A 71,928-nucleotide genomic window follows, 5' to 3' on the forward strand; every position below is an offset into this window, starting at 1 on the left:
TCTGAGGGACCAATTGGTCCATACAAGGCCCAAAACCATGATTCCTCGAGCCGTCGGCACCCTCTGGGACATGCCTGCAGTCACCGGACACCATCCTTGCGGTGGCTGTGCGGCGTGTCCACAAACGACAAGAACACTATCCATAGACATAGGCACAGATAGACCTTGGCAATTAAAACGGTTTACCAACTGTAACAGCTCCAACTTGGTCTATTTAATAACATGTCCCTGTAAACTAAATTACGTGGGGATGACCACCAGAAAGGTAAAGTCCCGAATTTCTGAACATAAAAGTTCTATCCGGTGCTGTAAACAAGCTACCAAACTGACAAACCATTTTCTGCAGGTGGGTCATCAGCCCACCGACATCATGTGGACAGTTTTGGACCAACCATGGATCCCACCGTCAGTTACTGACACGGCGAAATTTCTGTTCAAATGTGAACAAAAGTGGGTCTACCGCCTTCGCAGTGATGAACGTGGGCTGAATGACGCCATCCCGTGGATGTCCCTTTAGGCAGGAGGGGTGTCTTCGTAATGGACCTTAATTCCCTTGATAGAACAGAGCTTTCGGGAATGATACACCCCCACTTCTGTGAATACAGTAGATGACATCTGATGGGGTAACAATATTACCCACATAGTACGTAGGAGTGGCTTCAACACAAAGCGATGGCACCATGAAATTACGGTTGGTGCTCTTTGTGTAATTTTCTGCCCAATTGTCAAGTAATGAGATGATCATACTGCTTTCCCGCTACTTGCTTTTTTGCTATTTGACTATGGATTCCTTTGAACTTGATAGAAGGATATTTATTTTCCATAATGCAAATGGCTTTGCATTGTCAATGTTTATTCGGCCTTTACATTGAACTATCATTAACATGATTTTTCAAACGTACAAAATATTGCTCACACAGCGCACTTATTATAAATACCCGTTCCCTGCAATTAATTTTAGACACAAGATAAAAACACGCTAATTTGGCGCGGCATCTCGGCATACTCTGTCTCGGGACAGAGAGCACTCGGGAACTACATTTCCCTACAGCAAGAGCGCATGAAGCTGCGAGTAGGCGCATGATGTCATCACGCGCAGGGGGCGTCGGACGCTGAATGCGGAAGCGAGAAGGGTTTATCTGCCTCGCCGGTGCACCGAGTCGGTTCCTCCCTACGATAGAGCTTAGAGGGACGACCGGTGCACCGACGGAGAGGTAAGACGGCGAATAATATGTGTACGAGTGAGATAGGCGATGTTTTTACTCTTCACATGCAAAATTGTCTGCACTACACTGTGGCATTATAGTTAAGTGCGGATGCAAGCTTACACTTGTTGAAAACAGTGATGACCTTAGATAGCGCTGTCATCAACTCATAACTACCATTCATTAATTGTGGCTTATTAACCAGGTGCTGTTCCACGGCGCTGGTAGGAATGTGATGCCTGATGTGGAGCATGCTAGAATCGATTAGTTTAGGATTACATTCAGATGTGGACACATCTCTTGATTTGTTGTTTATTTTTAGTGCGGTGCATCCATTTACCTGAGCTTGAGCCAGGTGAGGTGGAGTGGTTCCTTCTCATCAAGTGGGTGAGTGAACCGTAATTTACAAACTTGCTAAAATTGGTGATTTGTGACTAAGTTAGTCTGAGTGCTGGGCAAGAGTAGCCTATGTCTAGCACATAATAATGGCACGCTTAGTGCACGTTATTTTCGAAATGCAATCATGACTCTGTACCCTTATACTATATTTTCTCCCTTACCTCTAGGATGAGAGGATGTTGATACATACACTTTCAGGTGATATGGTTCTTGTTATTTCTTATCATTTTCTCTAGCAGTAGCATTAATGGTCCCGAGGAAGCAGCAGGAGATCACTAGACTCCGGGTGTCTGCAGAAACATGTCGACCTTTCATCTTTAGTGGCTATTTGTTAAACCACTATTGCACTGTTTTTATTGATTTAGGAGTGTGAGGGTGTTTATTAAAGTGCTTTCCCGGCCACTACCTAATTTTAGAGCATCTTTCTTTCACTTTCACAAACACACTTTTTCTCACGCACTGCTACCTTCTAGTTTCCATCTAGACACGCCTTTTCTGTTTCACATCTGTAAATACTGTTGTGGTTTTTTCCTGTGCCTGGTTTTAGTCATCTACCAGCAGAGGTTTTTTCAACCACTAATGTGACAGAAATTATGCACCAGAGATCCCAGATGATGAAGGGCGGTCTCGATGGTGGACTGATGGGAACTCGCATAGTTTAGTAACTATTTCCTGTATATTTGTATCTGGGTACTTTGATTGCTTGCTTTTTGACTCTCTGTTAACTTTAGGTTGGTGTTGCTTCGATACAGGGGGCTTAACAGTAGGGTCTATAAACTTTCCCCTGGGACCTTCTTTGTGTGTAATTTGTTCACTGCAAGGAATCGCCACGATTCCTTGCAGTGGATAAAGAGTGGATAAGCCCCCATAGTCTCGCTTGCTCGATGCGCATGCGCATCGACAGGCGAGACCTAAAAACGGAAAAGAGTTAAAAAGTGTGAGTAGGAAAAGTATTTTAACATTTCGAGAATGCTAACGTGAAATAAAAGACGAATAAACGTGTGAAAGGAGTATTATGACCCAAATACATCTTCTAATAAGTAAATGCACTCTCTGCTCTATTTTAAAATAAATCTCGATAAAAACAAGTTGAATTTCGAGATCTAGAGACAGGCGTTCAACCAATGGAAACAGATGATGGGTCCCAAACTATTGCAAAATATACAAATACAGCCGTTACAGCTGCGACCCCCATATCTGTAGCAGGGGCTCACCTGGAAGGCGCCTTGAAGCATCCTGTGCCCTGGTGTCTTCTCTGTCCTTAGTGGGGTCGTCTCTGTCGCGTCAGTCAGTCTCTAAAGGAGGTCTCCTCTGTCTCTGCAGTCAGTCTTAGTTCCAAGAGAGGTCTCAATCAGTAGCTGTCTTTGGTGATAGATGTTCTCTGTCCACCTGGGAGGGTCTTTTCTGTCCCTGTCCTGGGACAGTCCTTCGCTCTCTCTCTGGTGCTGACAGGAAGGGGTGGGTTAAGTCTCTAGTGCTGGCAGGTGTTGTCTCTCTCTCCAGCCAGGGGTTAAATACACTTAAGGGGGAAGTAAACTCCCCTTAAAAAGCCCTATGTGGAGTGATATCACTAAAAGGGGCGGGGCTGGGCCTGGCATCACCCTCTGGAAAAGACCAGGAAGACCTCTTGGAAATTCCTGCAGTCCATAGACAGGAGAAAAGAACAAAGGTGGGGGAGGGGCCTGTGGGAAACCCCAGGAGAAATCCCTGACTGCGTCGAAGTGTCCGCGAGCCCTTCCCTGGCTTCCTAGGATGACGGATGGACTTAGACAATGGTGACGGTGATATCAGAGGGTGTGTGCGCGCTGAGATATATAGCTCCTCTTCTGTGTGCTTCTAAATCTGAGCATATATGTATGTACAAATGAAACTGCAATTCTAGTTACAATCAAACACCAGATCTGAACCCCAGACACATAACAGGCAAAGTAGTCTGTGCCATAGGAGAAGCAGCATGTACCTGATAAAATATGTCCTCTGGAAAAAGACCTATAGAAAATCCTTTCTAAATGACACCAAGTTTGAATATTTACCACTGCTCCTCTGCCAGTTAATAGCCCCTTAAAATTCTATTATAAATGAATCTCTAATATACCAGGGCTCTGCCATCACATGCCAAGCTTCTTCCAATACAAATGTAAGTTTTGCTCAAATATGCCAAAGTTTTACATATTACATAACGCTGAGTGTTGTTAATATGATGATCAAGGCGCTAGCCTGTCCCCGGGGCTGCTCAGCTGTGCGAGACATAAGGATGCTGCTCAAAGCGCCCGGGGTCTGCTCACAGCGCCTGGGGTCTGTTCACAGCGCCAGGGGTCGACTCACAGTGCCAGGGGTCTGCTCACAGCACCAGCAGTCTGCTCACAGCACCAGGTGTATGCTCACAGTATCAATGGTCTGCTCACAGCGCCAGGGGTCTGCTCAGAGCGGCAGGGGTCTGCTCACAGTGCCAGGGGTCTGCTCATAGTGCCAGGGGGTCTGCTCACAGTGCCAGGGGTCTGCTCATAGTGCTTTGGGTCTGCTCATAGTGCTAGGAGTCAGCTCATGGTGCCAGGGGTCTGCTCATGGTGCCAGGGGTCTGCTCACAGTGCCAGGGGTCTGCTCACAGCGCCAGGTGTCTGCTCACAGCTCCAGGTGTATGCTTACATTGCCAGGTGTCTGCTCAGAGCGCCAGGGGGCTGCTCACAGCGCCAGGGGTCTGCTCACAGTGCCAGGTGTCTGCTCACAGCGCCAGGGGTCTGTCAGAGCACCAGGGGTCTGTCACAGCGCCAGGGGTCTGCTCACAGTGCCAGGGGTCTGCTCATAGTGCAAGGGGTCTGCTCATAGTGCCAGGGGGTCTGTTCATAGTGCCAGGGGGTCTGCTCATAGTGCCAGGGCGTCTGCTCACAGTGCCAGGGGGTCTGCTCGTAGTGCCATGGGGTCTGCTCCTAGTGCCAGGGGGTCTGCTCATAGTGCCATGGGTCTGCTCGTAGTGCCAGGGGTCTGCTCACAGTGCCAGGGGGTCTGCTCACAGTGCCAGGGGGTCTGCTCATAGTGCCAGGGCGTCTGCTCACAGTGCCATGGGTCTGCTCGTAGTGCCAGGGGGTCTGTTCATAGTGCCAGGGGGTCTGCTCATAGTGCCAGGGCGTCTGCTCACAGTGCCATGGGGTCTGCTCGTAGAGCCTGGGGTCTGCTCATAGTGCCAGGGGTCTGCTCATAGTGCCATGGGGTCTGTTCATAGTGCCATGGGTCTGCTCGTAGTGCCAGGGCTCTGCTCACAGTGCCAGGGGTCTGCTCATAGTGCCAGGGGTCTGCTCATAGTGCCAGGGGGTCTGCTCACAGTGCCAGGGGTCTGCTCATAGTGCCAGGGGGTCTGCTCATAGTGCCAGGGGTCTGCTCATAGTGCCAGGGGTCTGCTCATAGTGCCAGGGGTCTGCTCATAGTGCCAGGGGGTCTGCTCACAGTGCCAGGGGTCTGCTCACAAAGCCTGGAGTCTGCTACTCAAAACTGACATTCATGTTGGTAATGCAGTGATGCCCCAGAGTGTGAAATGCGTCTTCCTGTGCCAGTCACTTACCCGGCCCCTGCAGGTAAAGCACCATCACCATGTCAATAACTCACATCGACGGAACACACAAAGACGACCCACAGTCCATGGACGATTTCAATGTGTCAATGAGTATATCACCATAAGTAGGAGTGTACCTTCTTTTTTTTTTTTTTTATTTCAAATAATTTTATGAGGAACATTTTTACATACACAGTACAGAGATAGTGAAGGCAAAACTGGCCTTGTTATAGCGTCGTCCGTTGCAGTTAGTATACACTAGATATGATGGGACGCTTTTATGCTTTTATGCTGAGTATGCATAAACGGCCTATGACATTCCCAGCATTTAATGTTCTTGTGCGTTGCCTTCGTAATTGAGAAATGAATTGGAATTTTTTTTTTATTCTCCCCCTTTTTCCTAATGTTGTGTTATTTGTTTCTTCTTTTTTTCCAGAGTTTTATATAGCGCAAACTTGACCCGAAGGTGTAAGGTATCTGAGCGCTTTACACAAGCACCAGTTGCTTTAAATGAGGACACATTCATTTTTAGTAGGCACAGGAAGATTACCTGATTTTCCCAGGGTTACAGGATGTTGCGCATCCTTGCTGAGACTTGACCCAGTTCCCCAGATTTGAGGTCCAGCGCCCTAGCCGTTAGGCTACTTCCTCTCCCCTATGTTATTAGTTTTCGGCAGTACTGTGCTTGTGAAATCTATTGTGTTTCATATAAACTTAAGAGGGGTTTAAATCCTGCCACCTCTCTTTCCAGGCTTTTCATTAGTTTATGTGCTTGCCACTTACTTTTCCTCCATTTCTATTGGCTGTAGCATATTTTCCTGCGTTTACCAATGATTGTAACTCATCTGCTTCTCTTGTCAGTTTCCCGTAGCCAAAATACTGTTAATAGCCGCTTTGGTAGAACTATTTTTCATAAAGTTTTGCCTCGTTTTGCTTTTTTTGTCTTGCAGCAGATTTACATAACACAATTTATCACCCGGAGAGATGAAGTGACCTCACAGAATCACAGAACGCTGAGCCGCAGAGACTTGAACCAGGATGAGAGTGGAGACAGTGGAGAGAGTGGAGACAGTGGAAGGTAGTTACTGAAGGTCCCGAGCAGGCCTGAAGCAGAGCCAGGCTGGCACACGAGCTGACCTGTGGGCCTCTCGGTGTGGACAGGACCCTCCATGCGAAATCGCACTATGCTCTTTCAGATATGTGCTCAGAGGGCTGCTAAGGCCGTGCGGCTTGCACCGTAGTTGGGCGGAGAGGGAAGAGCTCCCGGGCAGCTTGTGGAGTGAGGCAAAGACGCGTCTGGCGGCAGCGGTGAGTTCAACGGCTCCGCAAGCTCCGAGCCTGTGCTGTGCCTGCACCCGTTGAACCGGGGCTTGAGCCTTAGCCTGGGTGCGCCTGGGCGCGAAGACCAGTGAGGAGTCGCGAGTCGCAGTTGAGGAGAGAGACGCGGTGGAGCAGGCAACAGTGAAGGAGCATGTAAGCCGTGAAAGAGAGTGACGCGGTGGGCGCAGGCTGCTCCGAGAGCCACGAGCCGAGAAGAGCTGCAAGGAGCCGCGAACAGTGAGGGGTGAGACGCAGGCTCTGTTAGGAGGCAGGCTGCTCCGTGAGCCGGTGTGCTCAGGAGAGATACGCATGAGAGGAGGCCGTTCTGGGGGATAACGCCGGCCGGGCTCTGCTCCGCTGAGGCGTTAGTAACCTATCTTGCTGTCCCGTGTGGCGGCCGGGGCTCTGCACAGCTCGAACTACCATTCCGACGAACGGCTGAAATGCCAGCAACCGGTCCCCGGGAGCTTGTCTCCTTTCTGGTGAAGAATTGGCTTGGTAGTTTGGTCTGCCCTGTTCCCATGATCCACTGGGCCAGGGACAGACTAATTTGCAAATAGCCAGGTTCTGAGCTGGGATGGTGCAGTGAGCTAAATAACGGTGATGGATCAAGCCCTGATCTTTGGACTGGGTAAGAGTGGTCTGCTTAATTCAGACACTCTGTTCATATCCACCCCCTTTTCTGAATCAGAACTACCATTCCCAGCAGCCCCAACCAGGAAGACGCCGCCACCCTTGTCAGCCGGCGCCAGGAGGCGCTAAAAGGTCAGCGAGCTACCTCGTCCCGCGAGGACGCGTGCGGGACGCGCCGGACGCGCCGGACGAAGCCCGGACTAAGGGCGGACAGTCCGTGGCAGATCGTGTCAGGGCTGGGCCACGGGATTTGGACTTGAACTTCCAGTACGTTTGAACTTATTGTGGGGTATTAATTTAATGCTCATTAACTTGATTTTATCTACGGATAACTAATTTTAATTTGTCTGGTGATGTTCACCTGGGCGTAGCAAGGTGTTCACTGGGGGAGAGCTTCCTTGTTACCCAGATAGCTACGCAAAAGTTTAGTCTGGTATTGGGCAAATTGTTTTTATTCGTTTTGGAAGGAGGTAGACTCCGAGTAGTCCCTACCATGTCGTTACCCAAATCAGTTTAGAATATGCCAGTTTTAGCCACCCTGGATAACTATCTTTTAAAAAAGGTCGACCAAATTAACAAAGAGTGACGTTTGTCCTCAGGCAAAGGAAATCCTACTACTACAACATCTACATCTACTACTGCTCCACCTACCTTGCCCAGTCCATCACTTTCACTGTCTACCCCCCACTGAATGATAGTTGTATCCCCGTAGAATTGGACCTCGAAAATATAGAGAATTGCATTGAGGATCCTCCGGACTCAGTTATTGATTTAACTGCTCCGGATCTGACCAATGACCCCCAGTTCAAGACCCTCCGGTATTACCTACCCAGAAAGTATTAAGATCATCCAGGAACTCTAGCAGGTTGCTACAAGTTAAGAGGGGGGGTAATAGAAATAAAAAACGAGTAGATTTGACCCCATAAAAATTGGATGGTGATCGGACCGTGACTGCCAATAATACCATGGTCAAGCTTGATCCGGAGCAGTTAGATCAACTAATCAGTATCATTGATACTAAGATTGAGATGACAGTTAAACCTCTACTGGATAAGCTGGACTCAATAACCGCAGAAGTGGTCAAACTAGGGGGTGTCCTGGATACATGTATTGATCAAAGGGGCTTACCCAAGTAGTTGACAGGGAGTTGGGATCCACCACTGATACCTCAAAGGCATCTAGCGCTGAACCGGGCCCAGAAGTTGTACCCTAAACTGTATCTACCCAGCCAAAGAGCAGTAAACTAGCTACTGGCCCTACAACTGTTCAAATTAAGGGGGTATCGCCCGGGCTAAACAAAGGCCCGGTTAATTCCCAACCCGATCTACCCCCCGACTGTGCGCCGTATGTGGCGGTCCTAACTAATGTTCCCCCCATTGGTACAACTAGCCACTGAAATAATTTCGAGTCACATGCTTCCCTAAAAAATAAAACTTTTTCTTGGCTGAGTCTGGAGTGTGGATTTCCTGTAGAACTATCAGGGCAGATTATTACTACTAGAAGAATGAACTGGATAGGCAGCACTCCCAAAAACATCAGTGGTGATTGTATTATAGTGAACTTCCGTCATTCCCACCTTGCAACCACCGCCCTACTTAGAGCTTCTTCCCTCCCCTTCCATAATCAGGGAATCACACTCAGACCCCTTGGATATTTTTATAAGCATCCCAAGAATGAGCATGCTTATGCTCACCATAGGAACGGAGGTAGGGGTTATAGCACAGCATCTAGTCCTGGGGTGTCTACTTTTAACCGCTTCCAACCACTAAGTGGTCTTGATTCCAATGACTGACTGACAACCAGTTTAATTAATTCCTTTTTTGAGGTGCCAGTCTCCCCCAAGTATGATAAGGGGATGAAAGAATGTGTGGAGGAGAAGTATATAAGCTAAAGATAGGGACATCCATGTCCCCGGGGTCTTAATGGGAGAGAACAGTTCTGGTCCAGTAAATGTGGAAGAGCCGAAGGTTAGTCAAAATATCTCTGATGAAATGTCCAGTAATAGTAGCGTCGGGCCATTAACTGTTCTGGATGATGGTTCCAGGCAACCGGCTTGTCTAATTGGCAGTTGGAATATAGCGGGTATTGCGTCCAAAGTTGAGTGTCAAAGCTGGCTAGAGTTTGTAAATAGTTTTGATATATTATGTTTTCAAGAAACATGGTCCAAAGAACCTATCAACCTTAATCGATATGTTTCTTACTCTCTACCCGCTTTGGCCTCCCCGTCAGGAAGAGCGAAGGGAGGACTTTTGGTCTTGATATCTGTTAAACTCCCTATTATGGTGAAAACACATGTGCTGGTTGGTGCCCACTCACAGATTCTATGGCTGAAACAGGATAATGGCAGAAATTTTCTTTTAATTAATTTTTATAACAACGTCTTTGACAGTTCACGGCATTTGGTGGTAGCTGCCCTAGAGAGTGCCCTGGAAGTCATTACTATGGGTTCTAATGTTTTTGAATTGATATGGGTAGGCGACTTTAATGCGGTGGTCTGCCCCCTTTCCGATCGAAGGGTATGTGGGATTGTCGACCAGAATGGGGATGCTGATATTCATTTCCCACATAATCAATATGGGGATTCACTGAACAACCTGTTAGCTCTCCACGATATGGAAATGTTGCCTTTTCCTAAAGATAACTCTGGTGCCAGTATTCCTACCTTTACTGGACGGAACTCGAGCTCTATAATTGATTATATCTGTATGTCCTCTAACCTCATCTCCTGGTGTAGGGCTCCTAGGGTCGTGGATTCTTCCTTATATAGCGATCATATTTGTGTTGCTATAGAGGTGACCTTTTGGAAGGTAAAATCAGCCCTGAATAATGGTGTTATTGTTAATATTGAACCCCATAGAACAAATGGATTTAGAATTAGATGGAAGGGGGACAAAGCAGAAACGATGTCTACTGCCATCGTCAGGAACTGTTTTTTGGATATCACTGCCATCCTGGATAATGATGTGGATAATAGAGAGACTGTAGTTAATTTTATTAAAATTAATGTTCTTACGGAGAGATTGATGACTAAAACTGGAAAGGGGAAACCTGACCGGCAAAGGGGGTGGTTTGACCATGCCTGTACCCTCGTACTTAAAAAGTTGAAGGAGGCATTGACTGAAAAACCTAGAGTATCAAGTGTGGTAACACAGCTTAGATATATCTATCAGGAGGAAGTTAAGCGCAGAAAGAAGGAATTGCAGCTGGAAGCCTGGGATAACTTGGCTCTGGCAGCGGAAACTTCCAACAATACGCTATTTTGGCCACAGTGAATGGTTCGTTTTTAAAGGACGACAATGTCCCCGAATTGACCTCTAACGTTAATTCTGATTCCTGGGTCACTCACTTCTCTGGTATTTTTGACTCGGAGGGTTGGGCTAGGGACCGTGATGGCTCTTGGCCTGTTGTCCCACTGAACATTACCCTGACGGAAGTTGAGGTTAGCATTAGTGCCAGTAAAGGGGGCAAAGCCCAGGGCCCTGATGGGGTACTTATCGATGCATATAAATTTATCCCTGAGCTCTGGGGCCCGTTGTTAACCAAAGTTTTTAATGCAGCAGTCTGCTATGGGGTCCCTTCTTCGTGGGAGGAATCCATTATTGTTCCAATCTACAAGAAAGGTGACAGGGGGGAGGTGAAGAATTATCGCCCCATTTCGTTACTAGACTCCTCTGTAAAAATTATGAGCAGGGTGTTACTCACAAGATTGGAAGAGTGGGCCTCCTCTAATAGAATCTTTGCAGACTGTCAATATGGATTCAGGAAGGGGAGGGGAACCATCGAACAATGCCTCAACCTTGAACTTTTGATAGGGAAGTACACTCAGGCAAAGTCAGGCTCTCGCTACCTCTGCTTTGCAGATTTGAGTAGCGCCTTCGACTTGGTGGACCATGCTATTCTCTGGGACAAACTGTTAGAACTGGGAGCGCCTGAGGGCATTGTCTATTTTCTTGCCCGTATTTATGCCAACTTACGTACGAGCGTCCGCTATGGCCCAAGTGGGGAATGTACACCCAAGTTCAGGATAGGGCGGGGTATTAGGCAGGGGTGCGTTCTTGCCCCCTTGCTTTTTACTCTTTTCATCAATGAAGTTGATATGGTCCTTAAAACTATTGTGGCAGACGCCCCAAAAGTTAACAATCTTGACGTCCCGGTATTATTATACGCGGACGATGCGATACTGTTGTCAAGGACACCCTTGGGTCTGCAACGTCTTATGGATAGGTTTTCTCTTTTTATTGGTAAACGGAAATTGGTCATTAATAAGTCCAAAACTTATGTTATGGAATGTGGAAAAGGTAGGGGGAAACATCACCCATATTTTATTGATGGCCAGAAGGTCCAATTAGTGGACAATTTTTGCTACCTGGGCATAACGTTTTCTAAAAATAGGGGCTGGGGTTGTGAGCTCAATAATGTTCGGGCCAAAATGGCGAAAAGCGGACATGGGGTGTTTAAATTTGCCACTAAATTGGGTGATAGGCGGATTGAAGACATGCTCAAGATCTATGAGACGAGATCCCTATCGATCGCCATCTATAGAGCAGGGGTAAGGGGATTTGCATCTGTAGGTGGTCTCCAGGTGGAGGAAAACTGTTTCCTAAAAAGACTTTTGTGCTTGCCAAAATCATCATCTAATGAATTAGTCCACAAGGAACTAGGAATCCCCCACCTGTCTGATTTAATTGCTCTAAAACCGCTTATGTTATGGCGTGCTGTGTGGGCGAAGGAAGAAACGTCCTTAAACAGAACTATTATAGAGGACTGTCTCTCCCTTGATAATTATCTAAAGACCCCTTGGATTAAATAAGTAATGAACACCTTTAAGGAGATCATTGGAGTTGACGTCAAGGCGGGCACCCTAGCAGCCTCTGATTTGTCTAAAGCTGAATTGAAGAATGTCTTTTTAATGTATAAGTCTGAACAGCGGCGATGTAATGGAATTAATGTATCCACTAGTTCCTTCTATGCCAAATATAATGAAAGTGTGGGTTTTCAATCTTATCTAAGGCACGTAAGCAGAGCGTCCCATCGATTTGTTTTGACCCGGTTGAGGTTGGGGATTGGGCACCATTTGGTGGCTTTCCCTTCCCACAACAACCATCCAGCGGGCGCGTGTCCGTGCGCCAATAGCTCTGCACAAAGCACCTTGCACGTTGTATTGATATGGAAGCTATATGAAAATTTTCGCATTGCCTTTTTAAAACCTGTTTTTGTTAAGTTTGGTGTTAGGACAGTTCACGACGCCTTGAAGCTGCTTTTTAACTTAAATCATGCTGATATCTGCTTTTTTACAGCTACCTTTCTTTTGAAAGCGATTAGCGCCAGGAAAAGTATGATCTTTTAACTTTTTATTGTGATGGATTGCTTTTATATCATGTTCTTTTTCTGGTGAATGTACCCTGCCTGTATTTGTTCTGCTTGTATGGACATTGTTTTTATGTTCCGAAATAAAGCCTTATGAACTGAACCGAACCGGGATCTACAGCACTTGATTCAGCCACTCTGGTCGCTATGCCACATCCCCTCCACTCCCATGAGACTTGTCAGGGAGCTCTTTCCTTGGCCCCGAACAGTGATTGATAAAAACAGCTTATTATTCTTCACACAGGCGGAACTGATGCATTTCCATTGCTTGTTTTTGTTACATTGATTGTGCTCTGCAATAATTCGGATTGATGCATTTTAATGAATAATGAATATATAATTAAATGATCTATATGTGTTTTAAAAATTCCTGTGGTACTACATTTGTTTGATTGTGGTGACTGAATGTGAGTGTATTTATTGTTTAAATAATCTAGCAAGGGGAGTCCTTTAGATTGACTGGTTGCTTAAGCACTGTCCCTTGTTTTGGGGGGTGTCTCTCTTTTTAGGTCTCGTTCGAGACCTATTGTGATTGAGTCAGCTCTCAACGGAGCCAGGCCTGGCCACGAGCGCCGATTGCACATCGTGGACGCGCATGACCCAGCCTCCCAGAGCCGTGCACATCTCCAGAAGCACATCTCCAGATTGCCAGGGTCAGCCATGTCTCTCCAGTCGCATGCGCACACACACACTGCATGCGCGCACACACACTGCATGCGCACACACACTGCATACACACACCCTCACACACAGGTGCCAAGCCCCACTTACCGCCTCAGCCGCCACTCCTGACTTCTGCTGCCACCGCTTCTCTGGGCCATTCACTCCGTGGGCGCGGATTTCTCGCAAAGACAGAAGTCCCGCCCCACGACTGCCGTGAGCGTGCACATCCCGAAACCGGAAGTTCGGGAGAGTGCACGCTCATGGCTTGTTATGCCGATTGGTTTATTTATTTGTTATACGTTGTGCCTATTGTCCTTACCCTTGGGCAATCGGGACATAAATCTACTATACCGCCCATATGACCATTCACAATAAATACCTGTCAGATTGTCTAACAAAATGACCCTTACAGAAAAGCTTTGGGTGATAAAGTATCACACACATCGCTGCAGTTGGCTCAGATTTCGAAAATAATTGTAGCTCGGTGCACAAATAAAAATATAATTATTTCACACTACTGACCCTCAACCACCTACTGCTGTGGATAGAGAAGACACAATCATGCGTGAGGGCTGCGAAAGAGATCAATAGGCACGTGATTAGCTTTATGACCGCGCGCCTTAGGAGACACGCGCTGTGAACACGCGCGTCTCTTCTCGCACTTTCAGTTTCATAGTGCGTGTCTCCTACAGCGCGCGGTCACAGCCATTGTCTGCAATGGGATTAGTAAACTCGTCAGCAATGCGTCCGAGGGGACACGAGGTGGACGAAAGAAGTCGGGGCCCGCTGCAGCAGCTCGAGGTACCCCAGCGCCAGCTCGACACAGGCTTGACAACACTACCAGTAAAGGAGGCACCGCAAGAGGCGACGCAGCAGCAGCGTGGACTGGAAGCACGTCATGGGGGGACCCAGGGAGAGCCAGGCACGAGCCGGTCTCTTCCTGGGTAGGTTCGCGCGAGAATCAGGAAATCAGGTGGGACTGATTAGGGAACAGATATAAAGGGGTCAGGCTGACGGTTGGGAACTGCGTAGCGGGTGGCTATCAGGGAGGTTTGTTTTGCGACGCTCGTGGTTTCCCTTGTATCCTGGGTCATGGAGGCAGCGGCTGAGGTCCGGAGGGCGGTACAAATCCTTTGTGAAGCAGGGCGTGAAGACTTGCTGCGGCCGGGTGTCCCGGCGGAGGCGTGGGTCGGCATGGCTCGCCCACCTCGCAAGGCTTCTGAGGGTGTAGCCCGGGCGGTGGAGGCTTGTTTATCGCAGGACCTGGGTGTGGAGGAGGACGACGGAGATGCGGCTATGCCGGCTGACGGGCCTGGGCTAGTATTGCCCGCCGTTGATGTGGAACCCCCGCCGGATGCCCCGGGCGCCTCCCAGCAGGTATGTGCGTTACCATATTTTAGTGCTGGCTCACGTGGGGCGCCCGGGGGGAGGAGGGGTCGCTCGGCGGGCCGGCAGGCTCCGAGCCCCAGCGGGCTGGTACGAGGGAAGTCGGGGAAGCCTCAGGCGGGCCCCAAGCCCAAGCGTGGGCGGAGCTTGGATGTGCCTGGGCGTGTGCTTTTTCCCCCCCCTTTGGGGGTACCCCCCGCCCCCGCCTCTGAGGTTCCCCAATTGTCGGCCGGGGCCTCGCCTTACCTGTGGCTGAACGGTCAATGTTTCATGCTCTCTCCCGCTGTCCCAGGGCCCGGTACTGCCCCCCACTCCTCTTTTGTCCCTACTCCCCAGGGTGGGGCTGATGCCCGGTTCCTGTCGGGCGAGTTGCCGGCTTGCTCCCTAAATGACGACCCGCCCCCTGCTGAAGTTGTTCATGCTGCGGGTGCTGCAGTTTTTGGGCTGCCTCCCCCGGCGGCCCAGTCCTTGGACTCCGGGGTGTCTGACATGGGACCCGCCGTTTCCACCCCCTCGGCTCCGCGTGGGGGGGGTCCGTTGCCCCGGGGGGCGCACACAGGCGCGGGTCCCTCCCTGTTCCCGGTCCCCAGGGGTCGGCTGGGTGCCAGTGCGGGTGGCCTTGCGTATGGGTCGATGGGTCAGCATGGTTTGGCGTCGGGGGTTCGTTCCTCGGGGGAGGATGGCGTCTTCGTTTTCAGGGACCAGGTTACGGGATCTTCTTCTTTGTCTGGCTTGAGCGGCCGCGGTTTTCATGCTGCGCCGTCGGCTGGGCGGCTGTCGGCTGTATCTGCGGGCCCGGGAACTGTCCACACGGCTGTTTCCAGTGGTGGGCTTCACGGGGGGCTGTCTGGAGCGGATAGCTCTTCTACAGTTTTCAATGTAAACAGCTTTCAGCCTATTGATTGGCAGAGTTATGACGGGGGTATTGGTGATGGGGCTATGCCCAGTGGCAGTGACCAAGTTTTCTTTTCTGATCAAGCTTTCTGTGGGAATTTTCAAGCTGAGGATTTGGAGGAGGGGGAATTGAGAGACTCACCTTGTGGGCTTTTGGCAGCACGGGCCCAAGGGGGTGGGATGGGGCAACCCACTGTTTCTCGTGTTTTGCAGGTGTCTCGAGCGGACCATGCAGGTGTACGAGGGGCAGTGAGGTCTGGACCTTCGCAGAAAGATCGTGGGGCTGTCACGCTGCCGTCCGAGCAGTTGCCCAAAGGTAAGGATGGGTGGTGGTCTGTGTGGCAACCTAGGGAGAGTCTCCCTGTGAAAAGTACAAGGCCTGTTGGTACGGAAGTTGGGGTTGTTGAGCGAGTCGCTCTGGAATCAAGGCCTGAGAGGCCGGTATTTTCGAATGTTTCTACTGGGGTTGGGGGTATGGCTGAGCGAGTCGCTCTGGAAGCAAGGCCTAAGAGGCCGGTATTTTCGAATGTTTCTACTGGGGTTGGGGTTATGGCTGAGCGAGTCGCTCTGGAATCAAGGCCTGAGAGGCCGGTATTTTCGAATGTTTCTACTGGGGTTGGGGTTATGGCTGAGCGAGTCGCTCTGGAATCAAGGCCTGAGAGGCTGGCATTTTCGAATGTTTCTACTGGGGTTGGGGCTACGGCTGAGCGAGTCGCTCTGGCACAGAGGCTTGAGCGGCCGGTATTTTCGAATGCTGCTGATGGGGTTGTGGTTGAGCGAGTCGCTCTGGCACCAAGGCTTGAGCGGCCGGTATTTTCGAATGTTTCTAATGGGGATGGGGTTGTGGTTGAGCGAGTCGCTCTGGCACCAAGGCTTGAGCGGCCGGTAATTTCAAATTTTCCTGTGGGGCAAGTTGCCAATGAAGTTTCTACTGGGGGGTCTGGGGGAAAGGTTGCCACACAGGTTGCGGAGGATAGTATCCTACCGAAAAAGTTACCTTATTCTGGGGTGGGGATGCCTTTGGGATCTCATTTGTCCGAAAAAACGAAGAATCTGATTTGGTCTGGGGCTTTTGTGGACGTTTTTCGTCTCCTCCATAGAGATGTTCAGGCAAAAGAGGGGTCGAAGGAGGAAGAGTTGGAACTGGCTCGGAGGCCTCGGGTTCCGAAATCTATAGAGAACTGGACTTCGGCCTTTTTGATTTATGCCAGTGTTTATTGTCAACGTCATCCTGACAAAGCTATTGATATGTTTAAATATGCTGATATTGTCCGCAAGGCCCACAGTTATTTTGGTGGTTTTGCCTGGTTGTCTTATGATGATGAATTCAGGGCCCGCATGAGCGCCTTTCCCGAGCGTTCATGGGGTGAGGTTGATTCTGAACTATGGTTACAGTGGATGGCATCGGCTAATCCGTCTGCTACGACCCACACGGCTAGCGGACAGCCAGTGTATTATCGGCCCTTTCCAGCTCGCCCCGCTCAGTCTGGGGCGGGGGTTTGGGGTAGAGGTCAATCAGCCGCCACTGGCACTTGCTGGCACTTTAACCGGGGTTCCTGCAACAGGCCAGCTTGTCGGTACAAGCATGAGTGTTCTCAGTGTGGAGGGAAGCACCCCCTCACCCACTGTTTTCCTGGACAAAGAGTGGGCGACCAGGGACGAGGTTCAGGGGGTAGGGGCCAGCCGCAGCAGTCTTTTCACAAGGGCTCCTACTCCTATTAGACAGACGGTTCTCGATCTCTGGCTAGTGGATTATCCGGATTTTGAAGCCGCTAAGATTTTGTCTTGGGGTTTCAAACTGGGTTTTCGGATCGGATACCAGGGGCCCAGGGTGGGTAGGTGGTCGGACAATTTGAAGTCTGTGAAAGAGAGTCCACAGGTGGTGAGGAAAAAGCTGGACGCCGAACTTGCGGCTGGTCGAATTGCTGGTCCCTTTGTGTCGTGTCCTCTGCCGGATTTGATTGTTTCGCCCCTGGGCGTGGTGCCCAAAAAGGCGGCAGGGGAGTTTCGTCTTATCCATCATCTATCCTGGCCAGAGGGTACCTCCATTAATGACTTCATCGATCCAGCTGACTCAACCGTTACTTATGCCTCAGTGGACGATGCCTTACGGCTCGTGCGCCTGGCAGGTGTTGGGGCGTTGCTGGCCAAGAGCGACATTCAGTCGGCTTTTCGGCTACTGCCCATCCATCCTTGGGATTTCAGTCTTTTGGGAATGCAGTTTGAGGGTTGTTTCTACGTGGATCGAGTATTACCAATGGGCTGTTCCGTGTCCTGCTCCCTTTTTGAAGCTTTCAGTACTTTCTTGCAGTGGAGATTCACTTTTGTCACTGGCCACTCCCTGGTCTGTCATTACTTGGATGATTTTCTTTTCATTGGGGAAGGTCGCTCTGGGCAGTGTCAGTCGGCGTTGAACAGCTTCCAGGCACTGGCGGAGGAATTGGGCGTTCCTTTGGCGCCTGACAAGACTGAAGGCCCCTGTACGTCCCTGGTTTTCTTGGGGATTGAAATTGACACGCTATCTATGATGGCGAGATTGCCTGCCCCTAAAGTACAAGAAATGTCAGATTTCATACAACTGGTCTTGGGGGAACGGAAAGTTGCTTTGAAAATGGTACAAAAGCTGTTGGGTTACCTCAATTTTGCTTGTCGGGTTGTGCGGGCGGGTAGGACTTTCTGCAGGCGTCTGGGGTTGTCCATGTCCGGTGCGACCCTTCCCCATCATCGGGTTCGCATTACCGCCGCTGTCCGTTCCGATCTGACAGTTTGGCTTCAGTTTTTGCAGGATTTCAATGGCGTGTCCTTGTTTTTTGCGGATGAGGACATGGTGTGGCAAGTACAGTTGTTCACTGATGCTTCTGGGGCTCACGGCTTTGGGATCTTTTGGGACGGTCGGTGGTGTGCGGCTGGATGGCCGGCACGCTGGCAGGAACAAGGCCGTAGCATCGCCTTTCTGGAGCTCTTCCCACTACTGGTCACATTGTATCTGTGGGGGGATGAGTTCCGGAATAGATCAGTTCTGTTTCATGTGGACAATTTGGCAGTTGTACATCTTGTCAACCACCAGAAGGCTCGTGATTTAAGGGTGTTGCGCTTACTGCGCGCATTCATGCTACGGTGTCTGCAATTGAATATTGTGTTTAAAGCACGGCATGTTCCCGGTACCTCTAACTGCATCGCTGACTCTTTGTCTCGATTTCAGTGGGCAGAGTTCCGCAAGTTAGCTCCTGGGGCGGACCTGGAACCGACGGCGATCCCACAGTACGTATGGGACCTGGGGGATTGAGGGTTCACCAACTGGTCGAACAGTCGGTGGCTGCCTCCACGAGGCGGGGGTATGTGAAGGCTTGGAGTGAATTTCTGCAGTTCGGTAAGGATTGGGTGGGATCGCCTGGGGCTGTTTGGTCTGACGAACAGGGCATCTTGCAGTTTGTGTTGCATTTGGCTGACAAAGGTTTATCGCCCACTACCATTTCGGGCAAATTGGCTGGGATTTCTTTTTATGGGCAGCTTTGGTGGGGAAGGGATCCGGTTGGGGGGGTGTTGGTTCGTAAAATGTTGAAAGGTTTGGCCAGACTTCGGGCTGGTGGTCCCCAGCTCCGGCAGCCTGTTACTTTTGAATTGCTGCAGTTGTTGTTACCAGGGTTGGAGGCGTGTTGTCATGATGCCTTTGAGTGTGCCAAATTCCGTTTGTGTTTCATTTGGTTGTTCTTTGGGGCATTCCGGGCATCTGAATTGTTGGGGTTACGGGGTAGGGTAGGCATGACTAGTAGTGAGGTGGTGTTGGAAAGTGAGAGGTTGCGGCTGTGGCTGCGGGCCTCCAAAACTGATCAGTTGGGTCGGGGTAAGTGGGTGTTCCTTGGCAGGAGTGGAGTTTCTGCATGTTGCCCGGTTGGGGAATGGGAAAGGTTTGTCTCCTCTCCGCATTTTGTACAAGGGTCTATATTTTGTCACGTGGATGGGAGTCCCATTGTGGCATCCCAATTGTTGGCTGTCTTGCGCAAGGTGTTGTTGCGCCTGGGGAAGGACCCGGTTCTGTTTGGTACACATTCCTTTAGAATTGGTGCGGCAACGGAGGCCGCTCGTTTGGGGTGGGATTGGTCCCAGATCCGGCGCATTGGGCGCTGGCGTTCCAAATGCTGTGAGAAATATGTACGAAAGTAGTGCATTTTTGGCTTGTCTAACATTTCTTTTTCTCCTAGGTCCTTGGCCGTCGGTCGCCGGAGGCAAACGGCGGGTGTGGATACTGGGGCACTCTTTTATTAAACGTGCAGCTTTAGCCGCTGCCAATCAGCTCTGTGGGAGATCGTTGGGTCTCAACAGCACGTCACACGAGGTCTCCTGGTATGGAACTGGGGGCATGCGCTGGGGCGGGCTTTTTCCCGCCTTGGCAGCTTTGGTTTCCCAGTGTTTGGGGGGCCCTCCGGATCTCCTGGTGTTACATCTGGGAGAGAATGGCCTGGTTACTTTATCAGGGTTGACTTTGTTGAAACTCATGAAGCAAGACCTGGAAATTATAAGAACGACATGGGTGAACACCGTGTTGATATGGACTGAATTTGTACCTCGTCTACAATGGCGTGGAGCCAGGAACCATTCTGCTCTCGAAAAGGCCCGGAGAAAAGTGAACAGGACAATGCGACCTTTTTGTCATAATTTGGGTATATATTGTTTGAATCATTATCATTTACAGGTCTCGGAACATCATTTATTTTGTGAGGACGGAGTGCATCTTTCAGCTTTGGGTCTTTCTTTTTACCTGTTGGAGCTCAGGGATTTGATTAGTAAAGTTCTTCAAGTTCAGTTATGGTGTGCCCCTTCCTGTTCTTTTGGTGGGGCAGGAAAACACTAAAGGTTTTCCTGGGTGGCGGGGTTTTTGTAGGGGGATGGGCAGCCTGGAGCGGGTTGGCCATCCTGAAGGGTAGCGTGGGTAGGTTAGGGGTAGTAGGTAGGAGTTTTCGTTCTGGGTTTTGGGATTCAGTTTCGCAAGATCATTGTACAGTTGGAATTTGTAAATAAATAAATAATGAAATGTGTTTTCGTGAAATGATGATGCACCTGTCCTAAAATAAAGTGGCCTTTTTTGCTCCTATAAGAAAGAGGTGGACAATGATTTCTTGCGCGAGGGGGGACCCAGGGAGAGCCAGGCACGAGCCGGTCTCTTCCTGGGTAGGTTCGCGCGAGAATCAGGAAATCAGGTGGGACTGATTAGGGAACAGATATAAAGGGGTCAGGCTGACGGTTGGGAACTGCGTAGCGGGTGGCTATCAGGGAGGTTTGTTTTGCCCCACCCACCCTCCCTCTTTTTCTTTTACATTTGGGTGGGGGTCCTTTTTTCTTCTTTTGCGGTACTTTAGGTGCTGCTCCTTTACTTAGCTTGCCACAGTTAGGATGGGTGCAGGTGTGCTAACTAGAGGCAGGGTTTTTGTAGGGGGATGGGCAGCCTGGAGCGGGTTGGCCATCCTGAAGGGTAGCGTGGGTAGGTTAGGGGTAGTAGGTAGGAGTTTTCGTTCTGGGTTTTGGGATTCAGTTTCGCAAGATCATTGTACAGTTGGAATTTGTAAATAAATAAATAATGAAATGTGTTTTCGTGAAATGATGATGCACCTGTCCTAAAATAAAGTGGCCTTTTTTGCTCCTATAAGAAAGAGGTGGACAATGATTTCTTGCGCGAGGGCAAGTGCAGCTAGTTCCATTTTGCGGTTGTCAAACAGCTGTCAAATTAAGGACTGGTTTCCAAGATTCGATTACACTTGATGTCTTTCTTTGTGTGGCAGCTTTGTAGCCTAATGTGGGAATAATAATTAACCCCTGGCCACGTCGTCTTCCGCTGGCTTTTTTCCGAGTGCAGCTCCGTGCCCCGCGATGATTGTTCACAAGGTAGGTAGGCCTGCTGCACGCGACCTGAAGGTCGGTGGTTGCTGCTCGTCCATGTAACTACAGTCAGACACATAACACACTGCGGTGGGCCAGGGTCGGTGTATGGTTGTCACCGGAGCACCGGCGCCTCTTCGCTGAACTCTCACCACGTGGCGCATTATCATTCAGGGTGTTTTGTTTGAAGTTGTTGCCAGTGCTCTAAATGGGCAGGTACTATCCGAGTATCTGCACGTCCTTAATTTGAAAGGGAGATTCATACCTGCAAACTTGTTTTACTCGAACACAATCTGCCAAGCCTGGACTGCAAGTACATGGAATTTAAAGTAGTGATTCTAACGGGGAAAAAAAGCCTAACTCTTATAGAGGAAAGTTGCAATCCGCTGGTATGGGATTCGAACCTGTGACCTTGATTCTCTCACCCACAGTACAGGCGACAAGCATTGGCTCCTGCATAGTGGCAATTTGCACTATGATTGAGTGTAGGCTTTAGCAACAGGACTTGAAAAGCAGATACTCCGCCCATCTGCACTCCGCAAACCGCACCGTCTGCTCTGCGCACCGGACCTCTAACAGCGGCCAAAGGTATGACGACAACCATGTGGGACCTGTGCAGCCCGACAGGAGCATGCACAGTCTTTAGAATGCCTCCGTGAGAATGTTCCCATGTCTCGCAGCTGCAACCCACCCACAGCACTTAGGAGCCGGCCAATTGACACGCATAGAATGGGTACTTTATAAAACTAGTTTGTATGTAGTGCTTCATTCTGCGCTTCTCCTTTCTAACCGCTGTAAATAACAGGCGTAACAATAAGCCCTTTCAGCAGTGCTAGCTCAGAACAGACAGTGGGGTCTCTAGATGTGAATTTTAGGGATAAGGAGCACACAAGGGGCCACAGATAAAAAAAAATGCACACATATATATATATACATTACTTTTCATTAAGTAGACTATCAATTAAACATTATTATAGTCCGCACAGGGGGCAAGGTCTTCGGATTGTCTCAGTCTGTCCCATTGTTGTCTTCACATCACTCTCTTCTGCAGTCTCTTTGTTAGACATTTACACTCCTTTTCTCCTCATATCTTTCTGAAATACTCAATCTGCATATCTCACGCTGTCTTTCTCTCCAGCACCTTCTTTTTACATTCACTTTCACATTCTTCCTCCCATCTCCTGCACTTCACCAATCCCCCCACGCACAACATACCCGCTCACCTACACGCACTGTATTTTCTTTAACTTTCACCCTGTCAGTATTTTGACAGCTGTGTTCATCCTTCACACGCTTTTGCACGTAATCCAAATTATTATTGGCACGCCACGACATTGCTCTGTGTGCTCCGCGGAGAGGCCAAGGTTTGGATGAGCATGCGTTCAAAGCCCCTTTATATCACAGTGACAGGCACTGTGACAAAATTCACACTGCATTCTGACAGGACTCCACAACTAACAGTCGTGGCCCACCCACAACATCAACCCACACACCTCCATAGAAGCAACTCGTTTCACACTAGGCGCTATATATTAGTAATACGTTGCATGAAAAACTACGGAAACACATCATCCCGAGAAAAGCAAATACTCTTAGGGAATGCAAGAGTAATCAAAACATGAAACTTAACAAGAACAGTATCTTTTCCGAGGCTGAGGCAGTTTCTGTTTTAGCTAATTCTGTCATATTTTCTTTTTATCTCAAGTTAGTGCTGGCTAATACCAGAACCACGTTATTAGAACTGGAAAACCCCTGGGTCTCAGCTCTGTATAAAAAACAATACTGTACCCTGCCATTTAGACCCCCAGGATGCCATGTGTACAGGATTTTACCAACACTTTTGCGTTTTTATGTCAAAGCCAGGAAGCAAATTGAAGGAAACCAGCCAAAGGTAGTATTTTCCCCATTCGAAAATAAAACTTTAAAATGCAAATACAAACAAATCCCTTCAAAGGTTTTTGAGAGTTACGTCACCTAGTCACCAATGATTATCAAAGTAAATAGAGGCAGCATTTCAATGTTTAAAAATACAGAGGATTTTACACAGTTCAATATTCAAGAATAAGTTCCCTTTCTATCCAGGATTTCAAAACATGTGGAAAATGCGCGTGTGGTTCCCAGGGAGGAAACGGTGGCCACTGCGGCGCAGGGGGACCTTAACCTTTTTTTTTGGGGGGGGGGGGGGGGGGGTTGTCTAGTACTTCGGGGGGAGCCTTTTAAGCTCAAGGCGAATGCATATTTTTGATATATGGGAAAATCAGTGACTCCATCACATTCGGGAGGGTGGGGGGAGGGGGGAGGGTATCATTTTGTGTTACAATGCAGATGCTTCCCTGAGAAAGGTGCCAATCCTAACTCCAAGAAGCATTTTAGTTTTCGGCGGGCGCTGAAAGCAGAGGTCTCAGGGTGACAGCTCGAGAGACAGAGGGCGCAGTAGCACTCATCATGATGATAATGTGGTATTTGCTTAGTGCCAACTTGTCATGCATTTCGTCTTCGATGCACCGTATACAGAAGCTGCTATTGTAAACAATGAAATAATTGAGACCTCTATCTCCGATGTGAAGTGTATGTCCCTAGGCGCTAGCGTCCTCCACCTGAGAGTCTTAAGGCCATCCGTGGCACTCAAGGCGGCAGTCGATTGGGCGTGGGTGTGTGGGTAACTCCAAGGCTGATATGTCCCCCCCCAGCCCTCTCACTCTCTCCCCCCCCCCCTTTCCATCTTGTCGATAAATGGCAGCGTTGTACATTTCCAGCACACATGATAAATCATGTAATTAGATCTGGCTGCTATGGCAACAGACAGCGGTCACCCGTCCGTTCAGGTGTTTATATGTTGTGAGCTAAACATTACTTGTAAACCATTTTCATATGGGTTTTAAAAGGTGAACAATACTTCTCCGTGCTGAAGTGAAAGATATAATAAGCATTTGCAATGCAATAGATCTCGCATTACTAAATGTTTGAGCTATTGGCGTTGCATTATTATTAGCAATGCCAATAGCTCAAACTTTAACAATGCGAGACCAATTGCATTGCAAATGCTTTTTAGGGCGAGCTGGAGTTGGGCATGCGTAGCATGCGGTCAGCTCGCCAACTATTGTTTTCAGTTTCCTGGGAATCTGAGACAAGGTTCAGACACGCCCCGATTGCACCTCGTGGGCACGCACGGCCGGCACATATCCTATCTCAGATTCCCAGGAAGTCAGCCATGCAGTCGCGCGAGCACACATACACACATACACACATACACACATACACACATACACACACTCACACACTCACACACTCACACACGCAGGCACACACACACACACACAAACTGCATACACACACACTCCCCCCCCCCCCCCTTTACCTCACCGGGCTCTTTTCTTGCTGGAATCCCTGTTTTCTTGTGGGCTCCTTCTGCCCGGCTCCCGATGGATGGATGGATGGGCGGGCCGGGGCGACGCGGCCAGGGGCTCCTGTGCCTTCCATCGCCTCTTGTACGCCATCAGCAAGCAGAGCCGGAGAAGCGGCCAAGAACACTCTGCGCCTGCGCAGAAGTGCGTGCGCCCGCCTGACGTCACTTAGAGGCTGAACCTTACGGTAGGCAGACGCGGGCGGCAGGGTCCCTCTGACCAGATTCAGATCATCTTTCACCACCGCTCCTGTCCAAAGAATCGGATCGCGCCGCGCGCCTCGTGAGCAGTTCCTTTGGAATGCAGGGGGAGTCTGCTGTTCACGAGGCGCGCAGCACTGATAAGCAGGCTGGTTAGTTCTATACATTACGGACATTAATACTGGTCTGCTGTCAGAGTAGCAGCGCACGTCATTTTTTTAACTTTTATGATAAACAAGTGTTTTTTTTTTAAAGTTTCAAGTAGTACCATATCCGAGTAATTAATGCCATGCTAATACTTTAATTTCTTTAACAAGCAAGCATGGGCACTTTAGAGATTCACATGCCTGGCGTCTGAGTACAGCACGGAACCGTGTACGTTGAAAGTAGTTTCGTATGATGAGTTTTCCGCATACCTCATGGGCACGAAACCTTCTGTTTGTAAAATGACCTAATGATGTCAACATTTTGCAAGACTACTTTAATCCATGCGAGTGAATCATCGACTTCGTCATGGGGTAGACGGTGTTTGCGGATGTTTCTATTGAATTTATCTAAATACATTAGTAGGAGAGAGAGTTAATATACGCTGTTACGGTACGTTCACGACTGAAGGAGTGTGATGGTTAGTAGCTGTGTTACCGTAGTTGGCAGCACTGACAGTGGCAATGGCCAATGCATGCGGAAGTGAGCAGAGTCAATTAAGCTGCATTCATATAGGAATACGTTTTAAGTGCTACGGGCTGTCTTCATTCTCTCGTGTACCCCCCTTTACTTCTCTCCTTTACTTCTCTCCTTTGCTCGTGTCCCTAGATCCTTATTCTCACTCTCCAGTTCTCTTTTTTGCCTATCTCTCACTATTCCTCTTTCTCTCTCTCTCTTCCCTTTCTCCCCGTCTCCTTTCTATTGTTGTTCTCACTTCTTTGCATTGCTTTCTTCCCCGCTCTCCAAGCTTCTTTTGCAGTCCTTCTTTCTGCTGCTTCATGCCTCTTTCTGCATTGATGTCAAGTGCTCCCTGACAGGTGAGACACATGCAGACAGTCCTGTTTTCTTTAACCCAATAGAACATGTTTTTAAAGGCCTATTCCTGCAACGGAAAATACAAAACTTCAAAGTGCTAGAATGAGTCTGAAGGTGTCACATAGCACTCCTTTGTTTTGTGAGCTATTATAAAATTTACAAGCATGCCTAATACAGATATTAGTTGTATTTATATAGCACCATCAGTGGATATATGGCACTAGGCAGGTCTATTGTTTGCCCCTCTCTTGTTGAGATAATGCTCAAGTTTACTTTGAGTTATATTGGAGCATGTCTTTCTGAAAGAATGTGCACACTATTATATACAATCTTGTAAATACAACACATATCGCATTACAAATACTATAGGTGTCACATTTGCGAAACTTACAACTATTGGCATTGTAAATGACAAAGCTATTAATTTTGCTATTTTCAAAACCAACACATAAATAAAATATTTGTCATTTACAATACAATAGCTCAAACTTTCCTAATGCGAGACCTATTGCATTGCAAATGCTTGTTTCAAGCAGAAGTAAAGGGACCCTTTAATCGGACACTCCAGAACCCCATACACGGAAGGCTCTGTCCAGGTAAGTCCTCTCTCTCTTTCTTATATAGGTCACTCACTGTGCCTCCGTGTTGTGTAATTATTAAATTATTTAAGTTTCTGTTAGTCTAATCTTTATATGTTTCTAATTGTACACGCATTGTGTGTAGTCTATTCACAGTTCCACGGAACAGGCGCTATGATGCCTCGAGAGGCCTAGTTGGCACTACATTGCAATGAATAAACACAGAAATTAAATACGTTTTATATTCTCTCGAGAGAGATGCATTTCATTCCCCTTTAAACCGATGTATTTTCTGTGGAAATCACGAGCACCTTCTCCCTCCCTTCCCCGTCTCTGCCCTGTCTCTGGAAATGTATTCCTGCCTGTCCCGGACACTGTCCTGTATGTGAGGTGTGACCCCTGCTGCTAAGGGTGCCCGTAGAAGCAGCTCGCGGGTGTGAAACCCCCCTCCATGTTTCGTACCACGCAGCTGAGGGGGGAGGAATGAAAGGGGGGGGGGGGGTTGCAAGGCGCTGCCCTTTCGGGAAAATCCCACTGCCCCGTGAGTGACAGCGACTAGACACGCCCCCCGGGGACACTGCAGATAAAGAGCGGCTGGGGCCGGTTGTGGAGTGAGACACCAGCGGTGACTGACCCGGGCGCACTCCAGCTACCCCAGCCTGACGGGCTCCAGATTCACCCACGCTCCGGACTCACTCCGGATTCAGCCCACACTCCAGACTCATCAGCCCAGACTCTGTGGATTCAGCACAGACTCACTGCGGATTCAACACATACTCACTGCGGATTCAGCCCAAACTTCAGACTCACTTCGGATTCAGATCAGACTCAATCCAGATTGACTCAAGCCGCAGGATGCCGGAGCCAGGGAAGGCCCCAGAGCCCCTTCACTATTCCATTGGGATCTTGTCCATCTCTGCAGGTAGGACCCATACTGCCACTTTCGTCATGTTTGGTGCCTTTATATAGCGCTAGGATCCGATTGAGGCAGGCAAGCGCTTGGTGAATGGAGAGTCCAGGGCTCTGTTTAGATGAGGTGTTGGGGAATCATGTAAGCCTTGAGTTGTTTTTTGAGGCTTAAGAGAATGGTTTAGGATGGGTTAGGGCCAGGAGCCGGTAGAGCTGGCGAGAGTCAGTGACATGCTATCTTCACAACTCAGTGCGACTGACTGTTTCAGCTCCACCGGCCGTCGGAGCAGAAGCCTCTAAGGAAGTCTTGGGTCCCTTATAGCTCAGTTCATGTCTGAATACAGCCATGTAGGCGCTTTCTCCCAGTACCTCATCTGTGACCAATCATTATTGAATATTGGAATAATAAAGTGAACAGGTGTTTTCTGGGTTAAGGCGCGTGCTGCGGAGATCTGAAAGGTACAGGTGTGTGTTTGTGTCACGGATGTCTTTGCTGTGTATCCGTGCTCCTCCCAAGATGGGAGAGAGGCTGGTGTGAGTGTAAGTTATCATTTCATGTCTGTCTCTGTGTTTCCAGACTCCCTCCTAAAGGGGGTCCCTGGCAGGCGTGTGTTTTATTTATCTTTGCTACTGAGAGTTGTGTTTGCGGGAACCGCAGGTACATCCCCAATGAGGCACACCAGGAGTGATCACACAAAAGTGCTTCTTATATTTCTTGGTTTAGTTTTATTTTCTTCAAAAATATTGCATTTCAAAGTTCTTGGTAATTCGCTGATATTTAAAGCATATCAATAGACAATTTCGTAGTACATCCAAACTATGATATCCTATGCATTTCGGGCTATGTGGCCCTTGGTCACGGATAAGCTGAGGAGGAAGAGTAAAAAAAGCGCGTGTAAGGAAAAAGACTAAGGCGTTTGAGCGTGCATGCAGTGTGCACAGTGCTCACAGTGCAATTAAAAAGCAGGTTAGATTACTGTGAGTGGCGTGTAGAAATTGTGACCAAAAAGGGAATGGAGAGACTATACAGGCGTGGCTAGCTCGTAGCGTGGTTAAATTTAAAGCTGAACAGGTAACATGCAGGTAAAGTTTAACGCCGGCGTGGGAGTGCTCCGTAAACAAACAAACGGTTGCGTGTGGGTATAACCAGACAGCGCAAGTACTTACTTTAGGATGGAAAACATAGCCGCGTATAAACGCGTGCTCGTTCGAGTGGCGGGTTGTCTGTTGTGTCAAAGATCGACACGAGTAAATATGTGTGTAGGGAAGTGAAAATTGACATAAAAAGTGGACTAACAAGTCATGGTGAACCTGAAAAACGGTGGCAGCCATATTAGAAGGGTGAAAATAAAGTTGAAGATAGGAACAAGGTACATTCAATGTGTGAGCAATGCCAGAATATACATGATTACTTTGTAAACACTATATACAAAATTATAAAAAACAACTAAATTCAGTACGATCATTTAGCCCGTTCGGCTTAAGGGTCTGTAGCATATAAATCCATTCAAGTTCTCTCCTGAGTAGGAACTTGGTGTTATCAATTCCTTCTTTTTTCACAACCATTTCAAGGATTATAAATTTCATTTGTGCAATGGTGTGGCTGGCCTCATTGAAATGCATAGCCAGATTAGATTTTTCAGATTTGAGTCTGATATTAGATTTATGTTCATTGAGGCGTGTTTTCATTTTTCTTTCAGTCTTGCCTATGTAGAGTTTGCCACATGGGCATTTTACTGCGTAGATTACATTGGCAGTGTCACATGTCGCGTCCACCTTGAGTTTAACATCATGACCTTTCATCGGGTGTTGTATGGTATTTCCTTTGATTGCGCTATTGCAGTGACTGCAATTACGGCATGGTTGGGTGCCTCGATGGTGCGTGGGTGGCTCAATAGATTTAGTCAGAATTTCTTTTAGGTTGTTACTTCTGGTATGAGCGAAGATTGGCGGTTGCTCAAAGATTCCCATAAAATCGGGTTCATTTTTTAACACAGGCCAATGTTTATGAATGATCTTTTTGAATTTATCACTGGCTGTTGAATATTTGGACACGAGTACCATGCGTTGTTCAGGGTCCTTTTGAGATTTAGTCATGCTTTCACTTCTAGGGATGGTGGTAACACGATCTCGTGCTTGTTTCAGAATACTGTGAGGATATCCTCGATCCAAGAATCTATTTTCCATTTCTGTGATGCGTTCTTCGGCCAGCAGTTCATTAGATACTATGCGTTTGACGCGTAGCATCTGGGAGAATGGAAGGTGCTTTTTAAGGGAGCCTTGATGGAAACTCGAGTAATGCAGGGCATTATTTCGATCCGTACTTTTCCTGTAAAGGTCGGTGACCAATCCTTGTCTTGTATTTTTTATATGTACATCCAGGAATGCGATGTCTGTATCGCTGATGAGCCATGTCAGTTTAATGCGTGGATCTTTGTTGTTGATCTCAGTCATCAGGTCATGTAGGGTTTCCTTTGTGTCTGACCACAGAAAGAAGAGGTCATCTATATATCGTGTGTACAATTTGGCATATTTCTGGAAGTTCAAGTTGGAGTATATGTAGTTCTTTTCGAAGTTTTCCATATAGGTATTTGCGTATGCCGGGGCAGCACAATTCCCCATGGCCATCCCAGATAGTTGTAGAAACCATCGCTCATCCACTTTAAAGTAGGAATGGTAAAGAGTAAACATCATTAATTCAATTAAGAATGTTTGGAGTTTGGCGTCAATTGCACTGTTTAGTAATGTGTGTTCAATAGCTTCAATTCCTCCGAGGTGCGGTATAGAGGTATATAGGGAACTCACATCAGCTGTGCATAATATGTAAGATTTATTTTGAGGGTCCGGTATTTTGGAAAGTTTCAGCAAGAAGTCAGTCGTATCCTTAATGTAACTGTGAGCTTGAATCACTAGCGGTTGCAAGTATTTGTCTATGAATTTGCCAGTCCTCTCATGTATAGATTTCTTGGTGGATACTATAGGCCTAAATGGTGGGTCCATCAGATTTTTGTGAATCTTGGGGCTCATGTGTATTGTTGGACTTTTAGGACATTCAATCAGCAAGTATTTTTTGGTGCGTTCTTCAATGATTCCGTTTTGAAATGCTTTCAGAACAATGTCTTTCAATAGGTCTTGATACTCATTAGTAGGATTACAATTCAACTCCATATAAGTGGCTGTGTCTTCTATATGTTCTTTGAGTTTGTTTTGATACATTTCACTGTCCAAGATAACTAATGCGCCTCCTTTGTCCGCTTTAGTAATGTTAATCGCTGGATTATTGGCCAATGATTTCAAAGTGTCTCGATCTTTGATGGTTAAGTTCTGGGTTTTTCTGGGTGTTTTAAAGTTGATCTTGGAGAGATCCTGGCGAACTAAGGTTTCAAACAAGTCTATACATTTGTGACTGGTCGGGGGTAAATATGTGCTGGGTGGTCGTAGTCCTTTGAGTTCATCCTCTCTGGTAGTGGTTCCCGGAGGTAGAACATTGTCGAAAAAATGTCTGAGTCTGAGTTTGCGGGTAAACTTGAATGTGCTTACTTCAAGCTCCAAAAGGTTAGTGAACGTGGTCGGGATAAATGAAGTGCCTTTCTCCAATAATTTCATTTGGTACTCACTGATGTTCGTCTTTGAGATGTTAATCACGAGGCTTGTTTCTTTTTGGCGATTGTGCTCCTGGTGTTTGGTGGACTGATTTCTCGGTCTTTTGTTTTTGCTCCGCCTGGGTCGTCGGGGGGAGCTTGGCTTACCTCTAAAAAAGATTGAGTTGAAGTGGTCGAGTCTTGGGGTTGATTGGTCCCGGATGTGCTGGCTTGTTCTTTGTTGGTCGGTTGCCTAAATGTTTGGGGACGTTTTGGTGGAATCCTTGTCGAGTCTGAATCAGATGATGAAGTATCGGTCTGCATAGTTGATGGTTTGTTGCGACGTCTCTGGGCGTAGACGTCGGCCCAGGAGTAAACTTCGTCCAGCTTGTAATCAAGCGTATCGCGTCTGAATTTTCTTACTTTCCGTTCTAGTATTTCCTTCTGATATTTATCCAAGATGTTTTTCGTATCTTCAAGCATAGACGTTAATTCTTCAGGTGTGAGTAGATTTTTTACTTCTTCTTGTAATTCTTTCATTTCAGTCTCCATTTCTTTTAGGATTCCAGCCAGTTCCTCAACGATCAACAATATAAGGTCTAAACTGCACTTGTTAAGTATGCCGTTCCATTTCTCGAGGAAGCTCTTAGAATTTTTGCACAGTGAGGGTTTAAGTGCAATGCGAAGACCGCGTGGGATCCTGAGTGCCCGGTGATACCGCAATAACGTGCTCGCGTGGAGCTTCTGGTTGATATGTCTTTTTGATAAGTAAATTAATTGTCTCACACATTGTTCCTTGTTTCTGGAGGTTGTGGTGGGGTTTACATCTTCCTCAGTCAGCGCGTAGATTCTGTCTTTTTCTGTGTCATCATATGCCAATGTGTGTGCTCTGGCTTCCGTGCTTCTGCTTATGTCATCGAATTGCATTTTAGAGAGCGTGCTACCCCTCCAAGGGCGGAAGTGGAATATATCAAATAAGAGTGTGGTAGGTGCACAGCAGGGTTATATAAAAGGTTGATGCCCAGGTTGTTGTGTTTTAAGGGTGCTCTCACCGGGTGGTGTTGTCCGTCTGCACACCACTAGATACTACTGAGAGTTGTGTTTGCGGGAACCGCAGGTACATCCCCAATGAGGCACACCAGGAGTGATCACACAAAAGTGCTTCTTATATTTCTTGGTTTAGTTTTATTTTCTTCAAAAATATTGCATTTCAAAGTTCTTGGTAATTCGCTGATATTTAAAGCATATCAATAGACAATTTCGTAGTACATCCAAACTATGATATCCTATGCATTTCGGGCTATGTGGCCCTTGGTCACGGATAAGCTGAGGAGGAAGAGTCATGGTGAACCTGAAAAACGGTGGCAGCCACACCATTGCACAAATGAAATTTATAATCCTTGAAATGGTTGTGAAAAAAGAAGGAATTGATAACACCAAGTTCCTACTCAGGAGAGAACTTGAATGGATTTATATGCTACAGACCCTTAAGCCGAACGGGCTAAATGATCGTACTGAATTTAGTTGTTTTTTATAATTTTGTATATAGTGTTTACAAAGTAATCATGTATATTCTGGCATTGCTCACACATTGAATGTACCTTGTTCCTATCTTCAACTTTATTTTCACCCTTCTAATATGGCTGCCACCGTTTTTCAGGTTCACCATGACTTGTTAGTCCACTTTTTATGTCAATTTTCACTTCCCTACACACATATTTACTCGTGTCGATCTTTGACACAACAGACAACCCGCCACTCGAACGAGCACGCGTTTATACGCGGCTATGTTTTCCATCCTAAAGTAAGTACTTGCGCTGTCTGGTTATACCCACACGCAACCGTTTGTTTGTTTACGGAGCACTCCCACGCCGGCGTTAAACTTTACCTGCATGTTACCTGTTCAGCTTTAAATTTAACCACGCTACGAGCTAGCCACGCCTGTATAGTCTCTCCATTCCCTTTTTGGTCACAATTTCTACACGCCACTCACAGTAATCTAACCTGCTTTTTAATTGCACTGTGAGCACTGTGCACACTGCATGCACGCTCAAACGCCTTAGTCTTTTTCCTTACACGCGCTTTTTTTACTCTTCCTCCTCAGCTTATCCGTGACCAAGGGCCACATAGCCCGAAATGCATAGGATATCATAGTTTGGATGTACTACGAAATTGTCTATTGATATGCTTTAAATATCAGCGAATTACCAAGAACTTTGAAATGCAATATTTTTGAAGAAAATAAAACTAAACCAAGAAATATAAGAAGCACTTTTGTGTGATCACTCCTGGTGTGCCTCATTGGGGATGTACCTGCGGTTCCCGCAAACACAACTCTCAGTAGTATCTAGTGGTGTGCAGACGGACAACACCACCCGGTGAGAGCACCCTTAAAACACAACAACCTGGGCATCAACCTTTTATATAACCCTGCTGTGCACCTACCACACTCTTATTTTATTTATCTTTGCATCATGGCTGTCTTTGCTGTTCTTCCAGGCTCCCTCCTGCTGGCAGTGACGTCATACAGCTCCTCCAGAGCCACGCCCCTCATCCCCAGTACACCCCTGGGGGTCCTGCTGGTCATATTGGCAGCTCTGCTGGGATATACAGGTGAGATCACACGCGTGGGGTTCAGGGGAAGTAGAGAGGGAGGCACACGGCTGAGAATGTGCGACTCAGTGCCTTAAATACACCATGATTGCTTCAATGCGCTTATGACATCTCAATATGGGAATGTAGTGCTTGAAACTAATGCTAGGTGGAGATGCCCAGAGATGAAGTCTTCCCTCGCCCACCCTGTGGGGGGGCCTCGGGGTTATGAGTGAGATTAGACCCCTTCTTTCGTATAATGACCTGTCGAAAAGCCTGGTGCCTGGTGCCGGTCAATGGTGGGTAAATAAAGTGCAGTCCAGGAATCTATAAAGCCTGACCCCGGCTCTGGCTGAGAGTTTGCAGAACTGGTGAGAACTATCGTCCAGGGAAGGCAGGAAGTTACATTGATGCTGATCTGAACCTTTTTCTTGTTCCATTTCTCGATCTTGTTTCCACCTCTGCTTTCTCCCTCGGACCATCATTGTTCTCTTTCTTTTTCCTCACTTCCAATACTTTTATCATTCTTTTCTTTTAATGATTTTCTTTTCCCTCTTTAGTCACTTCTCCCCTCTGTCTCTCTTCCTCTCTCTATCTACTATATTTATCTCATTCCTCACACTACCCACTTCCTTAAATTTGTGTTTTCATTTACTCAGTCTCTCTGCTTGTCATTCTCTCTCTCCTTTCTGCCGTGGCTCTTTTTATTCCTTGGCCACACTTTTCATTGTATAGATTTCTTTATTTTTAATTTACTTTTCCCTTCTCTCTTTCTTTATCTCCTCTCTTTGTTCCTCCTCTTTCTCTTCATCCCTCATCCTTTCTCTTTTTCCATCCTCTCCCTTTTGTCTAATTTTCTTTCTTCCAGTATTTACCTCTCTCTTTTCCTACCTCCTTTCTTATTTTCTTCTCTCAATCCTCTTCTTAGCACGTTGTCTCTTGTTTCGTTGTCTAGTTCCCTTTTTTTAACTTAAATGTATGGCTCCCAGAGTCCCATCTCTCTTTCTCTGTGTCCTCTCACTCAATCCCTTTCAATCCTCTAATGTTCTCCCCTTTCAGATTTCTTTCTCTTTAAACCTACCTTTCCTATACTAACTTCTTCCTTCCATATCTTTCACTCTCTTTCCAATCTCTACCTTGTCACCTACTTTTGTCTCTAATTTTCTTCCTTCCTATATTTACTTCTCCCTTCTTCTCTCCCGCAGGAGTCCGCAGGAGCCGTGGTCCTGTCCCCTTGTTTGCGTCCTTCTGCCTGACGGTCTCAGCGCTATGGTGCTCTAAGGGAGTGATCCATATCATGGACGGGCAGGGGGTCCTCAGCGGGTCCCTTGATCTTCGTAATGCCATGGTCCCTGGTCTTGCAGCCTTCACCCTGGGGCTGCTCATCATCAGTCTGGTGGCCGTCCTTCAGAAGGAGGCTGCCCTCGCCATGATGGCGTTGGCCATCTCGCTCTCCGCTGCCCATGAAACCGCCACATACTATGACAGTAGCTTTGGTGCCTCGGCGGTGGCTTCTAACCACCTCCTCGTCTGTCTCGTTGGGGCGTACTTTGGTGGAGGGAGGCTCCTTCATATACTTACTGGGAAGTTGGTCACCCTCCCTGGCACAGATCTGGCTACGGCTAAAGCCATCCCCCAGGGCTCACCCATGACCGCCAGCAGCACCGACCTGGTCATCATTGGGCTGATCTTGAATATGGTGTCCGCCAGCGTCTTTGGGTGCAGGGTCCTGGGAGTGACCACCAGTCTCTTTGTGGGGCAGGTGCCTTGGCTTTGGATGGCGGGGGTCTTCCAGATTGGGGTCTGCATCCTGTCCTATCGATGCTTGGATACCCTGGCGGCCACCTTCTTTGGCTTCACCTCCATCATGCGGTTCGCTGAAGGGTATTCCTTGCTCTACCAGTTCTGGCAGGCCACTGAACCCATTTTCCCTGTCCCATTACTGGTGGTCTTTCTGCTCCTGTTCATGGTCTTGGCTGTATTCATGGCTGGTAGGAGCCTAGTGGATGGGCTGTATCCGTTGTTTTATGTGACCTACTGCATCGCTTTGGCGTCACGTCCCACTGGATTCTTCCATGGTGGATCACAAGGAGTGAATGTGGCTATCTACGTGGCTTCAGCACTTATGACACTCATTAAACTTTACAACATGAAAGCGGCCACCAAGATTCCAACAGGGGAGGGGATTGCTAAGAGCCTGTTCACACCTATTAGCATTTTCAAGTTACGTCAAGAAAAAGACCTGCATGTTCCTTACCTCGGCTATTCTAAGTATGCGGATGGAGAGGTGCTTGGCCACGCAGGCAGCATTTTGGCCGCCTTTGCAATCACTATGTCTGTGGACCCAACAGACGCACGTGCCACTGTCGTCCTACCGTGGGTGGTGGTAGCGGGAGGGCTTCTTAAATGTGTCTGTGGCTCTGTGGCCTTCTCGCGTGGTAAGACCCTTGAGAGCAGCACCTTTATTCTTTATGGAGTTATGTGGATAATCTGGGGTCTCACCAGGTACGGTGGCCTCTACGGCCCCACGAGGGGCTTCCACGTGGCTGTGGGCATCATCTGCTTTATGCTCTTGAATGGGTTCATTATTTTCTGCACGCTGTTCCTAAGCAAAGCCTGGTTCCTGTATTGCCTCACCTTTGAACTCATCCTCATCAGTTTTCTATTGGACGCCGTTGCAGCCCTCCCAGTTGGGTATGACATTGCTGTCACCATCATCTTTGGCGTGGTCAGCTTCTACTGCTTCCTGGCTGGGCTGGTCAGTGACACCTTTGAAGAACCCCAGCTGCCCATGGGCCGCCCACTTCTGCAGCTCCAGGGGCATGGGGGTGGAGCCTCCAAGTGCCCCCACCTTCCTGCCAGGAGGGCCACATCCGTCAAGCAGATTGCAGGTAAGGAGATTCTGGGGGTAAATCCTTTTTTTTTATGTTGGGAAATTTAAAACTTTACTAATTTGATTACAGTTATGTCTGCAATTTTTAAATGTTTCCAATCGTAGTTTAACAAAGTTGTACATTGTTTACTGCTAAACTTTGTCCGGAAATACTTAGTGAAAACATGATTTTACCAGCAGAAAAATTTCTCCTTGGCAAAAATAAGACTTCTATTTTACCTCCAAGTCACATTTTTGAATCCTTAATAACATTAGTCATATTATAGTTTGTACTTCTTTGTTATATCCATATTTTTTCGGGGTTTTGTGGAAAAATTAAGCTGAAATTAGTATATTTCCACATTCATTTAACCGATAAATATGCACTTATGGTTGAATGTCTGCCAGGGTTCAGTGCTGTGAACACTTCAGAAGATAAATCAGTGCATTACGTGAAAATATGTGAATTTCAGTATCAACCTTTTGCATATCTACTGCCGTTAAAGCCTTTTACTAAAATTCCTTTCTTTTTTTAACCCCCTTATCTATCAATCCACACATCTATTGACCTGGCAGTCATGGCATACAGGGGTTTGGAATTACTCAAAAGCGCCCCAATTTCAGTTTTTATCCACATTTAAAAATAAAGACAGACAAAAAAATAAATGTTTTCTGTCTGCATTTATCTGCAAAAATCAGAAAAAACGGAAAACAGGGAGCCTTACCTATAATCATGGGGTTCTTGCTCTTCTGTTGCAGAAATCATGAAGGATGGAGGAATCTGTGGTGTCCCCACAGACACGGTGTATGCGGTGGTGGGAGCCTGTAACCGTCCAGCGGCCGTGGAGAAGGTGTACAGGTGAGTGTTATCTTCACAGCCCTTATTTTCAATCAATAGTGAATATTTTAGATTGATGAATTCTTATAACAATGAGAACCACAGAATGAAATAGCCAAACACCAATTACACTGAGGAAACCCGAGAAAGAAACAACAATATACCAAGAGCAGAGAACCCCTGGAAATGAAGCAACAACAAACAAGTAACCTTAGACACTTCTGTAAAGAAGAAACTAAACATCCTTATAAAACTGAGAACAGACCAGCAGTACTATCCCTCTTTCTGCACCTTTTGGGGCATGTGGAAAACACCTAAAAACCAGGATTTATTTTGTGACAAGTGAAAAGGACCAGTGTCTTGCTCTATATGACTGTATACATCGTTCAGTCTTAAGATGGAGGGTAGATCTCATCCTAAATGTTCCTTTTTCCATCATCATGTCCCTGCAGGTGGTCTGAGATTGGCCAGAATCTCAACTCTGGATCCTCCAATCCCAGTGAGATGGATCTCGTCCCTTCACTCAGTTGACCTCTGTCTTGTTTCCTTCCAGGACAAAGCTGAAGCCCAAGGACGCCCCCATGTCCATCTGGATCTCGACCTTGAAGCAGCTGGAGCCGGCTAGACACCTGTTCAGCCCTCTGCTCTGGGACTTCATGCAGGCGGCCTGGCCTTCGCAGATGAGCCTGGTCATACCAAGAGGTGAGCAGGGGGTCTGTATCTGAGAGCACATGAAGACCAGCAGATCCCAGTTCATGACCACAAACAAGGGGGAAAGATGAGAAAAGTAACACCCATCATCTGGATACAAACCTACCACACACATTAATTGTGACTGCAGACTAGGACCCGGTCCCACCCGCCCCAGGCTTCAATGCTTCATGTGTACACACAGACCATACATGCTCTTCAGCTTCCATGTAGGATTGTTTCCATGTTCCCTCATGTACTGTTTCTTTTCCGCTCCTGTTGCAAACATTCACCACAAATTCCGAGTGTGATCTGACCCGTTACATTAGAGTCGCCTGTCCTGCCAACACCTGTGCTTTATCCTTCACATGTCTATAGGGAGGAGGCCCCTACATTGCCTGATCCATGTGTATAGGACAAGCACCAACATACTGCCTGCTCTGTGAGTCTAAGGAGGATCTTTAGTGATTATTTGGATCTTGGGCGCTCCTGTAAATATTCTGGTCCATAACTGCAGAGGAAGAGCACTGTCCGCTCGCTGACCTGTATCCTTCTCTACAGGGTCTGACCCTCTCCATTATCTGCCCTCACCCATAGGAAGAGCACTGTCCGCTCACTGACCTGTATCTTTCTCTACAGGGTCTGAGCCTCTCCATTATCTGCCTCCACCCATAGGATGAGCACTGCCCGCTCGCTGACCTGTATCCTTCTCTACAGGGTCTGAGCCTCTCCATTATCTACCCCAACTCATAGGATGAGCACTGCCCGCTCGCTGACCTGTATCCTTATCTACAGGGTCTGACCCTCTCCATTATCTGCCTCCACCCATAGGATGAGCACTGCCCGCTCACTGACCTGTATCCTTCTCTACAGGGTATGATCCTCTCCATTATCTGCCCTCACCCATAGGAAGAGCACTGTCCGTTCACCAACCTGTATCTTTCTCTACAGGGTCTGAGCCTCTCCATTATCTGCCCCCACTCATAGGATGAACGCTGTCCACTAGCTGACCTATATCTTTCTCTACAGGGTCTGAGCCTCTCCATTATCTGCCCCCACCCATAGGATGAACACTGTCCGTTCACCGACCTCTATCTTTCTCTACAGGGTCTGAGCCTCTCCATTATCTGCCCCCACTCATAGGATGAACACTGTCCACTAGCTGACCTGTATCTTTCTCTACAGGGTCTGAGCCTCTCCATTATCTGGCCCCACTCATAGGATGAGCACTGCCCGCTCACTGACCTGTATCTTTCTCTACAGGGTCTGAGACTCTCTCCATTATCTGACCCCACTCATAGGATGAGCACTGTCCGTTCACGACCTGCATCTTTCTCTACAGGATCTGAGCCTCTTCATTGTCTGACCCCACCCATAGGAAGAGCACCGCCCACTCACTTACCTGTATCTTTCTCTACAGGAAGTGAACCTCTCCATTATCTGACCCCATTCATAGGATGAACACTGTCCTCTCACTGACTTGTATCTTTCTCTACAGGGAGTGAACCTTTCCATCACCAGACCCCGCCTGTGGGATGTGCACACTTTGCTGTCTGTATCTTGTATAGATGAAAGTTTCTCTTCATCACCTGACCCACACCTATAAGGTGACATCTTTACACTGCCTGACATATCCAAATAGGGATCCTCTCCATTATCAAAGCCCCGTCTACAGGGTGAATATTGTCCTTTGCACGCTTTTTGCCTATAAGGAGATGTTAGTTCATCACCTGACCCTATCCTACCTATAGTGCGAGCACCTGTGTAGTTTGAAGGCTGGTAATATAGAGGCTCCGAGCCACAGGAGCGTTGAATATTGGCTTCAAACGATGAGCTGAAGAGCAGCAGGGCACGTTGTGAGTTTAGTGCACACCATAGGATCCTCCTGTTGGCAGGAGAGGGGTGCTCTTGTGAGCGCGCAGGACAGGGCCACGCTCGACTGGTGCATAGTCACTCACAGTGACTGCATGGGATTGGGGTATTTCCAAGGGTACCCCCTCACTTTACCAGAGTTTTTTTGTGTATTTCTCCATCATGCAGGACTCACATCAGTGGTTAGTTTTAAGTGGAGGGGCCCATAGCTTTCCTGAATGGTGGGGTTTAGCAAATACCAAGGCTGTCTGACCTTGTTCCACCTCATGCCACTTCCTCCCACAGCCCTGCACTTCTTGTCTCTTTATCTCATTTTGAACTTTCTTCATCCTTGCTTTCATTGTCACTGTTTACATTTCTTTCACTTCTTCCATATTTCTCTCATTTCTGCCTTTGTCCTCTTGCTCTGAGGTCCAAGTTTGATGACGAAATAAAAAAACTGTTTTCCCCAAACATGAGTGCTGGTGCCTTTCAATGGCAGACACCTGCCCAAAATAAGCCCTGCTCACACCTTTCTGTCTTCTTGAACCCACAGGCGAGTGGCTGCAGTGCTTCGGACTGGAGGACTCCGCTAAGTACATTGGCACCGCAGAGAGCATCGCCATCAGGATCCCGGATTGTTCTGTGACCACATCCCTGATTGACCTGGTGAGTTGTCTGGTGGTAGCGGGATGCCAGCACTGCCCGGGCATGGCTGGCACTGTTCTGCCATCAGTGATGAGCATGGCTGCCAGTCTGCTGCACCCTTTGTGGGGGCATGAGTGGCACTGAGCTGCTAGTCCTGCTCAAGCATGAGTGGTGTACATCAGCATACATTTAAGATATGTAAACACATCTCTCTATATCTGGGGAGGGTGAGGGGGACACTGCTTTGTGCCCAATGAAAGTGAGTTGAATCTCCTACTCTGTTTCTTTGTGTCTCACCAGGTTGGGCCCATTGTGGTATCATCAGCCAATCCGAGCGGAGAAGCCGACACCACTCACCACAACCAAGTGTACGCCAAGATGGGAGACAAGGTAAGTACCATTACAAGCACAAGAGGTGTATCTGAGTACACTGTGTCCAGAACCCAGAGTCCTGATAGACCAAGAAGTCTTCTGCGTGGCCTGCATTGAACAGACAACATTTACCAGGGATAGCCCATGTGCACTGTCAATTATCCTGATGAAAGTTAGTTTTTCTAGATAGTTCTGATTTAGTAACTAATATTTGGTAGTTTTTTATGCCAAATATACACTGGATAAAGTCTGGATAAAGTTTACAAATGTGATTCGGTTAAAAAAACTTAAAATTGCTCCATGAGAATAGGTGACCGGTGACAACTTAGTTTACCGACTGCAAAGCATTTCAAAATGATGTGATGTTCCCTCTTCTATATCTAGGGAAGATCCCAGAGTGGGATGTTGAAGGTGTGCGCAGCATGAGGGGGGGATCCCAGAGGAGCATTTTGAAGGTGTGCGCAGCATGCGTGGGGGATCCCAGAGGAGCATGTTGACGGTGTGCTCAGCATGCGTGGGGAATCCCAGAGTAGGATGTTGAAGGTATGCGCAGCATGTGTGGGGATCCCAGAGTAGGATGTTGAAGGTGTGCGCAGCATGCGTGGGGGATCCCAGAGTAGGATGTTGAAGGTGTGCGCAGCATGTGTGGGGGATCCCAGAGTAGGATGTTGAAGGTGTGCGCAGCATGCATGGGGGATCCCAGAGTAGGATGTTGAAGGTGTGCGCAGCATGCGTGGGGGGTCCCAGAGTAGGATGTTGAAGGTTTTCACTGCATGTTTGGGGGATTCCAGAGGAGGATGTTGAAGGTGTGCGCAGCATGTGTTGGGGATCCCAGAGTAGGATGTTGAACGTGTGCGCAGCATGCATGGGGGATCCCAGAGTAGGATGTTGAAGGTGTGCGCAGCATGTGTGGGGGATCTCAGAGTAGGATGTTGAAGGTGTGCGCAGCATGTGTGGGGGATTCCAGAGTAGGATGTTGAAGGTGTGCGCAGCATGCGTGGGGGATCCCAGAGACGGATGTTGAAGGTGTGCGCAGCATGTGTGGGGATCTCAGAGTAGGATGTTGAAGGTGTCTGCTGCATGTGTGGGGGATCCCAGAGTAGGATGTTGAAGGTGTCTGCAGCGTGTGTGGGGGATCCCAGAGTAGGATGTTGAAGGTGTCTGCAGCATGTGTGGGGGATCCCAGAGTAGGATGTTGAAGGTGTGCGCAGCATGTGTGGGGGATCTCAGAGTAGGATGTTGAAGGTGTCTGCAGCATGTGTGGGGTATCCCAGAGTAGGATGCTGAAGGTATGCGCAGCATGTGTGGGGGATCCCAGAGTAGGATGTTGAAGGTGTGTGACCAATATTTGTAGGAAGGAAAGATGTTTGGTGCACAAAACCCTGAATAACCAAGGCCCTCCAATTCTCCGAAACTTCATTACCCCTTACATAGCCACAAGAACCCTTCGCTCTAATGCAGAAAACCTTATCAATGCCCCTAGGTTTAGGAAAGCACGATCAGGAGGAAGACGGTTCGCGGTTCATGCGGCCCGTCTTTGGAACTCCCTCCCACGAGATCTTCGTCTGGAACCCCACTACCTCCGTTTCAGGAAACGATTAAAAACACATCTTTTCCCCTAGCCCTTATGCTCCTCCCGTTAACTCAGTCCTCAGTCATGTCTCTTAGGTTCCTCAGCGCTGGGATACTTCCGGGTGACTATGCGCTTTATAAAAATAAATAATAATAATAATAATAATAATAATGGTGGATATAAGTGAAGGTGTTGTGTGATGTCACTCATACTGCAGTGAAAGCGAGGCCTCTGCAGTGGAGGAATCCTGGTCGATAGGGGAGAAGGTGACCTCACATTTAATAATGATTGTGTTATTCTTAAACACTCCAGAGAGTAATGACTGGATGATGATACAACAGAATTATTCAGTAGAGTAGAGAGCTCCCTGTTGAGGTGCCCACCATGTCTTTGGTGAGAAGGAGGTCCAACCAGACCCTGAAATGAAGATAATGATGCCACTGTTGTGGAAGAGGTGTGGCGCAGCAGTCAGGGTGACTGACGTCAGACACTGGGGATCACAGTTCGATCACCGGCGGCAGGGGTCTGCCCAGCACCATGTGACTCTGGACAATAGCTTGCTTAATCTTCCTGACGGCTTCCAGCACTGGGAAACCTACGGGTAGCTGTGCGCTTTACAAATAGAGGATTATTATAGTTTTAGTATCCATGTAAGCCCCACAGCTGCCTGTGTGATGGGAGTCTGTGGGTGGTGATCTCACGTGTGGCTTTGCTCCTCAGGTGGACGGAGTCCTCTGCAATGGGCCTTCTCCAGAGAACATCGCCTCCACCATCGTCAACTGCACCAAGATCGACAGTGGGACCATCGGGTTCTTCCGGATAGGAACGGTGCCCAAATCCCACGTAAGTAGAGTGTGTGTATGTGTGTGTGTGCTGTGCATCTGTGAGTCTCTGTGTGTGGTTGTGTGCTTGTTTGTCCCTTTGTGAGCATGTGTGTGTAGTGTCATCCAGTGGCAAATACAAGGAAGCAACTGATCACGTGCTCTTGGACATTGGGAAAAGAGAGTGGAAAGGAGAGAGAGAGAAAGAGAGAGAGAGAGAAAGAGACAGAGAGAGAGCCAGAGAGAGAGCAAGAGAGTGTGTGTGTGTGGAGCCTAGGATGTTGGATGTCCAGGGGCAGAGGGTTGCATGTGGAGTTACAGGAGTGCCATCAAAAGGAGGAGGTTTGAATATCTAGGGAGGAAGCAAACCTGAAGATTTGAGTTCTCAGGGGCCTTATTTAAGGACATTTCCCACTTCAGTTTGATGCCACACACAAAGCTGCTGATAAGAGTAAAATGTGGAAGCCCCAGAGAAGAAATTGTGGGGCATAAACATGTCAGGAGAGGAGTCATGTCATGCCAAGAGTTTGTGTTTGAAGTAGAGTCTAGTTGAGCATATCCAAGAAGGCAGTAAATTCAGAGAGGGGACTAGAGCATAGATGGTCGAGGTGAGCTCGTGAGAAAGTGTTATTCATAGCATTTAAAAAGTCGTTAAAATGTCACTCAGGTTCAGGTTCAGAAAGCTTTATTCGGTTTGCATAGTACAACCATAAAAGCGACAATAGACAAAAAAAGGTATACATGCAATTACATAAAATTGTAAAATACAAAATTATTATTCTTTACTAATGGCATATTTATCTAAGCATTCATTTCCAAGCAATTGATAGCACTTGAAGGGAAACATTATTAATAAATATTTAAAAAGGAAAATATGGATAGCAGCAGCTATTTCATTAAAACATTGTACTAAAACAGTATCCTAGCTAAACATGTTTACCAAGAATTTTTCTAAAGTGACGTGTGCATAAAGAGAGCTAAAATGTATAACAATACAATGCATGATATGCATATTCATTTTCTCATGCAGAATGACAAAGGCAAGTGAAAACCAATTCCGCTATAATGTTGGAGTCACAAACTAGACTTAGTACCCCAACTATATACACATGGATGAAAACTAGCGTATACTTTTCCTAAAAATACCAGTTGTAAGTTGTTACAAAACTATTGATTTCCTGGCTGCTCTACATTTTAATATTAATAAGGCGACCCGGAAACAAATATCTATATTCTCGAGAGCACACAATAAATTGATTGCATCCACTGTTTTCCGTACATTATATTTATTATAAAATGTCACTCATAATTACTCTGACATTATGAAAATGTCACACATAGCAATCTGAGACCTTGGCAGATATGCATTAGTTTCTTAGAAGAACAGACATAAGATTACTGCAGCCCTCACGTCCAGTCACAGCTCTGAGTACAATCAAAACACGAAAAAGTGGCCTGGTCAGAAAACTGTAAGTGTGCCGCAACTGAACTATATCCCCAAGGCCATTAGTAACACTAGAAGTGATGACCCAGGTCTGGTAAAGAAATTCCCATCAGCCCACCCATTTGGTGGAATGTCGTCATGTGGGAGATGTCACCAATCCAAATCTCAAACAGTGCACCTAGTCATGGTGCAGAGATGGATTATCATAATGTGAGTTCAGACCACTGGGCTTCACTGGTGATGCTAATGGGGTGCAGTGCAAGTGGAAAAATTAAAGTGAAAAACGTGAAGATAAAATTGACTCCAAGAACCAAAATTAAATTTTAATCAGTATGGCGCTCGGGTCAAGATTAAAAATTGCCAAAAGTAGTTTGAAATAATAACTATATATAGGCAAAGTGAGTGGAGGTCGACATGTTTCAGCTGTACTGACTGTTGGTCTTAGCTTTCTTCAGGACCATTGGGAAACTGCGACTGCAAATCAAAGTGACTATTTACGCTATGTACATTGGATAAGTCCTACCAGTTCCTCTGAGCCCAGATGAATACTGTAGGAAGTCCAGAACCTGTTGTATCTCCTAAAAGGAGAGGCATAAGCGTAAATCAAAAACATGTAGTGTACAACAGAATTAGGGGAACAAGTTGCTAAGCACACGAACAGTGCGGTGGAGACAGTCTCTCCCCGCTAGTAAAACTACTATCTTTAATCCGTGTATATAATCACGCATGTGAGAAAAAGTGTTACAACTCACCCAGCATTGTGTGGGAATACGCCTCACCTCAACCGGTACCCACTCGGGAAAAAGGGAGGCCCCGCTCTAGTTAGGATGGAAATAAAGAAAAGAACCTCTGAGAAATAGCAGAGGGACTAAAAACAATATTTGTTATATTCCCAAAATTCTCCTAACAAGACCTAGCTATATATAGAAAAAAGACTCAACCTAATGTAAAGCACATGGCCAGAACCTTGCAGGAAATGGTTTAACCAGGGTCTAAGAGTAGAACCACTACTTAGAGAACTCCTTCTGGCACTAAGATGACTTACAAAAGAAACTAACACTAAAGGAGGGACATCAAAAAGTGTTGCCCTACCTGTCCGTCGGTACCTCGACTCCAACGTCCGAGGGGGAATGGAGGTACCGACTCTTGGCGCGCGTGTCTATTTATATCTGAGCCGATTAGGCAATAGGCTACAGCTGTGTCCGGTATTGTGAAAAAACGCTATGATTACAACATGGCCAAGTAGTTGTGCGCATGCGCTAAGCATCCCGACCGGAATGCGCATGGGTAAACTAAGAGTGTAAGCTATTGTGCGCATGCGCTAAGCGACCCGGCTGAAATGCGCATGGGTAGACTGAGAGTTTGTTGTTGTTGGACTGCGCATGCGCTATAGAGTCTGCTAGTGTGGACTGCGCAGGCGCGGGTGTTAGGTCACTGACTTGTGATACCGATCACATTACGAGTTTAAGTTTAGTGCCGCCGCTATGATGAAAGGAGCGCTACTGGCGGATAATTACATTAAAATGTACAAAGTAGCCAAACAACAAATAACATATTATCGCGATGCAGCATCAAGAGCATGTAAAATGTGGTCAATTCCAAATTTTATTATTATCAAGTTGTGCATGCGCTGGAGGATATGGTTGAAAGGACAGCGCATGTGCTGATATCAAATCACTAGAGCCAATACGGGAATCAGTGCGCCTAGTGTTAAGACTACAGACAATTATTATGTGCAGTAAGTGACCCAAAATTGGGGCAACAGTATGTATACTCCTGATGACTACAGGTAATGACCATAATTAGACTGAATGTGTTAGACAAAGCAGATATAGGTGTGAAGCGCTGCACCAAGGACAGAATGACATGATTAGTTAGAGATGAAGTATCTAGGATGACAACAGGGATGATAACAAAATCCCAGTTAAATTAATGAAATAAAGAAATGACAAGTAACCAGGACTTGTTGATTACAGCGATGTCCATGGTATGTCATCATTTAAGCCTTGATTGTGACTCTTCAAAAGGAAAATCCATTTCTGCTCCTTCTTGAACAGGAATTGGGCCACGTCACTGATGTGAGAAGGAATAAATGGCCGTTCAAGAATGACCCATTTCATTTCATCAGCAGTATGTCTTTGATCTAAAAAGTGATTTGTTAATTTAGTGGCCTGTTTTCGACACCTGACAGTACTCTTGTGCTCCCCTATTCTTGTTTTAATCTTGCGGGTGGTGTAGCCGACATACCTAAGGGAACAAGGACAGGTTATCATATAAATGACATTGTCAGTGTTACAATTAGTATGTTTTTTGAGTAACCATGTCCTCCCTGTCCCTATGTCGACTGTAGTGGTTTTCTCAGTCTGGGGGCAGACACTACATGACCCACAGGGGTAATGGCCAGAGACCGGAGGAAGGTTCCATAGGGTTGTTGAGCTGTCAGTCCTGGTTGTCCTTGGTCTTGTGTGGACAAGAGTGTCTCGAAGACTGGGTGCCCTTTTGAATGAAACCAATTCCGCTATAATGTTGGAGTCACAAACTAGACTTAGTACCCCAACTATATACACATGGATGAAAACTAGGTATACTTTTCCTAAAAATACCAGTTGTAAGTTATTACAAAACTATTGATTTCCTGGCTGCTCTACATTTTAATATAAATAAGGCGACCCGGAAACAAATATCTATATTCTCGAGAGCACACAATAAATTGATTGCATCCACTGTTTTCCGTACATTATATTTATTATAAAATGTCCCTCATAATTACTCAGACATTATGAAAATGTCACACATAGCAATCTGAAACCTTGGCAGATATGCACCAGTTTCTTAGAAGAACAGATATTGAATGACTGCAGCCCTCACGTCCAGTCACAGCTCTGAGTACAGCCTGAACGCACTGTCAGGAGAGTGGAAGATTCCATTCCATCTCTCTCTGAGGGGGAGACCTGCAGTCAGTCATACTTTGTCCAGACCCCCTGGTGGTGAAGTCATGACATTGCTCCTTCAGTAATGGCGCCGGTGTCTCTCTTTACAGGTGCTCCAGCTGTTCAAGCAGGTCCAGAAGAAGCACAGCTCCGATCTTGTCTCCAGCGCCCTCACCGAGGTCCCCTTTGAGCCACCATACTCGTCCAGCTCCATCACAGAGCACACGCTGCCCAAGAGCTCCGAGGACCCTTCCCAGCAGTCGTACGTCAATGGAGGATTCAGCATGGAGGATGAGAAGTTGTGATGGACTTGTGTGGGGAGAGCGCCACCTAGTGGCGGAGGAAGGGTGCCCGTGACTCTAGTCGAACCAAGGAGAAAGGACTCCCTCCCTACCCTATGACAGGGTTGTACAACACAGAACACAGTCATCCTGGGATGCAGTGGAACCTGAAAAGACTGGTGCCTTTCATAAAAATGCAAAAAAACTTTACCATCTTGGACGAGTATTCCAAAGTCATAGATCACTGCAAAGTCCTAGATGGCAGAGACCTCGCCCGGCTCGAGAGGGTTCACCCCATCTCTTGTGTTTGATATTGCACACCTGTTCTAAAACTCTTTATTTAATATGTTCTTTATTGCATTCTTGAGATTGTTTCAATGTGTACCCTATTGTGAAGGTTTTCAAAACATCTGTATTTTATTTATCAATGTATTTATTTATTTTTTGTATTTTGTATATGAATAAACTCAAGTCTAAACTTATGTTATTTACGTTTTTTTTTCTCCAAATCAGACGATCAGTTCAATCTTGCATCCAATTCGCAAGCTAAATAAAGCCATTTTACATCCTAAAGAAATCCTCTTCATACCACTTAACCGACTGGGCGCTATAGTTTGAGTAGTGAGGAGTGGTGGAGCCCAAACCCGCTAAGGGCAGAGTTTGATTCTGGTTCATCGCATGACAGACAGCAACCCCGCCCCCGCCCCTCCCCCCCCCCCGCACCCCGCCCCCCTCCTGAGGATTCATTTCACAAACGTAGCTCACTGAATCGTACCTTGGCGCTGTAGCTCAGCTGTGGTTGGTTTGGTTCTGCCCGCTCACTCACAATCGGACAGGTGGTCTGAGTTCTTTTTTGTGAACACTCTGGGTTCCCTTCATTGGCATCAGAGTGCAGCATCCATCTGGGGGCCTTTAATAAACAGAAGCACAGAGCAGACAGCGCCTCCGCCTGAATCTCTACATGAGAACTGTGCACGACCCTCACTCAACCATGAACGTGCTCACTCATCAGTGGAGAAGTGTGGCTCAATGGTTAGAGCGGCAGACCCTGATGCAGAGGTCTAGCCCGGGACCAGAATTCAGTTCCCCGCTTCGGCTGGTCTTGGGCTCAAAATTCCACGGACCTGATAATTCTCGCCTCGGTGCCTATTCCAATCATGGAGTCCCACTCTGCAACTCTGGGCAACAACGCTAAGGATGCCTTGCTTCCACCTTGGGGGTGCCCAGGAGTGGACGCCTCACAGGGAAAACCAGGATGGGTTCCACAGCGGTATTCGTACAAGCGCCTTGAGACCCTTTCGGGTGAGTAGTGTGCTATACAAGTATCGATTTATTTATCAGTGAGAGGTCACTACAGTGCAAACATATGGCACAGATCCCTCTGAATGTGAACTTCGATGCCCGATTCACAAAACACTTTATAAGTCAGCGCCCGCATGTTCCGGCCTTGCATAACAAAGTGTTGAGAGTTAGACAGGCTTCAAGTCTCTGAAAACCTTCGTGAATTGTGAATTCCGTCTACACAAAGGCATTTGTGCGTGCATACTTGTAGATGGTGCAAAATTACACATAAGGGAAAACATTGCATTTGTGTAATTTGTTTATACAATAAAACAATAAAGCAATTCAATTAAAGCAGCAATAAAAATATGATTATGGAGCAAACACTGATCTTTGTTTCTGACTCAACGTCTGAGCACCTAAATCTAGCTCCTACTTCACAGGTGTGTTGGGTGAGGCACAATCTCACCCTAATGAAGTGTATGTGTTGGAGTCTCTAAATCCAGGCGCTAGGGTTACTTGGTTGGCCCCAGTTAGAATTAAAAGATCCCAGACACATAACAGGTAAATTAGTCTGTGCCAAGGGCGAAGCAGCATGTATCTGATAAAATATGTCCTCTGGAAAAAGACATCGAAAATCCTTTCGAAATTACACCCAGTTTGAATGCTCATCACTTTCCCTCTGACAGTTAATAGCCCCTTAAAATTCTATTATGAATGCATCTCTAATATACTCCAGGCTTCTCCCAATACAAATCTAAGTTTTGCTCAAATATGCCAAAGTTTTCCCAATTACATAATGCTGAGTCTTGTTAATATGATGATCAAGGCGCTAGCCTGTCCCCGGGGCTGCTCAGCTGTGCGAGACTTAAGGATGCTCCTCACAGCGCCAGGTGTCTCCTCACAGCACCAGGTGTCTTCTCACAGTGCCAGGTGTCTGCTCACAGTGCCAGGGGTCTGCTCACATCGCCAGGGGTCTGCTCACGGTGCTAAGGGTCTGCTGACAGCGCCAGGTGTCTGCTCACAGGGCCAGGAGTCTCATCGCATCAACAGGGGGTCTGCTGACAGCGCCAGGTGTCTTCTCACAGGGCTTGGGGTCAGCACATAGTACCAGGGGTCAATTCACAGTTCCAGGGGTCTGCTCACAGTTCCAGGGGTCTGCTCACACGGCCAGGAGTCGCTCACAGTGCCTGGGGTCTGCTCACAGTGCCAGGGGTCTGCTCACAGTGCCAGGGGTCTGCTCACAGCGCTAGATGTCTGCTCACAGCGCTAGGGGTCTGCTCACAGTGTCAGGGGTCTGCTCACAGCGCTAGGGGTCTGCTCACAGTGTCAGGGGTCTGCTCACAGCGCCAGGGGTCTGCTCACAGTGCCTGGGGTCTGCTCACAGTGCCTGGGGTCTGCTCACAGTGCCTGGGGTCTGCTCACAGTGCCAGGGGTCTGCTCACAGTGTCAGGGGTCTGCTCACATCGCTAGGGGTCTGCTCACAGTGTCAGGGGTCTGCTCACAGTGAAAGGGGTCTGCTCACAGTGCCAGGGGTCTGCTCACAGTGCCAGGGGTCTGCTCACGGTGCTATTGCAGCGTCGCGTAAACACACACTACGCCTCACTGCGATCAGACACCTCTCTGAGACCAGACTCTGCAAACAGTTGTTGTCCTCTGCGTACCCGACCAGCAACAATGACAGCAGCCCGGCCGAAGCTGAAAGCGGGAGGCACCGGATCCTTGCACTTGTGGTCAAAAAGTTGTTGTAATGCAGGCAATGAAATAAATATCAAACTTCTGATGAGAATAACACTTTATTTACTTACTCTCGCTGGTCTGCGTCACTCACAATAAACAGGCGCTCAGCTTGGAATCGTCAGGAGCATAGGGGCAGCTTTACAAGTCCCTTGCGCCACTTTTGCATCACTTTTCCCATGTTACAAGTGACGCAAAAGTGGCGCATGGGGCTTGTAAATATGCCCCATAATGTTCTCGGAGGAACCAATCTTGCCGCTAGAGCAGGGGAAACACAGGAACAATGAAAAAAAATTATAGAATAAATGGATATATTTAAACACAGCATATATAGCATTATAATAAAAAAGAGCTCTCAACAATCCAATGTTCTAATTACTTATATGAACTTTCAGTCAGCCCCATTTATTCATTGGTCTGCTGTGTCAATCATGTTTTTCTTCTGCCCACTACAACATAGAGCATGGTGTAGGAGAGTAGGATCTGCTTACTTTGCTTACCCCCACTTTTTGCTGTGCTTCACTGGTTTATCGACTTTAGTCTGGCTGTGGCCCTGCTAATCAGGACCCCAGCCTAGTTGTTCTCTCTCTAAATTGATATCCTGTACATTAGGTACACACCAGATTAGTTACTGGGTTACCCTTGTGAGTCCCTAGTATATGGTACCTTAGGTACCAAGGGCATAGGTATCCCAGAGGTCTACCAGGGGCTGAAGCATGTATTATGCCACCCCTGGGAAGCCTTCCAAAATGGCACCACAAGTCTGCACTTGCAGCCTGGGTAAGGTGGTGTAAGCACCCCTTACTGAGATATAGTATACCTATATCTACCTTTAAAAACAAATATACAAATAAACCTATACGTTACTCCTATGGTAGGCCTTGACAATCCTGAAGGCAGAGTGCTTTGTTTTGTGTGAGAGGGTGCCCTAGCATGAGCTGAGCCCCTCTGCAGCTTTCGGAATCCCTTCATTATAGCTGGTCTGGCCATACCATATACTCTTAAGTGCATTCTAATCCTTGCGGTTAATGTAACTTTGGTTTGGCTTTAACAAAACATGTCGTGTTTGGTGTCAAACACTTTGGAATAGTACCCCCACCCCCCTTCCCCCCCTGCCAGTTCTGGCGACGGGGGTAGCCTTCCATCCTTCTAGAGGGAGAGGACATGTAAACACTTACTTTCCCGGTAATAGTTTAAAGGAGCCCCAGCATCACAAAATGGATGCTGCGGCACAGACACAGGTCTGACCTCCTGCTGCTGGACAAAACTCTGGCAGGGGAGACCTGGATAATAGGTTTCTCGTCCTCACCTCCTCAGACAGGCTTTAGTGTATTGGGGCAGGGTGGGTAGCATTCAGTGAATGCTTTTCAGACACTGTCTGGGGCACACAAGGTGTCTCATTAATTTCCCAGTTCAAACCAGTTGCTGGGGCACTCAGCCCCAGCTCTGGCGCGAAACTGGACAAAGGGGAAGGGGTGTAACCACCCCATCCCCAGCTCCTCCCATAGGTGGGACCTGTTGGACTTGGGCCGTTTTGGAATGTTCACCACTAGACATTTTGCCTTTAGCCCCTGGCATGGTGGTAGTGATTTTAGGCCTCTGCGCATCTTAGCACTGTGGCCCAGTGTAAAGAGTGTGCCCACTCTGAGTGCATGTCCTGAGAGTGGCCTGCCCTCCTAAAGGAATGCATGGGGGATATGTGTATGCATTGTACAGACCCCCAGGATACAGCGGCATGGATTCGCAAATTTAGCAGCACAAAAATGAAAATTTAGCGGCAGAAATATGGAAATTTAGCGGCAACTTTGCAGCATTTTATTTGGCCATTTTTCCTACAACAAACACAGATATCTTAGCTTTTTTAGTTATTTAACAACATGAAGCTATGTATATTTGGTTTAATTACATGTAGACACTTTGTTTCCCTCAAAAAGCATGTACAGATATTCGAGTGTATATAGATATGGTTTGGGAATTCTCAACGTGTCAAATCCTGGTGCTGGTCGTGGGGAAATGAAGTGGTGAAGTATTCCAGGGGCGTGACGTCGTTGGACAGTCCGCACCATTGGTCTCTTGAAGTGCGTGCTCTGATTGTTGTCGAACCAGACCTGGAGTAGGTGATGGCGTGACTGAGTGAGATGTCAAATGCAGAGTTCACCCGAGTCCACCGTGATGCACACCCTTTGGCTCACAGCCCTACTTATGCCTCGTCGTGATGCACGGTGCACTTTCGGTTCTCTGCAGCTATATGTGTACTGTAAATGCACCCTCTCCTAACTCCTAAACTCCAACGTGCAGAACTCCTTATGCATTCCCAAGTCCAATGGCAAATCCAGAAGTCTCTTCTCAGTAGCTTCCTGCCCCTACCAATCCCCACACATCTGCAACGCAAACAACCTGCTCGCTTTCAAGAAACTGCTGGAAACATATCTCTTCAAAAAACATGTTCCACACTTTCTTGCATCCTTCTCTTTTCTCTCTGCCCCTAGAAGCAATTCAGGCATCCGGTGCACACTATTTAAATATACGTAAATAAAATAAGTATTCAGTGACAGTGCAGCTTGCATTGTGGGCACCCCACGTGCAAAATCTTATGCAGTGTTGTGGTCAGGAGTATAGGTGGTATTTGGGCACGCACAGCCATCTTCCCTAAAGGGCTGTGGTGACTGTGCGAAGTTGGACCTGAAGAAGAAAGGCTGGAGTGCACATTAGATAAAAACAAACACTCCTGAGGGCATTGTGGTGTTGTATTTACCAAAGCCTCCATCAATCTGGGCGTGTACCTGGCTAGGTAATAAAGGACCTCCTCTGGCAATTGAGTGGCATTTATTTTCTACCACAGATCTACCCGGTCCAAGGCGCCCAGGGGCCATTTCCCCTAAGAAGTGTAACAATTCAGACTATTTTAGGTCACACAAAGCTATAATAGTGGCATGAGCGGTTGGGATTATTAATTTTCAATCTATATTGTGTAAATATAACACTGCTGTTGTGCTAATCTCAAAATTAAAAACAGTGCCAACATCTGAAACTAGGGGTGGTACACTTTTGCAGACACTTGGTAACATATAAGACTTCGTAAGACATATAAGACTTTAATGCCCCTCAATCACTGTGACTGTGTTTTGTAAATATTGCGTAAATATTGCGTAATTGGGACTTTTGCAGCTGTTTTACTGTACTCTTGATTTACTAGGCCCTTCTAATTATTTTTACTACAGAACTTCACCTAATGCCACTTATTGGGTTCTTGTTTCCGGTCTTTCAGGTCCTCTCCTGACTTGCAATGATTGCAGAGCGAAATTTTTTCATAACATTGGTAATTTGTCTGAGGTCGCTTGCAAATAGGACCCCCCAGGATATAGTGGCATGGATTAGCTTTTGAAAAAATACAGCGATATCTACAAAAGTGCCGATTTCGTGGGCACTTTTGTAAAAATTGCGGCATTTTTACAAAAGTGCCGATTTCACGGCAAACCACGAAATCGCGATATCCTGGAGGGTCTGATTGTAGTTCCTGATATGTGGAGAGTGCAGGGTCAAGTTTGGTATGTGCGAACTCTTGAGAATAAATGTTGCGCGATGGTGTGAGCAGATTTATTGTGTCTAGTGGAGAAGTGCCACTTTTAGAAGTTTCTGTGTGCTGTGAGATGTGAATTGCCTGTCTGGCTTGTGAGTGACAGGGGCTGGCTGGTGTGGTTGGCTCCATGAGCCAGGATGAGTCTGCCCGGTGGTGAATAGGGAGATCTGCATGTAGATGTGAGGGAGAAGTTGCACCTGGGACCTGAATAGGGCTGTGCCTTCCCTCTACAATGTTGGCTCCGCCCCCTGTGGTGTGTCTGATGTCCCTGGCCTGTCTTGTGAATAGAGAGGGGAGCTGAGCAAAACAAAGTGCTCCAGAACCAGTTGTGCCTGGCTATCCCCTTGCCTGCACCTTTGAGAACAAACAATTTAGCTGTATAAAAGGAGGGGCTGTGACCCCATGAAGATGTTCTTGTTTGTGGACTTCAATCTTCCAGGGGCGTGCTGATGCTGGGGCCCAGGGGAAGGCTTATCTCCCTGGGCTTTGCCCTGCCCCTGGATGCCTGGAGGACTCCTTGGGACCCTTCTTCCTGTCCCAGCTCTGCACTAGGACTATTTTTGAGCTATTGTTCCCTTTGGGACTGGGTGTCTGTACGTTTAGCGCCTGGGCGCTTTATCTCAATTATGCCCGCTTATTTTAATATTCCATTGCAGGTGCCCACCCTGCATTGTGTCCGCTTGTTTTATAATTAATTATCCCCAGTGCGCAGGTGCCCACCCTGCGTCTTTCTTTTTACTTTATAATTAATCAGGGTGCCTACACCGCTTATTTGAGTCTAACGCGGGTGCCCATCCCACTTCTACAGTCATATTCAACCCGTTGGAGCCTACCCCTCATTGCCCGATAATACTTTAGTGACCGTTGCGGGAGCCCACCCCGCGCTTTCAGCCTTTTTCGCTCCCGGCCGCTCCAGTGCAACCCGGAAGACAGGCGCCGTCCCTGGGACATGGGCGGGGCCTGGTGAACTCTGTTTCCGCTTCACCCTGCCTGGGGAAGTAGTCCCGCACCTGGCTGGTCTCCCGTGTAGAGAGGGAGACTGGAGATGCTCCCCGTCGCGCTGAGAGGAGATCCGAGTCCCTTGGCCCCAGAGCCTGCCTTCCGCCACTGAGAAGACAGCACTGGTGGAGAGAGAGCACCGCGTGGAAGGCGCAGCTCCAGAGCTGATGAGTGCAGCTCGACGGAGTTTGGGGGGGGGGTGGCAGAGTCAGAGCGGCCCGTCTCGCAGTGGGTTGCTCCAACGTTGTTAATCCACCTCCTGGGAGCCCCCGTGGGCCCCCGTGCTCGGGGGCAAGTTCTGCTTTGGCCCTGATTTGTTTAAAGTCCCTGTGAGGGGCTTGGGGCCTCATTTGTTCCACAGAGCCCCGTGGGGCTTCCATGCTTTTGGCCCCATTACTCGTAGAGCCTAGATGGCTTCAATGCTTCCTAATATTTCTTGGAGCCTAGATGGCTCCAAAACTTCCTAATATTTCTCAGAGCCCAGTGGCTCCAACAAGCCCCCAGTTGTTTTCAGAGCCAGATGGCTCCCAGGGGGACATTATTTATTTACTGAGCCCCGTGTGAATCCAACGCTTTGCACATTTTGTCCTAAGGGCTACTGTGAGCCCGTGCAGCATTTTATAACTTCCCAGCTGCCCAGCAAGTAGTGGGCAGCTGCACTCTTTAGGTCTTTTTGCATTTTAGGGAACATGTGTTAAGTCAAGGAGTGAGACGCACTCCTTTGCCCTACCTCGGCCTGCACAACTGCGCAGCACATAGTGCCAGCTGCTACATTTATGCCCTTCATTGAGGACTCCCAGCTGCCCAGCAAGTAGTGGGAAGCTGTAACGTTCAGGTTTGCGCCAAGTGCACCCCTTTGACTGTCACTGCATTGGCAGCGTGCCCTGACTTTGGACAGAGGGCATTTGAGCCCCTTAGAGATGGCCAGTTGGCCCTCGCGACTGCTAGATTTATAGGGCCAGGCCCTAGTGTGATTTATATAGGTGCTAGGAAATGCAATGTTTATGTAGTATGGTTTATGCATCTTGATTTATGCTTATAGATGTGCTTTTATGCTTATTAAGGTTTTACCTATTGTCTTATGTTTTATTTGGTTCTCTACTGTGGTCTAGGTTTGATTTATTCCCTACTACAGGTTATGTTATTAAGTTTAGTTTCTAATGCAAGTTATGTTTGGGAGATCATGGTCTACCAGATTTTAGCTTATGAGGTTGGCGCAGAATAGAGTTCTCGCCTTATGTGATACTGTGCCTATTATGATTTATGTTACAGGTTGACACTGAGTATAGTGTCTGCCAGTGATTACTGGCTGTGTTCTAAGTTCATGATACATTCTTGCTTTTACTATTTTTACCAAGTGCTGAATCTGACAGTGGCCCACGTTGCCCTGTCATGTGTAAACAATCCGTTGTAAATATTACCCGTTCCAGTTGGCACAATGTATATGGTGTGATTACTATCTAATGTGTTTTATTACAATACAAAGGCTGTTTTTATATATCATTTTGTGTGGAGTTCCTTTTGTGGTGTGCCTAGTATGTTGTTACTGTGTGAGTTGTGCAAATGCTTTACACATCGCCACTGAGATAAGCCTTACTGCTCGTGCCAAGCTACCAAGGAGGTGAACAGGAGTTATCTTTGGCGTGTAACTCCCTTTCCCTCACTAGAGTGGTGGTCTCTGCCTGGCTTTGGCGCAAGCCTTAGCCAACCGGAGATCCCCATTTCTAACACGACCTTAGAGTTAGTCCAACCCCTAAACTTAGTATAAGTATAGGAACCTTGGGGCATATTATCAAGCCTGTGCGCTAAAATTATCGCCGCTTTATCGGCCGAAAACGGCCGATGAAGCGGCGATAATGGGCTTGATAATATGCTCTGTGGAATTCCAATCGAAGCCCATGTTAGATGTCTTCACATCTAACATGTGCTTCGATTGGAATTCCATAGAGCATATTATCAAGCCCATTATCGCCGCTTTATCGGCCGTTTTCGGCCGATAAAGCGGCGATAATTTTAGCGCACAGGCTTGATAATATGCCCCCCAGTCCCTAGGACTTTAGATTACCCTGGATGAAATTCTGAAGAAGAAATCTTGGACCTTCGACATTACATATCGACTGGAAGACGGAAGAATTCTCCCTTGGGTTCAAGGAGTGACTCCCCTGTTCAAACAGGCACCAAAGAAGCATCTTGCTGGTCTGCATTTTCGAGGCTCCTGCCAGACCCTGAAGAATCTGTGACACAGGACATGGTCCTCCAGACACCTCCAAGGCTGACACGAGTCCCCCGCGAAGCTAAGACCTGTAGCCATCACGAGAGACGTGGAACCGGAATGCCTGGACATCCAACACATTTGCTAGCGCATTGACTTCCCTAGCTTTTCCGAAGTTGTGCATTGGGCTACTTATAGTACAAGCCATGAGCATCTTTTGCAGCGAAGATCAAGAGCCTACACTCCTCGAGGCGCCTTCACAATCACTGGTCCATTGACTGGTGGGTCCCCACAAAGGTAGATCTTCTACTTCTTGGGCTTTCCTGGTTGCTCCAGATGTGCCCTGACTCTCTTCCAAAGGGTGAGTCCCTCAGACTTTGCTGATCTGCACCGAAGCGAATCTTTGCATCTTGCGTGCGTTGCTGTTGCCAAGGCTTGTTGTGTCCAATCCAGATACTGACTGTTAGACCTGGCACCTTGGCGTGAGTCTCCCTTCCACTTTTTGCTGATGTGCCTCCGATGTTTTGCTGGTTTTCCGATACTCAGGGCACTGCGCCACGGCTGATCCGTGCCGCAGTGCAAGTGCTCCCTACTGTAAATTGTACAAACGATTGGTATCCATGATTTGGTGCATTGGATTTACTGTTAGTCCCTAGTAACGTGCACGAGAGAGTGCCGGGGCTTGTAGATGCCAATACTGCTGGTGGGCCTGCAGCGCTGGTTGCGCCACCCACCGAAGCAGCCGTAAAGATGTGTCTGGGAACTGCGACCGCAGAACCCGCGTGCAGTCTCGTACTGTCACGCTAGCTGGGCAAGTGTCCCCACTTGCCAGCACCGACCCTTCCCTTGACTACATATTAGTCACCCCTATGGTAGGCCTGCGGGCAGGGTGCGTTGTAGGTGCAAGGTAGGACAAGCCTGATGAGCGTGGCATGTCCTAGTAGTGACTTACAACGAAGACCGTAATTCACTATTGAAGGCTACCTGCTCCATTAGGCCAGACTGGGCTGCGAGGATTATTACACCCTATAATCCCCGCAGGCTCAAGGAGCATGGTAGCGAGTCATGTTTAGTATGCCTGAACTCAGGATGATAAGATATTTCTTGTAGTCAAGTTTATTTTAATATCCTGGGTTTGCAAATGCTACTTTTAGAAAGTTAGCCTTTGCTTGCTTAACCATTTCAGCCGCCTCTGCTGGTATGTGTATCTGACTGTCTGGGACGTGTGAGTGACAGGGCTGGGGGGATGACGGGTGGTGAATGCGCAGATTACACCTTAGTGGGAGGTAGGAGTGCCTCTTGACTCGAACTGTCACTGTGCTCGGCCACCACAATGCTGGCTCCACCCCCCTGGGGAGCGGCGGATGACTCTGCCGGCACCTGGCCCAGGAAGGGCGAAGCCCCCATCAACAAGGTACTCTGGCCACCCCTGTCCGGACAATGCTGGCTCCACCTCCTGTGGGGCGTCTGATGCGCCTGCCCCTCACACTGAAAGCAGAAGCCGGAGTACACCCGCCGGGGTACTCCAGAACTGAGAGTGGCTATGCAAAGGCCCCCCTGGCCTGCGAGAACAAAAGAATTGGCCTATAAAAGAAGGAGCCCTGCTCCTTGAAAATTAGATCCGGTTTGGGCCACAGAAGGACTCTGCCCTACGAGAAGGACCGTGAGAGACAAGGAAGGGTGCTGACTCTTGCCTGTGTCTGGTGCCTTGCTGCTGAAGGAGAGGAAGACAAAAAGACTACGAAAAGACTTTTGCTCTACTTGTGCCAAACTCTGCTAAAGAGATCTCCAAGGGCCTGCAAACTGAACTTGCCCCCTGACCAGCGTCCCAGGACCAGTGGACGCTACCCCCTTGGAAGGAAGCGACTGCGGGTGCTGACCATCGCCGCAGCATCGACAGAGGAATCTCCTCTAAGGCATCAACATCATCCCGACCACCGTGACCGGGGCCCAAAGCAACAGCGGAAGCAAAGTAAGGACCAGCCGCCGCTGGCCCGAACACCGTGACCGCAACTGCACCGGGAGCCCGAGAGCAAAGGGAAGGAGGACCCGTCCGTCCGAGCTCACGAGGTGACTGCATAGCGAGCAGTCACTCACCTGCAAAGACGGACAGTTGCCCTACGAGAATCCGCACAGTCGGTAGCCTGCCCGACAGCCCAGCTGTGAGCCCACAGCTGCACCGACATTTGGCTGGGTACGTCCTGCACTTGGGGACCGTACTGCCACTTGTCACCGCTGCACAACCGCCGCCTCCAGGGTCGGAGCGGACGACGAGGAAAGGACCCTGCCGCCACAGAACACCGCTGCCCCGGATGACCAGTGACCTGCTCGGCTGAAGAGCCGCAACGATCAGCGATCCCGGGAAGGCAACGCGACGTGGGACAGATCCCCTGGAAGCCGCCGGCTCCACAAGAACTTCGAGTAACACCGGCCTACGGGCCTCAAAAGAACTGCATAAGAACTGTGGTAACCCGAATTGAGTAATCTGCAACCGTTTTCATAAAGTATTGACTGTATTCGCAAGCCTGCTTAAAATCTATATAAAGATATATATTTTTACAGAATACAGTCTGGTCTCGTTGTGTGGTGGGTTGGTTGTAAAGGTGTACTGTTGCAAGTGTTTAACCCTATGTGCCCCAAAGATTAGCCTACGACTGCTTAAGCCACACTACCTAGAGGGTAAGCAGAGGTTGTCTGGAAGGTAACCCTCAGCCCTGACGAGGAAGAGAGAGTCCCTGCTTGTCGCTAGTGTTGCACTGCGCCAACTAGAGCCTCCCCCTTCCTACATTGGACGCAGCGGTGAGGATTTCGAATTTACACTTGCGATAGCTATACCTGAGCTTCTGACCACTACACAAGGATTACGGTCCAGTTACTTAGCCACAGACTTTGCTTTTTGAATTTTGCCGAAAGAAGATTCCGAGTGCAGGAACCATGCCGGGCACAAAGAGCCTGGATGGAGCGGAGTCCACGACCTCCGAGGTGTTGGAGGTAGAGTGGGATGCCGCAAAGCTCGACAAATACTCGAAGATGGAACTGAAGTTTTTCTGTAGGAAACTCAAGGTTCCGCACGCTGGTTGCAAAAACAAACCGGAATTCTACAAGGCCCTGAAAGCCTGGGTGGAGTCCAGAAAGACCCCGGAAGAGCGAGACGTCCTCGCCGAGCAGAATACGACGGAGGAGCAGAATGCGCTTGGGGATCTGATCGATCTAGAGAGGCAAGACAGCGAGCACAGCTTGGGTAAAGGCCTGTCGCCAGAGGAGCTGGCGGACAGGAAGGAAACCCGGAATCACGAGAGAAAGTTGGCAGAAATGAAAATCCAGCTGGAGCTTGAAACCAAAAGAATGGCGCTGGAAGAGCGAAAGCACCAGATGGATTACGAAGTGAAAATGAGGGAGATAAGTCTCAAGGAGAGAGACTTGGATCGGCCTCCCTCTGGTGGCAGCACATCGCCAGTGCAGGTAGAGTCAAGAGTGCACATCCCGAAGGACGTAGTCAAGGAGTTCTTTAAGGGGGATGACATAGGACAGTGGTTTAGGGCATACGAGGTAGCCATGTCCTCCCACCGGGTCCCTGACAAGGATTGGGGAGCGGGGTTGTGGGGAAGGTTCCTTAGCGAAGGGAGAGATACCTTGCTAAATTTGCCCGTTGAGAATCAGAGATCCTATGCCCACATGAAAGAAGCTTTATTAAACAGGTACGGGCTTACCCCTGAAATGTATAGACAGAAGTTTAGGGGATGTACTAAGCGGCCTGGGAATACGTATGTGGAGTATGTGACTTACTTTTGCAGAGCACTGGATGGTTGGGTGAAAGGTAACAAAGTTAACGATTTTCAAGGTCTCTTTGATTTAATTGCATGGGAGCACTTGTCTGATCACTGTTTTCCTGAGTTACGCCAACACCTGATCGATAGCAAGCTGTCCAACCCGAGGAAGCTTGCTGAGGAGGCGGACCGCTGGCTCAGCACCAGGGTCCACAAGGGTCCCGTGGGAGATTCCGCCAAGAGTGGGCAGGGTCCCCAGCAGAAGAGTGGGGGGACAAGGGGGGAAAACAGAAAGGGTTCCAAAAAGGCCCCCCAAAGTAGTTCCCAAGGGAATCCGCAGCAGGGTTCTCAGCCTCCCCCACCCCCGAAGCAGAATGGGGCCCCGACAGGTAAACCTGTTCCAAAGGGGCCCTTCAATTGTTTCAAATGTGGCGAGCCTGGGCACATATCCAGTGACCCCAAGTGTCGCCTATTTGGAAAACCTGCACCCACTGGTGCTCCGCCCCGACAAGTGACTAGCGTTCACCTGGGAGAAGAAATGATGGTCCCGGGGGTGGAGATCCCGTTCACATGACCCTGGTCTCGTTAGGAGACAGCGAGATGATCCCTACGAACTACCTGCCCTCTAACACTAAAAAATATGGGCAGGTGGTGATCATCAATGGTAAGGAAGCCGAGGCTCTTAGAGACACAGGAGCCAGTGTGACTGCAGTGAGGCAGCACCTGGTGTCTCAAGAGCAGGTTGTACCCCATGCCTACTGTAGGGTTATCAACGCTGATAATTCTGAGAGTCAGTGTCCGATGGCTCAAGTTCCCTTCGAGTGGGGGGGGTCTCTGGTACTCTACAGGTCTGTGTGAGAAAAACCATGCCTGTTGACTGTTTGCTAGGGAACGACTTGGAGCACTCCCCTTGGGAAAAGGTGGAGAAAACGACTCACCTGCGGATGGTGGGTCTGCCTGACTGGGCGTGCGTGACCACCCGGTCAATGGCAGCCAGTAGGGGTGATCGAGAGGTCCTGGGGCCTGAAGGAGAGGCCCAGGAACCGGCCTTAGGGAGAAGGCGCAGGGGGCGCGGGAAGCCGGCCCCTGAAGTTCCTACGGTCCAGGAGGAGGCAGACCTTGAGGGGGATGCCCTGGAGCCTACAGGGGAACAGATCGCCGAACTGGGGGACCTGCCTGAGCTGACCCATTGGCAGCAAGAAGGAGGACCCTCCAGGGAGGAATTCTGCAGGGAGCAGAAAGAATGCCCTTCTCTCGTGGGTATGCGGCAGCAGGCTGCAGACCAGGCCAATGGTGTTCAGGACAAAACACATTACATGTACTGGGAGAACGACCTCCTGTATTCGGAGCCTAAGGCTGCTGAACCTGGGTCAGCCCGTGTGCTGGTGGTACCCCAGAAGTTCAGAGCCTTCCTACTGGGTCTGGCTCATGATGTGCCTTTAGCAGGACATTTGGGGATGGACAAGACCTATGACAGGCTTGTCACCCACTTTTACTGGCCCCAAATGCACAAGAGTTCCGATGCTTATTGCAGGACCTGTCCAACTTGCCAGGCAAGTGGGAAGACGGGAGGGAAGAACAAGGCTCCCCTCCAACCCTTCCCTGTGGTCGGTACGCCATTCCAGCGAGTGGGTATTGACATCGTTGGGCCTCTGGACCCCAAGACAGCCATGGGCAACAGGTTTATCCTGGTCTTGGTGGACCATGCCACCCGGTACCCTGAAGCCATCCCTCTGAGGACAGTGACGGCTCCCGTGGTGGGGCGTGCACTGATGGGAATTTTCTCACGAGTAGGATTCCCTCTAGAGGTGGTGAGCGACAGGGGGACCAATTTCATATCGAAATATATGAAGTCCCTTTGGCAGGAGTGTGGCGTAACGTACAAGTTCACCACACCCTACCATCCCCAAGGTAACGGGTTGGTTGAAAGATTCAACCGAACCTTCAAAGGCATGATCATGGGCCTAGAAGGTCCGATGTGGCGTAAGTGGGACGTCCTCTTGCCATGCCTGCTTTTTGCATATCGCGAGGTACCACAGAAGTCCCTAGGGTTCAGCCCCTTTGAACTGCTGTACGGTCACCCCGTGAGAGGACCACTGAGTTTGGTAAAGGAAGGCTGGGAGCAATCTCCCAGGAAACCTCCCCAGAATGTATATAGCTACATGCTGGCCTTCAGAAACCAAACCAGGCGCTTCAGACAACTTGCTGAGGCAAATCTGGAAGCGAGCCAGGAGGAAATGAAGCGGTGGTACGATCAGAATGCCACTCTGGTCGAGCTTCAGCCTGGACAGGAGGTGTATGTCTTGGCCCCAGTGGAGCCCTGTGCCCTTCAGGATAAGTGGACAGGACCATTTGAGGTTGTGGAGCGCAAGAGCCCCGTGACATACTTGGTGGACATGAAGACGCCCAGGAACCCGTTGCGGGTCCTACATGTCAACCGCCTCAAGCCCCACTTGCGAAGGTCCGAAGTGGGCATGTTGTTGGCAACCGATGACGGAATGGAGGAGGAGTCGGAGCCTCTTCCTGACCTCTTGGTGGCCTGTGAGAAGGATGGGTCAGTGGATGGAGTTAACCTCTCACCCTCCCTGACCGCCGAACAACAGGAGGACTGCCGCCAGTTGCTGGGGCAGTTTCCAGACCTGTTCTCCCTGGTTCCGAGTGTCACAGATTGGTGCGTCCATGATGTGGACACTGGAGACAGCTTACCGGTGAAGCATAAGGCTTACAGGGTAACTGACAGGGTACGGGCCTGCATCAAGGAGGAGGTCTCCAAGATGCTTGCCCTCGGGGTGGTTGAGTCTTCCAGCAGTCCTTGGTCCAGCCCCGTGGTCTTGGTGCCGAAGGCTGCTGCGCCGGGAGCCACACCCGAACTCCGGTTCTGTGTGGACTACAGAGGACTCAATTCAGTCACGAAGACTGACGCGCACCCCATCCCCAGAGCTGACGAGCTCATTGATCGGCTAGGGGCTGCCCGGTTCCTCAGCACGTTTGATTTAACGTCTGGGTACTGGCAGATCGCCTTGACCGATGGGGCAAAAGAGAGGTCGGCATTCTCTACACCAGATGGGCATTTCCAGTTCCGGGTTATGCCATTTGGAATGAAGAATGCCCCTGCCACCTTTCAGAGATTGGTCAACCAGGTGTTGGCTGGACTGGACGAGTTCAGTGCCGCCTACCTGGATGACATCGCGGTGTTCAGCGGCACCTGGCCCGAACACCTGCGACACCTCTGGGAAGTGTTGATGGCCCTGCGCAGAGCAGGCCTCACAATCAAGGCAAGCAAGTGCCAGATTGGGCAGGGGTTCAGTGGTGTACTTGGGACACCAAGTTGGGAGTGGCAAGGTAGCCCCCTTGCAGCCCAAAATCGAAACCATCCTGGCGTGGGAACCCCCCAAGACCCAGACTGCAGTGAGAGCCTTCCTGGGGCTCACTGGGTATTACAGGAGGTTTGTCAAGGGCTATGGCACGATCGTGACCCCCTTGACAGAGCTGACTTCGAAAAAGCAGCCCAGGAATGTGATTTGGACTGACACCTGTCAGAAGGCTTTCGACACCCTGAAGACTGCCATGTGCACGGCGCCCGTGCTCCTGGCCCCCGATTTCTCCAAGGAGTTCATTGTGCAAACAGACGCTTCAGAGCATGGTGTAGGGGCTGTTCTTTCACAGATGACTGAGGAGGGCTTTGACCAACCCGTAGCCTTCATAAGTCGGAGGTTACTTCCACGGGAAAGTAGGTGGAGTGCAATAGAGCGTGAAGCATTTGCTGTGGTCTGGGCGCTGAAGAAGCTAAGACCCTACTTGTTTGGGTCTCACTTCCGAGTTCAGACAGACCACAGGCCCCTCAGATGGTTGATGCAAATGAGGGGTGAGAACCCGAAACTGTTGAGGTGGTCCATTTCTCTACAGAGTATGGACTTTACGGTGGAACACCGCCCTGGCACCGATCACGCCAACGCTGACGGTCTGTCCAGATTTTTCCGCCTTAGTGATGTGGAACTCCCTGGGGAAGGGTAGTTCCCCCCACATTTCAGCTGGAGGGGACACATGTTAGACCTGGCACCTTGGCGTGAGTCTCCCTTCCACTTTTTTGCTGATGTGCCTCCGATGTTTTGCTGGTTTTCCGATACTCAGGGCACTGCGCCACGGCTGATCCGTGCCGCAGTGCAAGTGCTCCCTACTGTAAATTGTACAAACGATTGGTATCCATGATTTGGTGCATTGGATTTACTGTTAGTCCCTAGTAACGTGCACGAGAGAGTGCCGGGGCTTGTAGATGCCAATACTGCTGGTGGGCCTGCAGCGCTGGTTGCGCCACCCACCGAAGCAGCCGTAAAGATGTGTCTGGGAAATGCGACCGCAGAACCCGCGTGCGGTCTCGTACTGTCACGCTAGCTGGGCAAGTGTCCCCACTTGCCAGCACCGACCCTTCCCGTGACTACATATTAGTCACCCCTATGGTAGGCCTGCGGGCAGGGTGCATTGTAGGTGAAAGGTAGGACAAGCCTGATGAGCGTGGCATGTCCTAGTAGTGACTTACAACGAAGACCGTAATTCACTATTGAAGGCTACCTGCTCCATTAGGCCAGACTGGGCTGCGAGGATTATTACACCCTATAATCCCCGCAGGCTCAAGGAGCATGGTAGCGAGTCATGTTTAGTATGCCTGAACTCAGGATGATAAGATATTTCTTGTAGTCAAGTTTATTTTAATATCCTGGGTTTGCAAATGCTACTTTTAGAAAGTTAGCCTTTGCTTGCTTAACCATTTCAGCCGCCTCTGCTGGTATGTGTATCTGACTGTCTGGGACGTGTGAGTGACAGGGCTGGGGGGATGACGGGTGGTGAATGCGCAGATTACACCTTAGTGGGAGGTAGGAGTGCCTCTTGACTCGAACTGTCACTGTGCTCGGCCACCACAATGCTGGCTCCACCCCCCTGGGGAGCGGCGGATGACTCTGCCGGCACCTGGCCCAGGAAGGGCGAAGCCCCCATCAACAAGGTACTCTGGCCACCCCTGTCCGGACAATGCTGGCTCCACCTCCTGTGGGGCGTCTGATGCGCCTGCCCCTCACACTGAAAGCAGAAGCCGGAGTACACCCGCCGGGGTACTCCAGAACTGAGAGTGGCTATGCAAAGGCTCCCCTGGCCTGCGAGAACAAAAGAATTGGCCTATAAAAGAAGGAGCCCTGCTCCTTGAAAATTAGATCCGGTTTGGGCCACAGAAGGACTCTGCCCTACGAGAAGGACCGTGAGAGACAAGGAAGGGTGCTGACTCTTGCCTGTGTCTGGTGCCTTGCTGCTGAAGGAGAGGAAGACAAAAAGACTACGAAAAGACTTTTGCTCTACTTGTGCCAAACTCTGCTAAAGAGATCTCCAAGGGCCTGCAAACTGAACTTGCCCCCTTACCAGCGTCCCAGGACCAGTGGACGCTACCCCCTTGGAAGGAAGCGACTGCGGGTGCTGACCATCGCCGCAGCATCGACAGAGGAATCTCCTCTAAGGCATCAACATCATCCCGACCACCGTGACCGGGGCCCAAAGCAACAGCGGAAGCAAAGTAAGGACCAGCCGCCGCTGGCCCGAACACCGTGACCGCAACTGCACCGGGAGCCCGAGAGCAAAGGGAAGGAGGACCCGTCCGGTCCGAGCTCACGAGGTGACTGCATAGCGAGCAGTCACTCACCTGCAAAGACGGACAGTTGCCCTACAAGAATCCGCACAGTCGGTAGCCTGCCCGACAGCCCAGCTGTGAGCCCACAGCTGCACCGACATTTGGCTGGGTACGTCCTGCACTTGGGGACCGTACTGCCACTTGTCACCGCTGCACAACCGCCGCCTCCAGGGTCGGAGCGGACGACGAGGAAAGGACCCTGCCGCCACAGAACACCGCTGCCCCGGATGACCAGTGACCTGCTCGGCTGAAGAGCCGCAACGATCAGCGATCCCGGGAAGGCAACGCGACGTGGGACAGATCCCCTGGAAGCCGCCGGCTCCACAAGAACTTCGAGTAACACCGGCCTACGGGCCTCAAAAGAACTGCATAAGAACTGTGGTAACCCGAATTGAGTAATCTGCAACCGTTTTCATAAAGTATTGACTGTATTCGCAAGCCTGCTTAAAATCTATATAAAGATATATATTTTTACAGAATACAGTCTGGTCTCGTTGTGTGGTGGGTTGGTTGTAAAGGTGTACTGTTGCAAGTGTTTAACCCTATGTGCCCAAAGATTAGCCTACGACTGCTTAAGCCACACTACCTAGAGGGTAAGCAGAGGTTGTCTGGAAGGTAACCCTCAGCCCTGACGAGGAAGAGAGAGTCCCTGCTTGTCGCTAGTGTTGCACTGCGCCAACTAGAGCCTCCCCCTTCCTACACTGACGCTGCAGCACAAGACATCCTTTGTGGGACAGCTCGAATCCAGCTTCTGGTTGTTGTCACGCCTCCTGGTCCTCGTGGCTGAAGAGTCAAGCTTCACCTACTTCACTTGAAAGCACCCAACATCGGCTGGCATCTTCTTGTCGCCATCCTGGTCACTGGCTACTGACCCAGACTCTGTCCCCTCTGCTTTCAGGTTCTTCAGATCTCTGATCCACCCTTAGATACATCCGGACACTTTTCTCCTGGTCGCCAGCAGCACTTCTTGGCAGCTCTCCATAGGAAACAACGATGAAACCCGACACAAAAAGACACCTATGCACCCGGCTTCCCTGGGTGAGGTAACACGAATACTTTGGTGCTCCCGTGGGTCTTGACTCTCGGAGTGTCCAGTACTGAAGGGGTTCCCTCGTAGTCCACTCCTAAGTTTCCCTAATCTTTAACTTCGTAACTTGTGCTATTTACTGTGTGCTATTTAAGTTCTTGTATTGTATTTTTGCCCCTAACCTCATCCAGAGGCTAGAGGGGTTGTGTTTAGAATAAATACATATATATTTGATATATACCTGGTGTGGTGCTCTTTCCTTTGGTAATTCAAGAGATTATAGACTGGTAAAACAAGCTGCTTCAAGACTTAGCCTGAAGGCTGCTCTCCACAGCTACCACTAGGATAGCTTTCCACATAGGTTGTCTTTAAACCTACCATCAATCAAGGTACTTTGGACTGGTGCAAGGTTCCCACTAGAATAGTAGACTTCATATGCCAGGCCAACTTCTCACACATGGGACAATGGTTCAGCCCACTTCTGCCACTGGCTAAAATCACTATGAGGGGTGGTATTCTGTCTTTTCACAAGGAGCTCAACTACACACCAAGCAGATCCCTTAAGTGCCTAAAACTACTGTGGTAATACTTACTTTTTTGAGCACATGGATGACGGAGAGCAGTTTCCCCAACTATAAAAGTGTGTAAAATCCATGATAAAGCAAAACAAGCATTGACAAAGCCAATAGGGTGGATTCCATTACCAGAGCTATAGGCTTTGACAATGCGTGTTTTTATCTATATGTGGCAGTGGCGGTTAGCAAGGAATAAGGGTTGCGGGGTGGCTCAAAATGTTTTTTAAAAACACTTACCATTTGCCGGCCACAGTCTCTCCTCTACTTCGGTCCCTTCCCATGCCACCTTCTCCTCAGCTTCAGTGGAACCAGTAAGAACACAGGTTCCCTCCCCTAAGCCATTCAAAAAAACTGCACCATGGTTCAGTGCTCAGATGGTGACAGGGAGCCTGTGCATGTTCCTCTCCAGGCTGTGTAATGCAGCCTGGTGGGTAACATGCAAAATAAGCATCCATTCCAATTTAATCTTTATTCGACAATTAAGTCATAAAAGCATTCATAAAACATACATTAAAAAAACCACAGTTTTTCTATATAAAATCCAATAGAACAGTTCAATAAATATCTAAGAATAGAATAAATTACTATAGACTATTGCCGAATATCAATTACTGATGCGCTCAGGGGTCAATCGCCTACCCTCCTTCGACAGTAGGTGACCAAAATAGATGACCTAGTGTCAACAATACTGAAATTTGAAAAGGAACACTTGATGTCCGTTGTGTGCCAAATGCAACAACAATTTAACCGTACTATCCTTGCAACCTTGTACAGTGTCGGAAGCCATAAGAATATCGTCTACATATTGGAGTAATAGTTACCTGCAGGAAGCGCAAGGGAGTCCAATTGGGCTTTTAAAGCTTGACTATACCTACTAGAGCTCTCAGCATAGCCCTGAGGAGCTCTACAGAATCTAAAGCTTCTGCCAGCTAGTGTAAAACTGAACAATTACCCGCTGTCTGGATGGATCTGAATACTGAAGAATGCATTTGTTAAGTCAATGACAGAAAAGAACTTAGCTGTAGAAGGAGTCATCGTAAAAAGAGCAGTATTGTCAGGCACCACTGGGAACTAGGGAACCACTATTTTATTAATTTTGCACAAATCAATCACAAAGCGATAGACGTCGGCAGAGGTACCCGGAGGTGCTCTTTTAAGATTGGGAAGAATAGGGCTATTGCAAACATTATCATTAGTCTCCTCAACCACATATTTTTTAAACAAATCCTGTATAATCTCCAATAGAGCTCGCACTCCTGCCTGCTGTATTTTATACTGAGGGATGCGGGGCAAACTGGCATTGTCTTTAACTTGAATAGAAACAGGTGGTACTTTTAACAATCCCACGTCTGTGTCACCTGTCACCTACACAGTGGGGGGCTTGTGCTTAAATTCAGCTGGAAGGGGTGCATCCTTAAACAAACACTGTCTAGCACATACTACGTTTAGGCCAATAGTCATGTAAACACCTTCTGGAGAGCAATAAATTGTAGCATGCAACTTCTTCAACAAATCCAAACCCATCAAATTTTCTCCATATTTAGACATCAACAAAAATGGCGAATCTACAGTAAAAGGACCTATAGTCAATGCGAGGTGTTTAGAAATGGGGCTTACAACCGGTACACCAGACAATCCGACCAAAATGTTATTATGGCCAGACAGAACTGCCCCAGGGACCAAAGAATGAGAAATAGAACTATTTGTTACACCTGCATCCAACAAAAACTCCTTAGTTGAGCTATGCAAATCCGCAGTAATGTAAGGACCACGCTGATCTACAAGTATCTGAACTGTCCCTGGCAGTCCTATCTGTGAGACATTCCTGTCACCTCATCCATGTCATAGTCATCATGATAATACTGTCCGCCCCAAGTGTCATCTAAATGGTTACTATCCGGGCCATCCTGTGAGGCCGTGGCATGCTGAGCTCTGTCCTGTCTGTCAGCTTCCCGCCCTGTCCATGATAACCTCGTCCTCTAAGGGCCACGACTTTCTGCAACAACACTGGACACTCTCTACACCAATGTCCCTTCCCCTTGCAAAACGCACACTGATTTGGCCCCACTGGCATAGTTTTCCAGATAGTACGGTAAAGCTGCTGGTCCGAACCACCCCGTCCTCAACCGTGCCCCAGAGAAACCTGCTGTAACAACAACTTAGTCTTCGAATCCTTATGATTTTTTCTCCTTCTTCTTTGAATTTGTTTAAAAAGAATAAAAGATGATTTAGGTTTCTATGGCATTTTTCCAAACCAAAAAGATTGAATTGTAAAAAGAAAGTGACAGCTGTGAATGTAGTGGATGTATGCTTGAATGTGTGTACTGTAAAGGTTGAATGAGACATTAAATGGGGGAAATATGTAAATGTAAATGTTTTACTGTGTTATTTGTGTTACAATCATGATGTGAAAAGAGTTAATGTTTTGTAAATTTTAAAAAATGTTCGTCTTGACAAAAAGCTAATTAAAAAGGATAAGATTTATTCATGACAGAACTAGAAGTCTATAGCACTTGTTGTTTGGTCTTTTTGAAAATGGTTGCACTAATTAGACTATAATTAAAAGAACAGTATTGGCATTTGTTCAGTTTAATCTAGGTCAGTGGCTAGGCCTTACTGTTGGTAGCCCAAACCCAGTGGTGTTATTAGAAACAACAGGCGTAGCAGGGAGACTGGAAGCCATTGTAGCCGCAGATGGTGAGGGCACAGAGAGGTCAGGAGGCACTGTGGCCAAAACAGATGGATCAATAGCAGAAGAAGCAGAAACAGCAGAGACAGTAGGAGCGGTGGCTGAGGTGGTGATAGGGCAGGGTATATTCTCTGCAGGGCGTACGGAGGTGGGGGTCGTGTATCTAACAATTCCTATACAAAAGTTTCATTCTCTTCTCGAGCTACATAAGACTTTTCACATTGTAATCAAAATATCCTATTTGCACACTCTATTCCTTTTTCTATCTCTCTCTATCATGCGCTTCAGCCTTCTGAATCACTAGTTGCATTCTCCCTTTTGGGCCTCTTTTACTGCTTTTATCTGGCTCTGTTTGGCTTCCTTCTGCAATGTCTGGACAGTATCAAACATAGACTGCCTACTTCTCCTTGCAAACAGTTTTACCTGCAAGAACTCCATTTTCTGCTCATCAAAAGTACTTGTCAGTGGTCACTGCAACTCGGCATTGTCCCTTGTATA

At 48.2% G+C, this 71,928-nt stretch overlaps 1 protein-coding gene across 1 annotated transcript; it reads left to right on the forward strand.

Annotated features, from left to right (window-relative positions):
- The first annotated feature begins 27,345 nt into the window (after positions 1-27,345).
- On the forward strand, positions 27,346-47,916 carry LOC147689243 (uncharacterized). The gene is made up of 9 exons (XM_086939904.1): positions 27,346-27,412; positions 33,480-33,593; positions 34,778-36,463; positions 37,204-37,303; positions 37,836-37,984; positions 40,380-40,492; positions 40,772-40,861; positions 43,137-43,259; positions 47,722-47,916. The coding sequence occupies exons 1-9, from the start codon at positions 27,346-27,348 to the stop codon at positions 47,914-47,916; spliced, it is 2,637 nt and encodes an 878-aa protein (XP_086796030.1).
- The last annotated feature ends 24,012 nt before the right edge of the window (positions 47,917-71,928 follow it).

This window comes from Lissotriton vulgaris, chromosome 10 (genome assembly GCF_964263255.1).
Source record: "Lissotriton vulgaris chromosome 10, aLisVul1.2, whole genome shotgun sequence".
Taxonomy (NCBI): domain Eukaryota; kingdom Metazoa; phylum Chordata; class Amphibia; order Caudata; family Salamandridae; genus Lissotriton; species Lissotriton vulgaris.

Bases quoted from the DNA above. Each gene is read 5' to 3' on its own strand.
- LOC147689243 (XM_086939904.1), top strand. From the start codon at position 27,346: ATGCCGGAGCCAGGGAAGGCCCCAGAGCCCCTTCACTATTCCATTGGG. The intron at 36,464-37,203 runs GTAAGGAGATTC...CTTCTGTTGCAG, and splicing joins ATCCGTCAAGCAGATTGCAG to AAATCATGAAGGATGGAGGA. The intron at 43,260-47,721 runs GTAAGTAGAGTG...CTCTCTTTACAG, and splicing joins GAACGGTGCCCAAATCCCAC to GTGCTCCAGCTGTTCAAGCA.